Source organism: Mus musculus, chromosome 1, assembly GCF_000001635.26.
Source record: "Mus musculus strain C57BL/6J chromosome 1, GRCm38.p6 C57BL/6J".
NCBI lineage: Eukaryota > Metazoa > Chordata > Mammalia > Rodentia > Muridae > Mus > Mus musculus.
Window position 1 is genome coordinate 148916365 of NC_000067.6, and position 72089 is coordinate 148988453.

Genomic DNA, 72089 nt, shown 5'->3' on the forward strand with positions numbered 1-72089 from the left:
TGGTGAGCACCAGAAGCAGGGAGAGAATTCATTTGAAATATTAAAAAAAAAAGTCTGGATATTGTAGTTACATCCAATTTAGGAAGAGTGGATTGTCTAGAAAGAGTAGATTCAGCTGGGATAGGGCTCTTTTTTGTCTTTCTTTGCATTGTCTGAGAAACCAGGTTTGTTTGTCCTTATTCTTCTTTCATATATTACATTCCAACCCTAGTTTTTCCTCCTTGTTCTCATTCTATTGCCCTTAGTTCCACAATCTTTTAAATAATGGCTCTTTATATTAAGGAGATAGTGACCCACCTCAGTGCACTGGCCTATGTACAAATCTTCCCTTAAAAAAACAAACAAACAATAAAACCAAAAAAACAAAACAAAACAAAAAACAACTCACAGGCAGATATACTGATATACTGTAACATCTTACCAAATAGTCTCATATATCTCTAAACCACTCAAATTTAAACTTAATATTTCCCTTCATACTTATTTTTATTTTTATTCATTCCCTTGGAGTAGGTATTATTAGTTCTTTGATGCCATGAATACAAAGAACATCATTCTGTTACCATCATGATGCTACCAACAGAAATTGAAGTGTCTAAACAAAACTAAATGCTCAGAACATTGTGTTCAATATTTAAATACACTGGTAATGATGCCATATGGTTTACTTCTCCTGTGGTGGTTTGATTTAGAAATGTGTTCCATAGGATTTGGCATTTGAACACCTGATTCCCCAAATGGTGGTGCTCTTTAGGAAATTTTAGGTGTCAAGTTTTGAGATTTAAAAATTTCACATGGTTCCTGTTTTCCTTGCTCCATGCTTGCAGCTGAGAATCTGAGCCCTCAGCTTCCATTTTTGCTGATTACCATGCTGCCTGCTTGCTGCCATGCTTCTCTCCATAATTGACTCTTATCTCTGTGGAACCAGAAGCCAACATAAACTCTTTCCAATATAAATGTACTTTGTCATGGTTGTTTTTCACAGCTACAGAAAAGTAACTAATTGATATGAATTACAAACAGTAACCAGTTGGTATGATAAGTAGGAGAATTCTTAGGTTGTAACAGGAACTTGAAATGCATCTCTTTAAATTGACAGTCAGAAATTCTTGGGTAAATAAATCACTGGTCTCTGGTAGCAAGATATTTACAAACCAAAGTGCTTTATGTGGAAAAAAAATGTCAGGCAAAGAGTCTGAAGTAGGTACATGTAGTTTCTCTAGGTCATATGCAATAACATATCCTATTAATTATCTTCACTATTCCTCTTGCCTCAGAATAAAAGCTATGTAAAATGAGGAGTTTATGCACTTTATTGCTTAATAGTGTGACAGCGAGAAGTATGTATTTTGGAATTAAAGATCAATAAATATTTGCTAAATTTGACCTTACCTTTTTCCTAGCTATATTCTCCACTTATTTTATCTATATAGTTATCATTGCAAGAAACAAATGAACCCATAAGTTTATCATCATATGCTACCAGTGCATTTTTTGTTTAAAAGTCAACGACTTTACATAAACATCAGAGAAATGAGCAAAGGAGAATAGATGAAAAATATTGGCTCCTGTCTTGCCAGATAGATTTAGCAGTCCTGTGGTCTCCAATAGCAGCAACTTTTGCCTTATATCACTGGACCATAGAGACTGGAACAAAGGCAAAGAACATAGTATGTCCAAGAAAAATAATGAAAAGATGATAAACAATGATAAATATTTCTCAGTCTATGTCTATTTAGATAAAGTGAACATCTACTTAAAACTAGTTTAGAAGGGAGACCCTCAAAGATTAGTACCACCTGAAGAGATCCAGAACAAATGTTGTATTAAATCACAATTTCAGAGTTCATAGTTCTCCCTCAGCCTCTCTGACACACCACATACATCTGTAAACATGTGCATGTGAAGATCTGAGGATTACCTCAAGTGTCTTCTTATTCCACTTTTATTGTTTACCTACTGTGCATGCAAAAGTGACAGGCTGTGTGTTTCTAAAGATTATCCTTATAGAAACACTGAAATGCCAAGTACTCATAACATATGTCCAACTTTTCCGTATACATGCTTGCATACTTGCATTGCTAAACTTTTAACCCATTGCTTTATTTCCCCATCCCCATTCCAATGTGAAATTATATCAAACAGTAGGAAAGATGATACTCATCCCAGTCTATACACAACACACACACAAACACACACTCACACACACACACACACACACACACACACACACACAGAGAGAGAGAGAGAGAGAGAGAGAGAGAGAGAGAGAGAGAGAACTCAATTAGTAATGCTCAACAAGTTTCATCAATTTAAATCCCACCATATTTACTCGGGTTGTCTTTCAGTGATGAAAAATCCAATTTACATCTGGGCTGTAAGAATCTCTCATCCCTGAATGTTAAATTGCTTTATATTGGAAACTACATAAAATATCCAGATTATTTAGAAGCAGTTCTGGGATATGTAGTGTCTTTAAAAATAACAGGTGATATTCACTAAATAATTAATGACTTATGGCCTTTAAGTACATGTTTTCTCTATAGTGATAGAGTAAAATACATAAGACTCTAGTTATATGTAGGTGAACTATAACATTTGGGGAAAATGCATTCAAATGGTGCTAGCTCCTGTCACCCTGAATTGCTGTCAAGAGAGACAGGACTTGCGGAGCTTCATCTGAGGACTTGATATTTTAAAACCCCTATGGCTAAAGGGTCAAAGAAGAGACAGTATATATTTATCATGAGGTACTTTATCTGCTTGGAAACAGGATCACTTGATAATTCACAGCAGTGCTTAAAAGGATAGTTTTAAAAATTAATTATCTGGAGGTCTTTGTTGTTAAGATAGTATAATAGGTTTTGATTAAACTTTGCAGGATCAGTAACAAGAATTCTCTAAAGGGCTGCTGTGCCTGAGATGACTTGCAGCAGAGACTGGCTGCTTATTTATCAAAGTCATTTTCCTTTTCTCTTCCTGGAAAGGCTATTACACAACTGAACTACATTCCCAGCTCTCTCTGACATGTGAGTATGGCAAGGCGGTTGTGTAGTAGCTTGCAGAATGAACATGGACGAAGGGTTCCCACTTAAACTTAGCAGGTGACAATGTCCTATGTGATGCATTCCAGCCTTCTCCTATTTCTGATAAGATACAGAAGCCCCAGAAGACAACGCTAGTTTATAGCATCCAGAAGAACTACACATTGGGAGGATACATGAATCCTTGTCCTTTGCATGGTAGTTCACATAAAAAAATATAGTGCATGTAGCTCAAAATAAGCTTTTATTATATAGCAAGAATTTTGGTTACTTTGAAAAACACAGAAATATTATTGTAATATGTTTTCCTCTTAATCCCAGGCGTGGCATATGGGGCTGCTTCAGATTGTGCACAGCAGTTGACCATGATTTGACTTGGGCTTTAGAAGGTTATGTGATTTTCACATCTGCAGATAGTTTCTGTGAGGTTGTGATGTTTTGAATTCTGGAAACTCTTCAGAAGGTATATAAATGTTAAGGGCTCTGAGAGTGTTGTTGTTTGTTTACTGTTGATTGCTGTTGTTTGTTAAGTAGATGTGCATGAAAAAGAAAGAACAAGAAGAAATTAGATATCATGACATTAAAGATCAAACTTGTCCCAAACTTTAACCCCCTAATCAGCAGGAAGTAGTCTAAGGATAACATTTGCCTGTTTCCCCTGTCTCATGTTAAGGGGTTGAAAGGGTAGAAAGGGAGTGGAAAGGGTATAAGAAAAAAAAAGGATCACAAAGTAGGAAAAACTATACTACTATCACAGCTTATAACATTTTCTGAGTTTGCATAAGATTTAAAGGAGTATATAAGATGTTTCATTCCAGTAACCCAACAAATCTATAAAACTTAAAATATATAGAATGAAATTGTTTATTTTAGGTGGAAATCTGTAAAGACCTGATGCACTTGGACAAAAAAGCAAAGCTGAAATGGAAATATAAGACATTTTAAAAATTATTGGAGCTAGAAATCAAGTGTATTCCATCAAATGATTCAAGGGCATGGACGTTTTGCCTGCTCAGTAACTTGGTGCAAAGATGATGAGTCACTCCTTTAGAAGCAGCAGCTGTGGGAACCAAGGAATATGTGCTGAGTGGGGCAAAGCACTCAAAACGGTCCTTACAAATATGCTTATGTCACATTTAACACAGACAAGATGAGAGATCACAGATTGCTGGACAAACAGGAAAATGGCCTCCAGTATAATCCTTGTTGCCAAATGGAGAGACGTGTCTTCCTGTGGCCATGGAGTGTGGAGAATTTCCATGGGAATAAAGATTTACAATGCTTGGCTTTACTCACTAAATCATGAAGGAGACAGGGTCACTTGGGATAGACTTCATTTTGGAATATTGCCTTTATATGCCTGAAATCTCTAAATATAGCCATATCTGTGACTCTGGAAAATGTCTTGTCTTGAGACACAAAGCACAATTTTTTTGAAGAGAGAACAGAAACATTGTCTATAAGGAAAATCCCAGTCTCGTATTTGAGTTTAGCCCAGACTACACTGCTATAACAGCCACTTGCCTTGAATATCCACCCAGATCACAGCTACCTTTCTAGAGCTGTCGCTCTCATTCTGAGTTTCATTCTTGAGTATTCTCAGAAGGCAGCATACATATCCTTCTTCCCTCACTCCTAGGGTTAAACTGACCAGAGTTGTGGTTTTCATATTTAACTCCTGACACAAAAACTTCATATAGCAAGATCTCTGACAACCAGATATTTAGAAATATGTTGACATAAAAATATCATTCTTTTATAGCAACATTTGCTCTATGCTGGCCATACATGCTTAGATAACTCTTGCAGGTATCCATCACTGAGTTCATTTTTTCAGCCTCTTATCTATTATATAAACTGCAGAGATATGTGATTATTCTCTTCTTATCAGTAACTTTATTTTAAAGGTATATTCTGCAGTTTACATGTAAAACCTTGGCTGACTAAATTATTCAGAGCAGTAGTGAGTCAAAGCAATCACCTCTCAAGTTATTTCTGTCAGGTTATTTTAGTTGTTGATAGGATAGCTCACTAACATGCTCTAAATTGCAAGACTGTGACTTTCTGTGGTTGCTTAGAAATCCCTCTGATTTCTATACAATACCTTTGAAAGTGCTCTATTTGTTAATACTTCTTTGAGAATATTTCTGAACCTTTTTTATATTGCTTCCTTTTGTATGCTTTATTTGTCAGGCAACATTAGATTTACAGAATAAGCAAGATTCAGAATTCCGATTTTTCTCCTTTGTTCAAGTAGCTAAACATTTTTTCACATCACATTGATATGATATATTGTTAAAGTAATCTGAACACTCACATTTGAAGTATTAAACAAAATATTAAAAATACTTATGTTGGATTTTATGTCTTTGTGTTGTAAAGGTTCGTGTGATGTGAGAATGTATAACATAGCCACTAGTACATCATTATATACAATAGTGTCCCTGGTTCTTTGGGCACCACTTAGCTTCTAATCCTTGAAAAACTTTAACCAATGTTTTGCTTTAAACAGAGTTTGCACTGTTTAGAATGCTTTCAATATGAAACAATACACTATCTTAATTTTGGTTTCTACTACTATTTTAAAATGTCATGTCTAAAATGAACTGACAGAGGAAAGGGTTCCCTTCATATTAAACTTCTAGGCAATAATCTACCATGAGGAAAGTAAAGGCAGGAATATACGACAGGAGCCTGAAGACATGGGTGCTGAAGGTGCCTTGGAGGAAAGCTGCTTACTGGCTCACATCTAATGGCTTACATGCCCTGCTTTCCAATATAGTTAGGGCCACTTGAACAGGGCTGACTACACTCACAATGTGCTAGACCCTCTCATGCCAAAAAGTAATCATGCAACTGCACACAAGGCAGTCGAATGTGGGAAGGCAACATTTTATCAAGGGAGTGCTCTACTTTCCAAGAAAGTCTTGCTGTGTCAAAGAATTAACCAAGACATATGGAAAAACCCCTTTTGGGTGGGATTTCTATCTCTCTTTCTCTGCCTTTCTCTCTCTCTCTCTCTTTTTCTGTTCTGTCTGTTTCTGCCTCTCCTTCTCTCTGGTTATCTCTGTGTCTGTCTATCTGTCTGTCTCTCTCTCTCTCTTGCTACTTTATTTCCATTTATTACTGAAAATATTAAAATATGTTCTATATGCAGCTCTTTTACATTTTGGCATGTGTAAGGATGTTTAAGTTGTTTATGATTTTAAGCAATTATTGATAAATCTGTTATACATATCTGTAGGATTTTTTGTTGTTTTGTTTTGTTTGGTTTGGTTTGGTTTGGTTTGGTTTGTGACAAGGTGTCACTCTGTATTCAGTCTTACCGAGAACTCACCAGGCCAGGCTGCCCTGTGAATTCAGGCTTCTCTTGCCTCAACCTTGATGCTGGAATTACAGGTAAAAGCCACCATTCTAGGCTACTTCTTGGTTTTCTTAAAAGGTAAGGATCAGGTATGAGAGGAGACAGGGATGATTTACAGGGTCAGGAATTTGAACAGATATGTGTAGAAATGGGGGGTGGGGAACTGGGGTAGCCAACAGAAAGTCACAGATGCCAGGAAAGCAGGAGGCTCCCAGGACCAAACTGGGATGAGATTAGCTGAAATGGCCAACAAAAGAGTGGGAGGACCTGTAGAGACCATATCTAGCAGTGAAGCAAGGTCCCCAGGTGGAGCATGGAGCCACCATGCTCCTGTCTAAAGGAAATACAGAGACAAAATGTGAAGCATTCACTGAAGGAAAGGCCATCCAGAGACTGCCCCACCTGGGAATCCATCCCATACACAGACACCAAACCCAGACACTACTGTGGATGCCAAGGAGTACTTGCTGACAAGAGCCTGATATAGCTGTCTCCTGAGAAGCTCTGCCAGAGCCTGACATATATAGAAGTGGATATTCATAGCCAACCATTGGACTGATCACTGGGTCCTCATTAGAGGAGTTAGAGAAAAGACTGAAGGAGTTGAAGGCCTTTTCATCCCCATAGGAAGACAACAATATCAACTAACCAGAACCCCCAGACCTTCCAGGGACTAAACCACCAAACAAAGAGTACACATTGAGGGGCCCGTGACCCAAGGTGTAAATGTAGCAGAGGATGGACTTGTTGGGCATCAGTGGGAGGAGAGGCCCTTGGTCCTGTGGAGACTTGATGCCCCAACGTAGGGAAACACCAGGGGTGGGGGTCAGGAGTGAGTGGTTGCGTATAGGAGTACCCTCGTAGAAGCAGGTTAAGGGGGCATGGTATAGGGGGTTTCTGGAGGGAAAACCAGGAAAGAGGATAACATTTGAATTGTAAATAAATAAAATATCCAATAAAAAAGAAAAAAGTTAAAAGGTAAGATTTTAGATACTGTGGTACATGTGCAGAATCTCAGTTGCTACGCTGAAATATTGAGTTTTGTAATATGCTTTTTTTTTTTTTTTACCTTTCTCTTATGAACAAAGAATGACGGCTTCTTTTGCTCAAAGTCTTTCTACAGATTTGATGTCAGATTTAACAGGTTTATGGTGATATAACATTTTACTCAGATTTTTAAATCCACAGTGATTAATGGTTTTTTTTCCACATAATTTTGTGCTTTAGATATGTTCTTCGAGGGCTATTAATTTAGACTTTCTAAACATTTTTTGTTGCAGTTATTTTTCTTTATGTTGAATTTTAAAGATGTTAATTAATTTTATATTTTATCATCTGGCCTTTTGGAAGAAGTATATTTTGCAAAACCTCTCCTAGTCTCTGAATTTATTTTCGTTGTATTCCAATGACTTCCACATAGCAGTAGTTTTGAATTATAAACTTAAGCTTATAAGATCCCTAGTCTTATTTAGGATGTTTTTCCATATTATTTCTAACTCAGCAACAAACCGTAGATCAACTTTATTACCTCCTTTATTATATTGAGAGGTATTCTGGAGTTTTCTGTTTATTAGTTCTAACCTATTACCCTTTTGAGTTAATTTTTTTAAAAAGTGCAATGTGCATCTTAATTCAAGTTTTAACACTTGGATTTGTGATGAATCTATTTGTTGAAGGGTCTTTGTTCTTTAATAAATCATATTTACTATTTCGTGAACAATCATTTGACCATATTTGTATGGATACAGTCTATCTTCATAGTGTTTCTTGTTCTAGTTTCTGTGATGGCTAGTTTTATATTAACTTGACACAAGCAGTCTTGGGGAAAAAGAACTCTCAGTTGAGAAAATGCCCCCACCAGATTGACTGGTGTGCACGTCTACAGTACATTGCCTTAATTAGAAACAATGTGGGAGGGCCCCTAGCTCATTGTGTTTTTGTCAACAATAACCTGGTGGTTCTGGATGCTGTATGAAATTAGGCTGGAAGCAATGAAGGGAATTTAATAAGCAACTCTTTGCCATTGTGGCGTTTTCAGATACTTCCCTGATTTCTTTGACAATGAACCATGATGTGGAACTACAATCTTAAATAGACCCTTTAATCCCCAAGTTCTTTTTATTCCCATAAATAGAAATGAAGCCAACACATTGTCTTCTAAAGTTTTAACTCACAACATACACATATTCGGAGTAGCTTTGGTTTATCATAAAAAGTATTCATGTCAATCATCACATTTTAGAAAATGTGCTAATTTCACAAAATTGAATCATTGCCATTATCAAAATAATATTTCTATGTACACATATTTGTATGTGTTCATAGTGCATTGCTGCACATATGTATGTACAGATGTAGGCAAAAGTTCATTGCTGGTTATCTTTTAGGATCATGCTCCAACTCATTTCACTGAAACAGGAACTCATTCACTGGACAACACTATTTAGCCAGCTAGGTGCAGGGACTCTCTTTTTCCCAACTCAGGGATTGAGGATGAATGGAATTGTGCCACAGTGTGTTATTTGGTTGCTCTGGATCCAAACTTAGTTCCTTATACTTACACAAAAATATTTTACCCACTAAACCCCAACCCCTAGTCAAAAATACTTTAGCACTTTTCTTAAATTTTTATATTTAATCATCATATCTTTAGATCTTAAGATTCTACTTGAATTATTTACCATACAACATTATTTACCATTACTAACTGTGTTAGTTTGCTTGTTCCATTCTCAAGTAGCTTGTACATGAATTTCTTATCTCAGAACTTTATCATCAAGATAATCATGTTGTCACCAGCATCTCAATAGCATGAGGAAATTTTATCTTTACCTTTCTGTTACTGTCTCATTTTTAAGTTCATAAGTATGATTCTTTCAGGTTAATGGGAGTATATTCCCCAAAGCATATGTGTTTATTCATGCTCTGAACTGGTTCCTATAAGAATCATTGAAACACATCCAATCAAATATTTCAGCAAGAATGTCTACCGCCAAACTCTCTGATATTTTGCTTTTATAGTTGAAGTCAGAGAAAGCAAATATATAAAGGCATTTGCTAAATAAGCTATAATTTTTGAAGTAATATAGAAATTATACAATAATAATTTAAATACTTTATAAGAAAAATATTTTTCTTGAAGTAAAATAGATTAACTAATAAATAATTCTACATGGATATTTTTCATGTCTTATTAAACTTAAAATATGCATATCAATTAAAATTATAAATTTTAAATTAAAAAAATTAAGTTAAAAAAATTAAAATTTAAATTATGAAGTTTAAAATAGAAAATGCATTCATTTTATTCAGGTAGTTGGTTAGTTTTTCATATATAATTTTTAGAATGACATAATTATTATTTTTTAAAAAAAGATCCAGCCTATTTTGCTAGTATTTCATTTGTATAATGCCATGCTACACTATCAACATAATCATTTAAGAGAGCAATTTTAATTCTATGAATCTAAAAGGATATCAAAATCATCTTAAAATCTACATCATATTATTATTATGCTAAATTCTCCAACCTTATAAAGTCTTTTATCTACTAAATACATTGCACTTTAGTTTCTTCTTTAAGCCAATAATTAATGTTTTCTAAAATACAGTTACCTGAATAAGGACCTGATCAAAAAATCATCTTTATCATATATACTATTTAGCATATTATTATACCATATATCTTAGACAATATTTAGTAATATCAATATGAGTATTCATTAGTATATGCTACTATTATTTGATCCACATATCTTTTTAAATATTCTCATTAAAGAATTTCTATAGCATGTTTCTGATGTTGCTTAAACTAAATATTCACTTGAGTCTGTTCAGTTAGTATTTATTGATGTCTGATAAAGGTGGTAATTAAGGAACTCCAGACAGTAAAACAAAGATAACAATGTATTCTATTAGATTCCTAGAGTTTAAACAAATATTCTCAGTCTTGCATTTTATTACTTTTTTTACCTTTGTGCTTAGAACTACAGTGATTATGAATAATTAAAATATTAACTTCCCAAATCATATCCAGGTGTGAAGATAGATTCCAATGTTCTAAACAGGATTCTCTCAAATTAAATCTATAAATAATCAAATTTAAAGTCCACACATTAACACATATATTTTTAAGTCATTGATGTAGATCTTTATGTCTTGATTTAATATGACTTAATGGAAAAAACAGAGAACAAAGTAAGTATTACTTTCAACTTACTTTGGTTATCAACAAAATGGAAGCAATAAGAATATAAAATAGCATTACACGGAAACAAAATCAAGATGTGTTTGAGATATTTTTCATTCATTCTACAGATTCTGAACTTGTACCAAAACACTGCACCTGTTTTTGAGGAAATTAAAAGGTGTTTTCCCAGGAATACAAGGTGTTGTTCAGAGTACAGGCTTGGTGGATATGCCTATGCTTTAGTTTGGTTTCTGTATTTATTTTCCTAATCTTTCAGCTATGGTGCGCATTATTGCTGTGAACACAATCCAACAAGGATTGTGTAAACCTCATTCATATTATAGCAATGATCCTTTATCCTAGACATTCGAAGTTTTGCAAGTATTACACACACATATATATATATTTGTCCATTCACTTCTGCAGCCATAGCATGATAGTCAAAGGAAAATATTTGGATTACTTTTTATAACATTAAACAAAACTCTACTTAACTGAATTAAATCATGTGCTTTCAGTGTTTACTTCATATTTGAATTTAAAAACTTGTGTTTCATTATTTTTGCATATTGAACCACAATGGTTTGCAATGCTTTTCTCTTGAAGATATTCTACAGATTTTCTCCCAAATGTCTACTGAGTGCCATTCTCTGTATTTACTGGACCTTGTGTTTCTGGAAAAAGATTTTTTTTTTAAAGAAAAAAAATCATGTTAAAAGAATTCACTTTTTCATTCAGTAGAACACTATTCAAAAATAAACATCATATTTTTTCAGAGGACTGAATAAAGATTTTTGTTCTCTTGATTACATGAAATAAACTATTACCTCATATTACTACAAGACTGTTATAAATGCTTCCAAAATCTAGAAGTATAGATCTAAAGAAGTGCCTTAGTCAGGGTATCTATTCCTGGACAAAATACCATGACCAAGAAGCAAGATGGGGAGGAAGGGGTTTATTTGTCTTATACTTCCATGCTGCTGTTCATCACCAAGGAAGTCAGGACTGGAACTCAAGCAGTTCTGGAAGCAGGAGCTGATGCAGAGTCCATGGGGGGATGTTCCTTACTGGCTTGCTTCCCCTGGATTGCTCAGCCTGCTCTCTTATAGAACCCAAGACTACCATCCCAGAGATGGTCCCACCCAGAAGGGGCCCTCCCCCTTGATCACTAATTGAGAAATTGCCTTACAGCCAGATATCATGGAGGCATTTCCCCAAATGAAGCTCCTTTCTCTGTGATAACTCCAGCCTGGGTCAAGTTGACACAAAACTAGCCAGTACAATTGACCCCTTGTCAACTTGACACACAAACATATCACTAGTAAGCCTCAACCCTTAGTTTCTTATTCATCCCCAAGATCTAAACAACTTTAAAAGTCCCAGTCTTTACGTATTAAAAGTTCAATCCTTTTAAAATATCCAGTATCTTTTAAAATTCAAAGTACTTTAAAATTCAAAGTCTCTTAACTGTGGACTTCTCTAAAAAACTTCCTTCAAGAGGGAAAAATATCAGGGCACAGTCACAATCAAAAGCGAAAATCAATCTCCAACCGTGCAATGTCTGGGATCCAACTCATGATCTTCTGGGCTCCTCTGAAGCTTGGGTTACTTCTCCAGCCATGCCCTTTGTAGCACACATGTTGTCTTCTAGGATCCAGCTGCCTCTACTCCACTGCTGCTGTTCTTGGTGGTCATCTCATGGTACTGGCATCTCCAAAATCCTGCTGTCTTCTACTGTAACTTGGCTTCAACAATAGCCTCTCATAGGCTCTCTTCATGGTGCCAAGCCTCAACTCCTTTGAATGACCCCTTCAGTCCTGGGCCATCAATTGTAACTGAGGTTGCATCTTCACCAATGGCCTTCCACGGCCTCTCACAGTGTCGAGCATCATCTGCTCTTTGTGAGCCCTTCTTGCCTTCAAAACCAGTACCACCTGGGTAACTCTTACATATTACTAAGTCCAGCCACAGCACAAGGTACAACCATGACTATCTCTGGAACACAGACTCTGTGCTCTCAGAAAACACTTACCAGAAGATGTCACCTCAATAATGTTGGTCCAATCACTGACAGTTTCTTAGCTCCAGCTAACCAACATCAATAGTCCCAGTAATGTAAAGGTTTCACTTTATTAGTTCTGGTATCTTGTTAATCACAGCTGATTCTTCGGCCTTAGCTAACCAGAACCATAGAATAGTCAAACTCCAAAATAGCAATGGCCCTGAAAAGAGTCTTTAATTTTCCCTCTGAGATTTCACAAGCCAGGCCCCCATCTTCTGCACTGTTGTGTCAACATTATCTTCCAAGCTCCTACACACATCTGACAGAGCTCTTAACACTGAATGTATCTTCTATCCCAAAGTTTCAAAGGCTTTTCACAGTCCTCCCCAAAACATGGTCAGATTGTCACAGGAATACCCCACTATGCTGGTACCAATGTGTCTTAGTTAGGGTTTTAATTCCTGGACAAAACACCATGACCAAGAAGCAAGTTGGGGAGGAAGGGATTTATTAGGCTTACACTTCCACACTGCTGTTCATCACCAAGGAAGTCAGGACTGGAACTCAAGCAGGTCAGGAAGCAGGAGATAATGCAGTGTTCATTGAGGGATGTTTCTTACTGGCTTGCTTCCCCTGGCTTGCTCATCCTGCTCTCTTATAGAACTAAGACTACCAGCCCAGTGATGGCACCACCTACAAGGGGACCCACACACACACACACACAACTTGATCACTAATTGAGGAAATGCCTTACAGCTGGATCTTGTGAAGGCATTTCCCCAACTGAAGCTCATTTCTCTGTGATAACACAGCCTGTGTCAAATTGACACAAAACTAGCCAGTACAAGAAGAGTTACCAAAGCTGCAGAAAATGTTATACATCTTTATTGCCCCAACATGCAGGAATAATCAGAGAGGACGCAGGGCAGGAGAGAGAGAGTGTGGAGGGACAAGAGACACGAAGAATGAGAGCAAGTCAATTATACTGATCAAGCTCTGAAAAACTTTATTCAGGAGTGGCAATAAAAGCATAAGTAAGAGGAGGCCTCAAGGGAGGGGGGAAGTGTCCCTGGGCTCTCTGACTCCCTGCACTTTATTGTAGATATCAAACAAAAAAACATGTTTGTTTGTCTTGGAAAATATGGTAATTTAGATTGGTGTTTGCTTTTGCATTTTGCAATTTTTGTGAAACATTAATGAAAGCAAATTGTTGTAAAGTTGATAGAGGACATGTGGAAAGTGTCTACCATCATATGACAGAAGAAAGAGTTCTACAAACTGTCACTTGGTAAGAGTTTCTTTTACTAAGGTGGTAAAATTGAGAAAGAGCAGGGGTGGTTTACCCCACCACCACCACCAATCACATCATACACATAAAGATAATAAATTAAAATGAGCAGAGATCTGCACTCACACATACTCCTTTGCACTGGTCCAGCCAGTATGAAAGTGAACAGTCCTCTGAGAGCGGAGAAAGGATTATAGAAAAGTCAGAAAAGAAGAATCAGAGACATAGGTTAGAAATCGGGAGGGCTGTTCAGTCAGTCAGTACTGTGGCAGCCCCAGGTTTAATTCTCTTAGGCTTTTATATACTTTATAGTATCATGGGAAACAAAGTCACAAGGCAGCAGAGACAATGGCTGATCAAGAGGCCTCCCTAGTCCTTGTTCCTCCCACCAAGATTAACAGAACATTCAGCCCCTCAGTTTGAGGTTCAAGTGTATCCTGTCTTATTGTTCCATGTGTCAGCAGATACTGGCCTGAGTAGACTCTGCCTGACAGGCAGGCTGTTACATAAGCAGGCAAAATGGCTCCCGGAACTCCATTTTACACACACACATGTATGTATATATACATAATTTAAAATAAAATAAAAATAAGCAAGTGTAAACGACTTTATTTTGTCAGCTCAGATGTGAACTTCATTTATACGTCTCAATTATTTTAACAAAATCTGAGAAATAGTTTTGTTTTATGACCTTCATAATTGTTGACAAAAAGATTTTTCTTTTTACCATGTGAAAATTTCATTCCTACTGCTTTTATATTCTAAATACAGCTGCACTCTGTTGGGTGGAAAATTCAAACTTTATCCCAGACAGATTTTTAAAAGATTTCTTTCCACTTAGCAATTATGAACTAATAAAATTGTCACAAGTAATCTTTCAAGTGCTGAATATTTCCAAATATTTTACGTTATCTAAATTAACATTTATACAGATGTTTTTGTGAAAAAAGAAAAGCTTTTAAAAATGCTAACTCAAATTTAAAATGAATTCCTTACAAACATTTTGGACTTAATCTAGAACTTATCCAAATATACATGAAAACTGTACTTACACCTAGTCCATGGCTAGGCTAATGAAGCAGGTACTTGTTTTAATATTGGAAGACATAGTCAGTGTTAACACAATTGTCAATTTCGCATAACCATGTTTAAACAGAAAAGACAGAGTAAAGTACAGCACCAATACAAAACAAAACAAAATAAAACTACATTTGCATAAAACCACCTAGCCCTGATGAGAGGGGCAGCTTTGTGGGACTCACTGAGATAAATGAAGCAAACATGGATATAATTGAACTCAAAAGATTTAAGCCATATAAAATTCATAAAAGAAACACCATACTTAGATTGTAGCTTTTAGTTTTATTAAGATTTTATTTTCTTTGTGATATTAGATTGAATCATACATTCATTATACATCTATAAAAGCATATTTATGACCTTATTTTACGACATTTTCAATTTTACTTTTAAAGGTATTTCCAATTTTTATTTATTTATTTATTTTTATTTCATACCCAACCACTAGGACTTTTACATTTATTGTTTTCTAATTTGTTTTATTGTTTGGTAAATCTATATTGTATTTTGATGATATTGACTCTTCCATCCTGCTGCTCAGATCCATTCCTGCTTTCTTACTCAGCCAGCCAACTGTCACATTTTTATTTTAAACTAACCAAGTGCAGTTCTTGTTACCCATGTACTTTTATATGCATGGACATCACTAGAGGACAGTCAACCCACCAGGATTGTACCCTTAAAGAAAGCTAACTCTCTTCCCATCAGGTATCCATGGGCAAGAGTTTCTAATTGATCTATTGTAGAAATTTATGCCTACCTCCTTTGTTCATGCTGGGATTTCATCTGGCTTGATCTTACACAGGTCTTGCTCACATTGTCTCAGCAGCTGTGAGCATATATGTGTACCTGCCCTGCTGTGTTCTGAAAACAGTTTCTTGTAGTCAATCACCAACCCTGTCTCTTATAATTTTTCCTCTTTTCTTCTGCAATGCTTCCTCTTATGTGAATTGCCTTGACTTTGGCTTACTGAGCATTCTCCAAAACAACTACCTATTTTTAATATTATATTCCACAGAAGAGCTTATTCATCCTTCTTATTTGGTTAAATAGAATCTTGTAAATACAACGTTTAAATACCAGTACTGTAGGAATTTAAAGCAGATAAAACAGGAGAAAGAAGTTTGTGAAGATAAAAACTCATGCTGATCTTGAGTTAAATAACATAAACATAACCAGCAGCTGGTAGATAAAAGGATAGGTCAAATGGGATAGATTATTATAGATTGATTCACTTTACATTTAATGAAAATGCAAATGAGCAAATATAACTTGATGACATGTGGTTGCATCGTCTGTTGGACAGCTCCAATCATCGTCTAAATAGCTTCTCCATTCCATGATTCATTTATTTTTCTCCCTTTCAAAGTGAATAGCAGAGTTAATTTTGAATTTATAAAAAAAAAAACTTTTACAGTTAATACATCTATACCCATGTCTTTCTTCCAGATTATACATTGTAGACATGGAAGTTTGTCCCGGTCCACATTTATTCATTCTCGGGCTTCCTTTTTATACTTCCCAACCTCAACTCCTTTCTGTTTGTCTTTTTTCCAGCTTTTATTGAGCATTCACATTTGATTTTAAAAATAAAGATAAACTAAATTTGACTACTTTTTTAAATTAATTATTTTATTTGTTTACATTTCAAATGTTGTCCTCCTTCCGAGTCTCTTCTCCATGAGCACTCCAACCTGTCCCTTTTCTCTTTGCCTCTAAGAGGGTGCACCTCCACCCACCTAGCCACTCCTGCCTCACCCAGTCCTGCCTCCACAGGCCTGAGAGTGCATACCTTCCCGCTGATGCCAAATAATGCAGTCTGCTGTTACATATGTAGCTGGAGCCCTGGACACTCTTTGGTTGGTTGTTTAGTCTCTAGGAGCTCTGGATGGTCCAGTTAGTTGATACTCTGTTCTTCCTATGAGGTTGCCATTCACTTCAGCTCCTTCAGCCCTTTCCTTAACTCTTCTATTAGGGTCTTCTGGATCCATCTAATGGTTGGCTGTGGGTATCTGCGCCTGTCTTAGTCAGTTACTGGCAGAACCTGTCAGACGACAGGTATACAAGGCTCCTGTGAACAAGCACTCATCATTGGCAATATTGTCTCTGTTTGGTGTCTGCAGATGGGATGGATCCCAAGATGGGGATGTCTCTGGATGGTCTTTCCTTCATTGTCTGTTCTGTTTTTTATTTTTTTCCTGCATTTTCTTTAAAATGGAACAGTTATAGGTTAAAAATTATGAGATGGATGGATGGGCCATAACCTAAGGTTAACTTCTAAACCATCTTATGTCATGGAAATCCCCATGTTGCTCTTCTCAGTATCTTTTTATATATATGTAGAGAGAGTTCACAGAAATATGTAAGTAAACATTGATTTATTCCTATCTTTTTTTAGACCTATAACTTCTAGACATGGACTTTCATTGAGTAGGTTTACATAAGAAGACAGTGTTTACTATACTGTTCATATTTACAACTAAAACATATGTTTGTGTTCAATTGTTCTTACATGTAAAATGCATTTGAATAAAAAAAACTTTATTCTTTTGTGGAGGAGGAGGAACATTCTTCCAGTTTTGGTGGGATTGCAGGCTGGTCTAACCACTCTGGACATCAGTCTGATAGTTCCTTAGAAAATTGGACATAGTACTGCCTGAGAACCCAGCTCATATATATATCCTGTGTATATACTCAAAAGATGCTCCAACATATAACAGGGACACAGGCTCCACTATGTTCATAGCAGTCTTATTTATAATAGCTAGAAGCGGGGAAAAACCCAGATGTCCTTCAACAGAGGAATGGATACAGAAAATATGGTACATTTACACAATGGAACACTAATCAGCTATTAAAATCGATGACTTCATGAAATTTACAGGCAAATGGATGGATCTAGAAAATATCATCTTGAGTAAGGTAACCCAGGTACAAAAGAACACACATGATATGCCCTCAATGATAAGTGGATATTAGCCCAAAGGCTCAGAATAACCAAGATAAAATTCACAGAACACATGAAGCTCAAGAAGAAGGAAGACCAAAGTGTGGATACTTCGGTCCTTTTTGGAAGTGGGAACAAGATACTCAAGAGAGGAAATATGGAGACAAAGTGTGGAGCAGAGACCGAAAGTAAGGCCATCCAGAAACTGTCACCCCTGGGGGTGGGGTGGGGAAATCCATCCCATATACAGTCACCAAACCCAGACACTATCACTGATGCCAAGAAGAGCTTGCTGACAGGAGCCTGATAAAGTTGTCTCCTGAGAAGCGCTGCCAGTGCCTGATAAATACATAAAAGAACCAAGCTACAGTCCACAGACACAAAGAGTATAGGTATAGAAGAGTCTAAGGTAACACAAAGGATCTCCTTTGAGTTCTAGTGACCCTTGAACTGTGGTGTATATTTCTAGATCTAGATTTGAGAACCATTTTGTCATTTAATGGAATTTCTATACTTTTACTTTTGATCTCAGCTCCACAGATATTTATTTGTTTTCTCTTGAAATAAAGAAAGAGGTTTTTGTTATGCTTATTTTTATTACATGTATTTGAATATAGAATTTCATCAACTGTTCTGTTCATTATTTACATCATCTATGCTTAATATTATCTATTAATCATGCATTCCACAGTTATTTTTGTTTGTTTAATTGACTTTTCATTTTCAACAATTTTTGGCTGTTACTTTCCATAAACTGGTTAGCGAGACCCTCATTCCTGAAGACAACATCTATATAACCCATTGAACATGGAGATGTTTTGCTAGTCACTACATAGATCCTTCACCCCTATTTTCAAGTATCATTGTGGGAGGAAGGTACTCTGGACACTATGAAGAAGAATGTAAGCAGCAAGCTAGTGCATTGCCTTCATGATGGACTAGGCCAATGGTGGACCAAAGATTGTGAGATTCACCAACCCATAACTGATTTGGCTTAAGAGCCACTCAACAAGGAGATAGAAGACATCCTCAGAAATGCTTAGGTAACTTACAGCCTAAAACTAGATAGCCCAGGGATCAGAGAAGATCCAAAGCTAAATAAAAATAAAAGAAATAATAATAATAAATAATAAAAGAAATAAAGATTTAAAGGAGACTCCTTAAAAAACAATCATAAGGAAATAAACTACCACTAATTACATCTATACACACACGTATGGGAATGTCTGAAGTATAAATGATATTAATTATATGAAATATAATGAGCCAGGTAAGAAAATACAAGGAAGTACAACAATATTTCTAATAGACATTATTGTTTTCTTTCCTAAATAGACTTTTTATTAATTTAATGAACCCAGGTTTCTGGAAGAACATCCAGTGCTCTTAACCATTGACCAATCTCTACAGTCCCTTTTCTTTGTGTGTTTTAAGCATATGTTTAATGAGTGCATGTGTGTGTGTGTGTGTGTGTGTGTGTGTGTGTGTGTGTGTGTGTGCATGTGTGTGAGTGTGTGTGTGTGTGGGGGGGGTATATGCATGTACCATTTTATGTACTTGAAGGCAAGAGAATAACTTCTTTGAGTCAATTCTCCCTTCCATCCTGAGGTTTCTTATATACAATATCAGGTCTTTGGTCTTAACATCAAATGGCTTTACTTATTAAGCCATCTCGTTGACCTTCTGAAGAGCATCTCTTCTGTGTAGAGCAGAACTGTAGGATCAGTAATTAGTGCAGTATTGATATGCACAACACCAATCATTACCTTTGTTAATATTAAAATCAGTGTTTATTATCTGGTTAAATTTTGATGTGTTTACCTGTGACCCTTTAATCATTAAACTCTGTCTTACTGGCAGCAATTTTATGTCCACTTTTCTGTTTTTGGAAGAAAATATAAAATGAAAATATGGAGATGTAAAGAAAAAAAATCCTGACTCTCACATTTCTTTCTGCTGATGTTCTTTAGAGCTCATTACCATCCCATAATTATAGGGCTCTTTTCAGAGATTTATATTCTTTACCTTTTATATTTTGAGAAGCTCTTTAGTAAAATTATGCAGCATCTGTAAAGCTTAATGTACTAAAATAAATAACTTTGAAGAAGCAACTATCAGCACATTGTGCAGATATTATAATCCATTTGTATATCCTTTCAAATGCGACTATCATTTAGACTTTATATTACATAGTTAAACTTTTAAATTAACAGGGATTTGACAAATATGCTTAGAAAACATGATGTTAAATGTTCTACAACAGCATAGTAGAATTCCTAAAGATGCCTTTTTTAATATAATGTATTTTATCAAGTAAGCACTTCAATAAAACTATTTAACAATACATTCCTTAGAGAAGTATAAATCTTATACTTAAATTTTTCTACCTGTTTTTTTTTTTTTTTTTTTTACACACAAGTCAAAACTTCATTTGTCCACAACAGGATTATGTGACATGATTAAGGAAAACAGAGGTTGGAGGCTTGTATGCATAGCATCTTGTTCACATTGCGGCCACTCGGAGGCATTGAGTGGCTGTCACATCACAACTATTGCCAGCAATGTCATGTCCAACTTCTCCTCAAGTATCTTACAGTGATCAGAGCTCCTGGGTTTGGCAACACCAGCACTCACATCCAATGGGGTCTCTTTCCCCACTCTTGTTACATTCTATAGTCTACTGGTCCCTACAACATCCTTGTGGAATAGGTAGGACAGGCAATTGCTAGTTCTCGCTTTATATGAAGAAACTGAGTTACAGAATAGTGAAGGCTCTTTGGAGGAGATAGCTGGTATCCTGAAGCTGAGGCAGGACTTCCAGTCTGCATTCCTACACATGGTCTCTACCATGCATGGTCTCCTTACTGTTTTGCGTGTCTTCTGGTTAACTCTTCAGGACCCTGAGGTTTACCTTATTTTGGTAACTCTGCCCATTTGGGTTTTCAATATACCTCAATTTTAACTCCACTTCTGTTCCTTAACACATCTCCTACGTCAACTAGGTTATCATCTATATTCTATAACCATTAAATTAATATGGCGTAGGTCTAGGTATCCCTAAAGATTTTTCCAGAAAACTATTATCTATATTAGCTTTATTTGGTTACAACAGATATTCATCTTTCATCTATCCATGTCATGGTCTAAAACAAGAGACAACAGACACTTATATATCTACTACAGTGAAATGGATTCACCCTGAGATGTTCAGTATGATGATTAGAACTTCCACCAGTATATTGATAAACACCAATACCCATAAATACAACCATAAACAGAATTTCAAACATACATTAACAGCTGAAAATACTAAGTTGCTAACCCCCATTTTTACCTTTACCATGTTATTTAAAATTCTAGAATTGAAAGGCACTATAAAAATTATATGGAGGAAATTCCTCAACTTATATATAAAAGAAATCAGGCCCAAAAACAGTAAGTGGTTTACGCAGTGTAAACAACTATGACTGGCCTGGAGTGGGGCGTGTCTGAGAAGATTCCAGTGTACTGCACAATACGCATTGCTCATGTAACCAGTGCACATTCTTCTTTTTTTTTTTCTTTTTAGAGTTAAAGACAAATCTTTACTTCAAACTCTGATCTACCAAATTAGCATTTCCCACCAACTCTGGGAGCAGAGACCTTCACAGGCTTCACAATCTTTTGTCTAGTTGCTGCCTTTGTGGGGCCTTGGCAGCAGCCATTGCTGTCTTCTTTGATGCCTGCTTAGCCTTTTTTTTTTTTTTTTTTTTTTTTTTTTCTTTTTTTGCTTCCGTGGCAGCCCTCTCCCTGGGCTTTCCTAACTTCCGGTTTCTGATTCCTCTTGGCCATTATATCAGCAAGAGAAGCACCAGTGATGGCTCGTTGGAATTTGACTGCACGGAGGATTCTTTTCTTTTGAATTTCTTCCCACTGTCCTTGTGTTTTCTTCTGTAAAGGACAGTCCAGTTTATCTGTCAAAGATTCCTTTTGGAAACAAATGTGGACTCACATTTTGCACTAAGTGACTGGAGAACCTTCCCTTCAGTCCTGGCGGAGCGCCGCCCTGTTCCGGGTAGATCTTGTACCGCTGAAACTGCACATCTCGACATTCATCGTGATAGATGCCACCAGTGCCCATTCTTACATCAGCTTGCTCTTTGCCATTTATTTCTAATTCCAGGAGTTTCCACGATTGTATTATCCTTTTATTTACTAATTTACATTGCCAGCTTGCATGTAAACACCTGACTAACAGTGCAAGCCTCTCCTTTCTCCCCACTCCCTAAAACCAAACCTCTCCCAAAACACTTGCTCATTTTTCTCTCCAGCATCCTAACTGCAGGAGGGCATTTAAAACCCCTGAATTCTTACCTGTGTTTTCTAGAGTACTACAAGACCTACTCAGAACCAGTTCAGTGAAGGCTAATAACCTCGAAGTGTAGGGGGTTTATCACTTCCCCTCAAGGACAGGGACTTGGGTGAGGGGTGTGTATTTATGCAGGGCTTGGGTTTAAAGGAGTTATCTCTGGGTAGAGGTCTTTATTGCACTCAGTCATCCTCTAATCTGAAGGGCAATGGGAGCTGTTCTCTTCCACCATACCCACTAACCATTAATAACTCACTTGAAAATAATTTGTCTCACTTGAAAAAAAAAAAGTTACTCTGGATCTGGACTTGCCCTCACTAACATGTTAGGGCCCAAACCAATCAGCAGCCAATGGAAATAAGTGCAATTAGCCACAGATTGGAAATGGATATAATTCAGGCTATTTCCATGTTCAAATGGCAAGCACAGTGTAAATAAAGTTTGTGTGTCTAAATAGGCTCAAATAATACTAAATGCAAAGATTTTTTTAAAAAATTTTTCTGCTTTATAAAACAGGCAATATATGAACATACCAAAGTCTACCAATTGGAAACATTTACCTACCACAGTGCTCAATTAGATCCTCATCTCTATAGAGACCAAGAACTAGTAAAATGAAGGCGGGGAAGCTGGTTGGACTAAGAGGAGTGCTTGCTAATAAGAATATAGTAAGGGATATAGCAGTGAAAATGTAAGAAACAAAGACACAAATGCAATTGTGCCTAGACTAGTGAGCCATGGGGAGATGTGAGAAGTTGAGACCTCAATCTAAGAGTCAAATTAATTAAACTGATACAGATTCAAGCAATGAGGTCAGGGAACACCTCTATATGAATGTGCTTACCTCTGTTCTCCTCAGCCAAGGGCAAATGCATTTATAACATACATGCGTATAGTGTATGTTTCCAACTTTGAAACCCTTTCACATCTATAAACCACTTCATCCTCAAAAAACCCTGTGACATAGCAAGGATAGGAATGGCTACTGATTTCCCTTTGACAGATTAGGAGACTATTGTAGAGGTAAAGAAAATTGCCTCACACTAGTGAGGAAGCCAGGACAAGCCAACTCATGCACTGATTCCTTATGGTTTCTACCAGGGCACCCTTCCATTCCTGAAAGGCTTTTCCATTAGTAGAGAATCTTAGAAAAAGAGACTCACCACTCTTCTGCAAATTAATTCATCTATTTTTTTTTCTGAACACACAGCAAAGGATGCAGGGTTGTACCAGTTTGGGAAATATGTGCATTCAATCAGTTCCTAGCTTTTATTATTTGAAAGCAACCTCTGAAGCAACTTCTCGAGCCCTAGCTGGAAAACCCTGGTACTTCTCTCACTGCTGTCACTAAGCCTCTGATGAGGATACCAGCATCACTGCACAGCTCATTAGCAGTGTCTTACCAGGCACTGGTCTCCTCATGAACAGCAACCAACCTCTCCAGCTTCTCTTTCTCTCTCTTGCAGAGTTCTCATGCCAACCTCCTGTTTTTTGCCAATTCAGCTGCAATGGTCCTGACTGCTGAGCACATTCTTCACCTTGCTCATCATCAAGGGTGATCACTGGTCAGGGTTCTATCCCCACAAGAAAGAAAAACAACTCTGGAAGAGGATTCTGGAGGCTGTGGTTTGGAGGTCACCCCAAGAAGGCTCTGGTTGGTGCTGGGTCAGGGACACACCCAGTCTTCTCAAGTGGCTGCTCCGACAGGAAGCAGCTGCAGCACCTCTAAAAGGGTGGTGGTAGCTGCTGTAACTGGGGGTCTGGAGATCACCCTACACCTGAGGATTTATTCCAGGAGTCCTCAAAGGTTCTCAGCTGACAATTCTCATCTGATTCCTTAACTATTTAAAAATATGCTGATGATCAGATGCCTGAGTATTTTTTGCTTTCCAAATACTTATTCCTTCTTCCCCTAACGTGTCAGAGGTCACTAAATTCTAATAGCAGTGCTTCTTGTCTCGAGCAACAGTCTCCTTAAGTTGTGTGGGTCAACCACTATCTGATTTCCAAGAAGCTGACCAAACGTATGATAGAATCAACAGAGCAGTAGATCTCTATACTTTTGGCACAGGCAACATAGACCTTTAAACACAATGCCTTCAGAACATTAAACTTGGAGCAGCAATGGCGTTCTGTGTGACAGAATCCCTCTTGCTGCATCTGCTTAGACATGATCTGATAGGCACCTGTGTTATGATGCATAGTCTGTAGGTACTGGATATACTCTACCTTGCCTAATATGGAGAGGAGAGTTTGTGTTGCCTGTCTGGACCAATGCATACCTGCACTGCTATTGATGGTATCCATAGTGGACAAGGAAGGCTACTGAAGCAAGTTCCTGGGCAGCAGGGATGAGTTTTGAAGGCATGAGGAAGCTCTGTGTGTTTTCAGCATGTATCCAGGTGCCAGCCAGTTCTTTCCTCTCAGGGCTAATTGCTGAGAAGGCAGGGCTGAGGACCTCACTTCTGGTTTCTACCAAGGATTTGTTTTACTTTCACAACTGTGCTTGAAATATTTCTTATTCTGCTTTGTTTTGCTGCCAGTCCAACCACCTATTCATTTTCTGAGTGAGCAGCAATAGCTGGTGTGACTCTATTCCCTGCATAATGTGCAATCACCTCTGTAATGGCCATCCTTCTAGACATTCGCACAGACTGATGGGTACCCCATTTAAACTCCAATTGCAGCCATGAGGCAATGGAAACCATAACAGCTCAGTGAGAAAGCCTTCAGCAGCAACAGCTAGCCTCATCAGAATAAGACCATCCAGCATTGCAAATTTTCTTAATTTCCAATGGATATCTTCAAATACAAATTAATTTCCAAATCACAGTATACTTATATAGCCTATACTAATATAAAATAAATAAGCCATAAACACAATTTTATAAATATTCAGCATAAAATAAACTAAAATGAATTGAAAGAATCTGGGTGAATTCTAATGAAATAAAAATAGCACAAGAATTAAAATGCATATAATAGCTGGAAAGATGGCTTAGTGATAAGCACACTTGCCACAAAGCATGACATTCTGGATTGAGGCTCAAAGACTCTAATAGGGGAAGGAGAGAGCCAACTCCCCTGGTATGTGCATGCACACATATACATGCATTCATACACAAATAAATAAGTAATAAGTAAATGAATCTAAATATTAAAATATATGCAATAATAAAAATTAACAAGATGATAGTTTGTAATATTTGATTGTCCGATATGGTAAATAAACATTTTACATATATTTCATCATTTGAAAATTAAAAAAAATAAACTTCCATAAAAAATAAGCTCTATTGAATAGTAACTTGGGAAAAGAAGAATGCATTTAAAAGTTTCTAAGATTGTGAATGTTCTCAGAATAAACAGAATCTTAGAAATTGTAAGATAAACTAAAGAGATACTACATTGTTATAAAAATAAATGTAATGTTTACTCTTTTAGAAAGATTCATTAGTGAACTTACATGTAAATTGATTATATCATTAGATTACATTTAAACTATTGAACCCTAAGTGTTAATTCAAGTTGCTTTGCATATATAAACTAATTGTTGTCAAATATGTTTTCATAGAATGACATAAAAAACTTAACAGATGCTCAATTCCCACAGAAAATAAGTCAGGTTGGTTTGCCATATTGCAAGAATCTGCACTGTTTTCTAAATTTTTAAAACCAGGACAAGTAAACTGCTACATTAACCTTTTGTAATTACAATTTAATTATTCTCCACATGCCAGTTCACATTTATGCAGCATTTTCTTCTGAATTATTTAATTGTTTCATTTAATTCCTCAAATGGTGTTCTAAAGTCTGGTGTTTAATAAACACATTTTGGATAAAGTATCTAATATATTACTAATAATTATGGTATATACATAACACCCATATATTTGTGAATATAGTAATGTGTGTAATATATATGTATATATATGTATATACATGTATGTTTGTATATATATGCATATGTATATATATGCACACATATATATGTATATATACACATATATATGCCTGTGTGTGTATATATATATATATATATAGAGAGAGAGAGAGAGAGAGAGCATGATAGAGAAAAGACCCAAATTCACTCATCAGAGCTGATGATCAGCACACTATAAAGCTTTATAATTTGATTATAACATATATATCCCTACTAAATATAGGACAGTCTATTTTTATATCATTTATTCTTTACACTTAGGGGTGTTGTTATTATAAACTCTTTTAGTAAACATTTTGTAAATATTTTCATTTTTAATATTTGTAATCTTTTGAACAGTACAGTAGAGTTATGAATGTTTACTTGAATTCTTCTAATATATTGCCTTATTCCTTCATTTCAGCCAACAGATATTTTGTGTTCTGAATTATCCGGTTTTTTTCCCACTAAACTAATCATTATTGTGAGGTTAAATACAGGAATACAGTTTTTAACTCTACCCATGCCAATTATATAAAATTAAGATTTCTCTACGCAAGCATGACAAATAATTATTGTTCATGACAAATAATCATTGTTCTTAACAAATTTCTTCTGTTTTCATCCCTAAATAATTCAAAAGAATGTTAGCTAATATTTAGAGTGAGTGTGGAGTTTTAGACAGGGTTTTCCTTGGAACTCACTGTGTAGTACATGTTGGCCTCAAAATCAAAATGATCCGCCTGCCTCTGCCTCCCAGAGTGGTAGGATTAAAGGCGTGTGCTGGCAACCCAGCTGATAATATTCTTAAATCTGGAGTCATTTCCATAATATATCCTCTTTTTGTTACTATTCCTTAAGAATTTTGTTCCTTGGGGATTGTAATTATTTATGTCATAAACATAACTGTATTAAGTGGCTTTAAAATATATTAATAACTGTATTCTTGAAATCTATAAAACTTAGATTTTAATGGCTCTGTGCTCACTTCCAATATCCTCATTGCCTAGTAACAAATTATTCTGTGATTCCTGCCTTTAGTGTCACTTATGGGGTGACTCTAGTTAGTAAAATGGAGCAATGCTACTAATAAATTATTCCCATAATTGTTTTACTTAGATTAGTAACTTCTGTAATATTAACTTAGGAGAAAGGGGCAGCAGTAAGACTGGGAGGGAAGAGGGGGGTTGTGAAAAAAGGATATTAACTATGCAATCAACTGTAACTTACCAGGCCTCAATGTTACAGGTCCTTCCTTGATATCACAGAGATACATCAACCTTGCAGGCTTTAGTTCCTTGCTCTGATCAGAGAAATGGGGAGATAAGAAAACGCTAAAGGGCCCAATTTGCATGAGGTTGAATATTGATTTTAAATTATTTATAAAGTAAAGCAACTTGATTCCATGAATGTGAGTTGGTTGAATTTATACATTTTCAAATGGGATGTCTTTGTTTTATCCCCATAAGAAGTGGCAACTCTAAAGCACTCAAGCTCATAGACAATCATGAAAAAGGAGTTGTGTATGAAAAGAAGGCTAAGAACCAGAGAATTGGAGGAGTACTGCTAAATGCTACCCTATGGACATAACATGTCTCTCATATATGAACTCACAGCATCTGTCATTACTGACAGAACACTTGCATAAGATCAAGCTAGTTAAAGTCAAAGCAAAGAGGGTTAAAGATCATGAGATCCATTCCTAGCTGAGTTGCGCTGGGAAACTGATGATGTAAAAAAGGAAAAGTCACTTTTATTTTATGGTATGGCCAATGCATATGACTGCACTTCCCTGTGAATATGATCAGGACTAATTAAATTTGATGTGTACATACATACATGCATGCATACATACATACATACAAGGAGCTGATGTGGCATATTATGGAGAGGCTAAAGGACAGGTTTGGAGAGTAGATATTGTCAAGATTTATTGTATACATAGATAGACAATATCAAAGGAGATATTATATATATAACACTAAAGAATAACATAATATATGACTTTTTAAAAGTTAACCTGAGATCTCTACAAAACACATAGTTTCTATATTTCTTAAGTTCCAATACATATTAGATCTATTTCCATTAGACTAGTAGGTATACTTGGGGTGTCTGTTTGAAATAAATTTATTCAATGGTATCTCGTAATTTAGATAGGAAGAGAGGATGTTTTCATCCTAAGCATTGGTTGTAATATCGTGGTTTATTGCTCTTAATATTATTTGTTGCAGGTGCCACTAGGTTTTAGTGAATCTTAATAGCTGAATTTGCCTCCCTCATTTGAAAATTTGTAATATCATATGAGCTTCTAAAGATACTGTGTTCTATCCTCATCAAGGCCTTAGAACCTGGGATTTGAGGCAAACAGAGAATAAAGAAGATTCATTATGTAAAGCTACATCTTCTTCATGACTTTGAAATTCTTGTGACAAAAGTCAGACTATGACTAAACACACACTGGATTGATGCCTTCTGGACTGCCAGAAGTCTCTGACTTACATCATTTCTCTTTGAATTTGCAGGTGTTTAAACAGCTTCAGCTAAGGCATTTTATTCTGTTTCAGAAAATGTAAATTCATGTATTTACCTATTCACATATTTGTGTTTCCACAGAAGACATGAAAACACACACAAACATGTCCACATGTACATGTATACACACATATAAACACAAATATACACAGTAGAAGATAATAATATTCAAAGGGCATTTCTATATATCCATTTTGCATAAGTAGAGTGGCAGGTGGAATGGTTAAGCCATTTGTCTATTTATACGTTAATCAGAACTATTTGGAAGCTTTAATTTTTTTCTTGGATATTTTCTTTATTTACATTTCAAATATTTTACCCTTTCCAGTTCTCCCATTCAGAAACCCCCTATCCCATCCCCCCTTCCCCTGACTCTATGAGGAGGCTCTCCCACCCACACAATCCCATCCTCCCACCCTGGCATTGCACTACACTGGGGCATGGAACACCCTCAGGCCCGAGGGCCTCTCCTCTCACTGATGTCCAACAAGGCCATCTTCTGCCACGTATGTGGCCAACACCATGGCTTGCTCCATGTGTATTCTATGGTTGGTGGTCCAGTCCCCCCGGAAGCTCCAGGGGTTCTGGCCTGTTGATACTTTTGCTCTCTCCATGGGGCTGTGACCCTCCTCAGCTCCTTCAGTCCTTTCCCCTCCATTGAGAACCCCTGAGCTCAGTCCAATGGTTGGCTATGAGCTTCCTTCTCTGTATTTATCAGGCTCTGGCAGAGCCTCTTAGGAGATAGCCATATCAGGCTTCTACGGGCTGGAGAGATGGCTCAGTAGTTAAGAGCACTGACTGCTCTTCCAGAGATCCTGAGTTCAATTCCCAGCAACCACATGGTGGCTCAGAACCACCCGTAATGGGATCATATGCCCTCTTCTGGTGTGTCTGAAGAAAGCAACAGTGTACTCAAATACATAAAATAAATATTTGGAACCTTTTAAAACATATATATGAGTGCTTCTGAAGGTTCTGATAGCTTTCCTCAATAATTATCAAGTGTGAGAAAGTCACCATATACCATATCCTCAAAATAAAGTTATATTCTTTCTTATTTCTCTTCATATATAGACAGTAGGCAGGATATGGTTATAGTAAATATTAGGATAGCAGACATAGTATGATCTCAAGTCAAACCTGTGAACAACTGTCTCTACTCTTTCTCACTGTTAACACTTATTTCATTTTCAGTATTAGTGGGGTATAATTTGTAACACTAACAGTCCCTTGAAATTTTACTATGAACAAATTAATATATGCAAGAAAAAGAAAGTTACATCACACTGTGATTTACAATAGCAGTGTTCTTTTTTCTTTTCTTTTTCTTTCTTTTTTTTTTTGTCAGTCTTCAGGCACTGCCCACTTTTTTTTATTACATATTTTTCTCAATTACATTTCCAATGCTATCCCAAAAGTCTCCCACCCACCCCCCACTCCCCTACCCATCCATTCCCATTTTTTGGCCCTGGCGTTCCCCTTTACTGGGGCACATAAAGTTTGCCTGTCCAGTGGGCCTCTCTTTCCAGTGATGGCCGACTAGGCCATCTGATTTGTAGCTCAAGGCAATTTTTTTTGGATCAAATGACATTTTCACAGGGGTTACATATCAGATATCTTACATGTAAAATATTTACATTATTATTCATAACATTAGAAAAGTCACAGTTATGAAAAGAGAAAGTTGTGACACATCCATCAGTTTTTCCTTAATTTGTTTAAGACATAGTTTTAAAAATCCCAGTTTTGTTTTGATTTCATATAATTGATAAAGACAAAATTATCTTTTCATGTTCTGTGAAAAATTGTGTTAGAATTTTGATGGGGATACATTGAATCTGTACAATATTATTATAGGATAGCCAGTTTTAGAATATTTATTTTAATACTGCATGAGAATTTGGGATCTTCCCATATTTTTGTATCTTTTAAAACTTTTCTTTCTTCTATGTCTTTAAGGTTTTAACATACAAGTCTTTCACCTGCTTGGTTAGGGTGAAGAATATTTTTTGAGGAAATTGTGAAAGGTACTGTTTTCCTGAAGTCCTTGGATAGTTGCCATTTGGATATTGGAAGTTTACTCATTTTTCTGAGTTAATTTTGTATCTTATAACTTTTCTGAAAGTGTTTATCAGCTATAAGACGTTCTTGGTGGAATTTTTAGGGTCACTTATATTTACAAGTCTATCAAATGAAAATAAGGATACTTTGATAACTTCCCGTCCAACTTGTATCACCTTGATCTGCTTTAGTTGTATTATTGCTCTAGCCAAACCTTTTTTTCAGTATATTGAATACATATGGAGAGAGTCAATAAACTTATTTTGATGTTAACGGGAATGATTTGAGCTTGTCTCCACATAGGTTGATGTTGTCTATGAGCTTGCTGTAAATTGCCTTTATTAGTTTGAAATATAACCTTTGTATCAATAGCCTCTGCAGTACTTTAATTATGAAGAGGTTTTGTATTTTGTCAAAAGCTATCTCCACATGCAATGAAATGACCCATGTTTTTTGTCTTTCAGTCTGCTTATATGGTGGATTACATTTATCAATTTATATGTGTTGAGCCACCCTTGTATGCCTGCCATAAACTCTACTTCTCATGATGGGCTATCTTTTGATGAGTTCTTAGATTTGATTTGCAAGTATTGCTTTGAGAATATTACTATCAATATCCATAAGAAAAAATAGACCGTCATTCTCTTTATTTGTTGAGATTTTATGTGGTTTATATATCAGGGTACCTATGAATTCTTTTAAAAAGTAGGGCATTTTTATATTTTATGAAAAAAATGGAGAAATATTGATGTTGATATTTTTTGAAAATCTGGTAGAATTCTGTGTTAAACCTTTTTTTTTTTGTTCCTCTTGTTTTTAGAGGGCAGAATTTTAATTATAGCTGTTATTTCACTTGGGGTAATAAACTGTTTAAATTGCTTATATGATCTTAATTTAAATGTTCCTTGGTGGTATGAATCAACAAAATTAGGGGGCTGGAGAGATTGCACAGTGGTTAAGAACACTGGCTGGTATCCCAGAGGTCCTGAGTTCAATTCTCAGCAACCACATGGAAGTTCACAATCACCTGTAGTAGGATCTGATGTCCTCTCCTGGTGTGTCTGAAGACAGTGACAGTGTACTCATATAAATAAAATAAATAATTTTTAAAATTTTAGATTTCCAACTTAGTAGAGAACAGATTTTCAAAGTATGTTCTTATCACTCTTTGGATTTCCCTTGTGTATGTTGTTATGTCCCTGTTTTGTTTCTATGTTTCTTAATTTGTATCTTTATTCTCTGGCTTCTAGTTAATTTTGCTAAGAGATTATCAATCTTGATTTTCCTTCAGTTTTTATATTCATTGTTTCCATTTCTACTTTCCTGTTTTAAACAATATTTTTCTTATTATTTCACTGTTTACATATTCAGAGTTTTCATTAATAGATTTATTTATATCTTCTGTAAGGTCCTTGAACATATTTATGGTAGCAATTTTGAAGTCCTTGCCTGGTGCTACATCCATATTCCATTTCTCAAGACTTACTCTATTAATAGAGTTGTAGAGCTCTAGTTGGACAGATTGTCCTAGCTGTTATTGACTGTATTTTTATGCTAGTTTATAGGCTTCTGGGCTTGGGGTGATTGTAATTCTAAGTGCCACTATCCTGTTTTGTGTTTGTTGTGTGATTGTAATGTCCCTTGTTTAGAATTGTCCTCTCTAATTCTTTGGAATATCTGTCTGGCACTTTTGGATTGCCTAGCAACAATGAATGCTTATGAATTTTGTCAGGTATAGTCACTGGGGGTCAAATGCAGAAAGTGTTTTTAGATATCGGGGGCTGAGACTAAGGACTAAGGATGGGTTACAAAAAAAAAGGGGGGCTGAGAGAGTCCACAGATGGAAGGATAGGGTTGGGAATCTGAAAAAAGCTGAGACCACAGCAGTTTATAGTACTGTCAGTTAGACAGGGAGATTGGAATTACTGAGAAGAGCAAGTGAAGATTTCTTACATGATTCCCGGGCCACCATAAGTGACTGGCAGATTTCCAGAAGGAGTGACTGAGGGAGTTGGGGGTGAAACAAAGGGAATGTGGTGTAGTTGAAGACAGCTGTAGAAAAGTTGTGTGATCCTTTAGATATAGGGAAGAGAGGTCACAGCAAGTAATCCTCTATAAAACTGGGACTAAGAGTTCCAGGACATCCAGGGCTACACAGAGAAACCAAAAAGAAGAAGAAGAAGAAGAAGAAGAAGAAGAAGAAGAAGAAGAAGAAGAAGAAGAAGAAGAAGAAGAAGAAGAAGAAGAAGAAGAAGAAAAAAAAAAAAAGACTGGGTGACTGGAATTGCATGAGAGGAAGGAGATGCCTTCTATTTTCAGGTCTGGATTAGAGTGTGAGATTGTTTCTAAATCTCCTACCATGGACTGTGCACCCCTGGTGCTAAGTATTTTCTGTCCCATAACATCAGAAATGTCATGATGAAGAAAATGTGAGGCACAGCATATATCCAACGCAAGCTTTTATACAGAAAGAACATATTCAGAGAGGTTTAAAAAATATATGGCACCTTGGAAGGGTGAGCTTCTGTGAAATAAACATGCTATGCCATCAAGCTGTGGTTATTTACAGCAAGCACAGGCATTGTCTTCTCAACCTTCACACCTCAAGTTGTTTCAATAAGCCCATACTGTTCCTGTGAGAAGTAATTACAACTAGAAATGATAGCAAAACCATATTCTCAAAGGACATTGTTGTATGGTAACCTAATGATGCAGATAGAATATCGTTTAGCACATTTTAAAAAGAATTATGAAGAACATTGCCAATGACATTATGTTATGTCCTTTAACATATAACATAATATTTGAATGCAAAATAAGTACAATGCCTTTAAAGGGTTGAATAAAAACCTAACTTTTCAAAATTCATATAGCTCAGCACAATATTCTTCTTATGTGAGTCATAATTTACATAAATCCACATCCATGAGATACTAATGTTTTTGAATAGCAAGAAATGATGTCTTAAAAATAACATATGATATTATAACAATAATCATAAGCAAAATATTGTGTATTTCATTTTGCATATTTTAAAAGGATATAGATAATAGATTTTATATTAAAATGTTTCCTCATTAAATATAAGTCAAAATATAGGCTTTTACTTGAACATTCATTGATTTTAATATGAAATAATTACTTCACTAAATGCTAAAGACAATAAATAAAAAGAATTCCTTGTGACAGCAACACAACATTCTAATGTCTATAGTTTATAGTTTGTGTATTATACTGACTGCTAGAACAAAATGAACCTCTAACGTGAGTTCCATCCACACCAAAATTGTGTCACCAACCCTTACAATTCATTATTTAAAAAGATAATTTAAAAAGAAAAAAATTAAATATACATAGGTACATACTTTATATTCCAAATATGATTTAGTTCTTACCTTATTATCTGCATTAAGAATATATTCTACCAAATTGTGCATATACTTAATTAAACATATTTTAAAAAACTAAAGTTCCATCAATATTGTTCAGTAAATAATGCTGTCTCAAACATATGTTTAGCAAGCCCTATGTATTAAACAACATAAATCAGAGCAGAGAGCTTTCTAATTTAAGGTCACTTTTGGATTCTGTTCTAGATTTGAACTAAGTGTTAGCGCCATCTGTTTACAATTTGTTGGCCCAACTTCATGGCATTATTGTCCCAGTCAATATCACTTCTCACTAATTCAGGTCAGGCTAAAAATTGATTTACATTAAATTAGAACAAATTGTAACCCATGGTGGTCTCAGATTAGGTTAGCAGTTGTTGGGCCATGTTGTAAAACCAGCAGGTCAGACTACATGTCAACTGTGAAATGGGATTCCATGGAAAAATTGCAGCGTTAATTCATGGCATCTTCAACAACATTTTGGATAGGAAAAATATTCTTGTCTCTAGCTCTTGTCCCTAGTTCTTTCCTCTAGCTGCATATGTATCAAAAGATGGCCTAGTCGGCCATCACTGGAAAGAGAGGCCCATTGGTCATGCAAACTTTATATGCCTCAGTACAGGGGAACGCCAGGACCAAAAAGGGGGAGTGGGTGGGTAGGGGAGTGGGGGGGGGGAGTGTATGGGGGACTTTTGGGATAGCATTGGAAATGTAAATGATGAAAATACCTAATAAAAATATTTAAAAAGAAAAGAAAGAAAGGTTTATAAAAAAATGCACTAGAGACACATTCAAATGTAAAAAGTATCAACTTGCTAAATACTGTGATGCATAATGCATGCTAACAATGTGATGTTCATTTTGGCATATGATCTCTACTGTCTTAGTCATTCTTCTACTCAGGAAACATTACATCCCACTCAAAAAATGATTTTCTTTTAAATGTCTTTCACAAATAAGGTACTGAGCAATACTGTAAAATATCATATACATTATATACATTTTGAAAAGTAATTCGAGAATATGTGCATATGTGAGTACATATTTATATACTCTTTACACTTAGAAGTCATCATTAGATACTGTCTTCAAATTCACCAACTTAAATATGTCTGAGATTGTGAGTGAATGTCTTTGAGTAGTATGAGTGTGTGTGTGAATGTGTGTGTGTGTGTTTGTGTGTGTGTGAAATACAGAGCCAGATGCTTGCTTGTAGCCAAACATTAAACAGCACAGGTTCCCCAATGGAAGAGTTAACAGATAAGACTGGTGGAGCTGAAGGGATTATAGCAACTCCATAAGAAGAACAACAATATCAAACCCAGAGCTCCCAGGGACTAAACCATCAATCAAAGAGTACATATGGGGGGACGCATGAAACCAGCCACATATGTAGCAGAGGATGGATTTGTGGAAAATCAATGGGAGGATAGACCTTTGGTCCTGTAAAGACTCGATGATCCAATGCAGGGGAATGCCAGAATGGTGAGGTGGGAGTGGATGTGTGGGATGGGGGAAGGAGGATGGTATAGGGGGTTTATAAAGGGGAAAATGTGAAGGGGGAAAATGTTTGAAATGTAAATAAAGAAAATATTTCATAAAATTATAAAAAATGGTTCTGTCATGCATTCTTCAGCTCTCTTCTTTCTGAAGTACATGTGTTCCTGTCAGAAATGCTTCAATTGTCAACTGTTTTGGAAATACTCAAGCCACATCAATTTGTTATTTACAAATAAGTATAAATCCCTGAGCAATTTTCACAACTCAAGACAACTCTGGAAGACTCTCACTCTTTAGATCTCCTTGTGGGACTGAGTGAGCCTTAATCAAGCCTGCATCAATTTTCTTTTTCCTTCTGGTTCCCTTTTACTCCTTTTCCTGTAGTCTTTCTCTCCTTTTATGGAGACAGCAGAAACACTGTTCAATAACCCCCGACCCCCCACTCAGAGACATCTGAATCCATTTCTTTAGAGCACTAAAGGGCTCTTAGTGATGCAGGTAGCCAAGAATGTCTTCAGTAAAGAGCTCTCTGAAACCTCACCTGCATAGGGTAGGTTCACCATCTCTCAAACCTCATCTGTATAAGGTAGATTCACCATGTGTTGATATTCTCTTTTGAAATCTAAGCATTTATACATATTTTAGAGTGTTGTTTTGTATAGACACTTAATGGCATGGCTTAATTTGTAATTCCAAAGCTACAAAAGCAAAAGCACAGTGTTACATGAGATCACTGGGTGTGTACATCAATTTCTCATCTCTAAAATCTTTAAGTAAAGTCACTGACAGAAAGGGATTGAAATGAACTAGAAATTTATAAGCATTCTTTGAGATATGGTACATATCATATGCATAAGTGTCTCAGTCCAGTATCTTAAGTGCTTCAGGCATTTGGAAAGGATCAGAAGACTGGGAAATATGCATTGTTGGAACAGGACCCCAACATGATTCTGCATTCAAACCCTGAAGTTTACTGAGTTGCTCTCTGCTCCCTAGTCATTTTCCAGAACTGTGTTGTCTATCTTGAAAAGTATTACCCAGCCTGAAACAACTCCAACAGAAGCTTGAATATGATAATACAATAATAATCGATATAAAATAGGGAGTTAATCCATGACACTGATGCAATAATGAGTGATAAAGTAGTCATCCCATTTCAACATTTCTTAACTTTACAGTAAAAAATAACTATATCACCACACACACACACACACACACACACACACACACACACACACACACTTTTTGTTGTTTCAAAGAATATATCATTCTCTTTATCTAACTCAGTCCAGTCAATTTATGAAGCTTTTTCCCCAGTAAAGATGGGTTTGAATGACACTGTGTTCTTCCAGAAGCACCATCTGGATTCTTGACAGACTATTGGCAGCTAGGAACTCAGTTCTTAAATGAAACAGTTCTCTGGAGACTCTACTCAAGTTAATCCATTGATATGTGTGTGTGTGTGTGTGTGTGTGTGTGTGTGTGTGTGTGTGTGTGCATGAATAAATGGTTTTAGTACTTTGACATTGTAGCCTTCTTTTTCTCTTGTGATTAGTAAACTAGTTACAATTTAAGATCCGATAAGTTCATAGAGTTCATTATGAATCATATTGTTAAAATGAAGTTGATTACTTTAGTTTTATGTCAGAATCTTACCATACTAAATATTATTAATTCAATAAAGTTTATTCATCTCACAAAGCTTCTAAAGCCACAAGGACACTGAATTTTTCCTCAGTACTATCACATTTCCAGCTAAGACAGAGCCAGAACTTACAGTATTCTATAATTAACTTATATATTAAAAACAACAAATGAGTTAATTTGTGATCAAAGAAATAAATTCATGTAATATATTAGAGTCAGAATGCTTTTCTGTTTCCTATACATTGATATAGCTTTTATTAAGTAATTTATGTAGTAAATCTTATTGTGATGGATATTTTTATGCAAACTTGATAGGAGCTAACATCATCTGGAAGATCAGTTCAGAAAATGCCTTCATGCTCCGACTGCAGGCAAAACTGTAAGACATTTTCTTGATTGACGATTAATATGGGAAGGCCCGGCTCAGTCACTGGGAACAGTGTCATCCCATGGTAGTTGGCCATGAGTGGTAAGGAAAACAGATGGAGCAAGTTATGAAGAGGAAGACAGTAAGTAGAATTCCATGGCCTCTGCAGCTGCTCCTACCTCCAGGTTTCTGCCCTGCTTGAGTGCCTCTCCTGACTTCCTTCAAAGAAAAACAGCAATATAGAAACCAAATAAATCTCTCCTTGCCAGCTTTCTTTTTGCTAGTAGTATTTCATAACAGAAATAGAAACCATAACTGAGACACTTGGCAAGTCCATAAATATTTGCTCATTCAGTGTGAAGAAATGCCTTCAGGTACGTAGGTGAACGGCTCTGGTTCAGTGCTTCACACATACACACAAGTTTGGCTTGAAGAACCTAGAAAGAGACTATGCTGTTTAATTCCATTTAGAAAAATAAAAAAAGTAGAAGTGGCCATACCAATGTTTTCCCTTAACAGATAGCAACAGATATCATCATCTACAAAAAAACAAAGCAACAAACAAACAAACAAAATCAGTAAACTAAAACTATTTCAATGTAGGCTTTCATCAAGGACTCTCAAATGGAATAAATCTTCCTAGATAGACATTTCTTGACAAATAATTCTGCACCACAAGATCATAAAAATAATCAGCCACCAAACATAGACACTAGTGCATATGCCAGCAAGATTTTGATAAAAGGACCCTGATATAGGTGTCTCCTGTGAGGCTATGTCAGTGCCTGGCAAATACAGAAGTGAATGCTTACAGTCATCTATAGGATGGAACACAGGGCCCCCAATGGAGGAGCTAGAGAAAGTTCCCAAGGAGCTGAAGGGGTCTGCAACCCTATAGGTGGAACAACAATATGAACTAACCAGTACCCCCAGAGCTTGTATCACTAGCTGCATATGTAGCAGACGATGGCCTAGTCGGCCATCATTGAAAAGAGAGGCCCCTTGGACTTGCAAACTTTATATGCCCCAGTACAGGGGAACACCAGGGCCTAGAAGTGGGAGTGAGTGGTTAGGGGAGCAGGGTGGGGGGATGGTATAGGGGACTTTAGGGATAGCATTTGAAATGTAAATGAAGAAAATATCTAATAAAAAATTTAAAAACAACAACAACAACTACAAAAACAAGTTCAGCTTCAGGAACCACGTTTTATAAAAGGAAAGTCTCCAGTTTTGGGTCACCGGATGTCTTGTTCCTTTGTCAAGGCATAAACCTCAAAAAGAGGCAATTTACTCTTGGTCCAGGCCCATGAAAGAATAGTCTAAAACCACAGTCTCAGGACATCCTCAGGACAAGAAGTCCCAGTGTTTGCCTTCCAATTGTAGACACTTATCATGCTTTTCCAAGTTTGTTTTAGACACTCATCCCACAATAGGACTACTATGTATGTAAGTCATAATGACAACCAATTATATTTCATTATGCATGTGTCTAAGTAAGCTAATTATATATATATATATATACCTAATGTATAACATCCAAAGGAAAGAAGTTAACAACTATTAAAGTGGTACTTTAAGAAGTAATAACTTGGACCTTTGCTAGAAAAATGAATGGACCTTTTGGAGGCAGGGTGTATCTTTCAATTGTACAGTACTTTGGTCTCTTTTCATTTGGCAAGTCATATTTGAAAAGAGATGTACAACTTAGCATTTTGACTGTTCCTTATAAGATTCTCATCAACTAGCATATGTTAGGATTACTATCAATTAATGCGTTGGTAAGATTTATTCTTGAATTGTAATGAAAGTTTGCAAACTTTCAGTTCAAATTCTATTGTCATACCTGATTTTTACTCATGCTGTTTTAAATTTTAATCTTAAAATTCTGAGACATTTTGAAGTGGTTCTCAATATAATCTTTACTTAGTAGAGCCTTTCTGCTTAAAGCAACAGGCTAACTATAAACATGTATTCTTAACTATCAAAAATAGTGTGTATTTTCCTTGTTAGCCCAAATACATATTAACCTTTGTATAGAGCTTGACTTATCCAGATTTATAGCATAAATTTTGTAATTTTTGTGCTTTCCCAATATTTGTGTAATACCATTAACTTTCTTTTGATAAATAGATAACTTTCAATAAATTCTAGAAAGACTGTTCTATTACCTAATGTAGTAAATGAAAAGTAACATTTAATTATTTCAATATTTATTTATTTGTGTCTCTATGTGTGTTTGTGTGTGTGTGTGCATATATGTGTGTGGTGCATACATATGCCAGAGCTGTTAGACTCCCCTGAAGATAAAGTATAGCATGTAAGCAAGCTAATGTGGATGCTGGGACTTGAACTAGAGCCTCTGATAGACTAAAATACGCTCTGCTCCATTGACTACTTCTCTAGCCCATTACTTTATTCATAGAGATATGATTTTCTCCCATTAGTATAATTTTAATAAATACAAATAAACATAATTTATGAATAATAAATAACATGATTCTTTAGTTGTATACATGTGTATGCACATGTGTGTACAGGTTTATATGCTGATGCATCTGAGTATGGCATCTAGAGATTGATATCTAACACTCAGTACCTTTCTCTATCACCCTCTACCTTAATTTTTGAATCATTGCTCTTGATGAGTCTGGAAATCAACTTTTGGTTAGACTGGCTAGCCAGAAAGGCCCCTGAATTCTCTAATTTCTGACTTCCATCTCTGAAATTATAGGCTGATACCACCATATTTGTCTGGATTGTTTTGTTCTTCATTAGGAGCTAATAATATATACCCAGGTCTTCATTTTTGTGCATTGAACACTCTACTCATTCACTAACTCTCCAGCCATATATCTAACAATTCTAAATAGAAAATATAATTAATACGAATGTTCATTGTATCCACTTATCAGTGAGTCCATATCATGTGAGTTCTTTTGTGATTGGGTTACCTCACTCAGGATGATGCCCTCCAGGTCCATCCATTTGCCTAGGAATTTCATAAAGTCATTCTTTTTAATAGCTGAGTAGTAGTCCATTGTGTAAATGTACCACATTTTCTGTATCGATTCCTCTGTTGAGGGGCATGAAACTCAAGAAGAACGAAGACAAAAATGTGGACACTTTGCCCCTTCTTAGAATTGGGAACAAAACACTCATGGAAGGAGTTACAGAGACAAATTTTGGAGCTGAGACGAAAGGATAGACCATCTAGAGACTGCCATACCCGGAGATCCATCCCATAATCAGCCTCCAAACACTGACACCATTGCACACACTAGCAAGATTTTGCTGAAAGGACCCTGATATAGCTGTCTCTTGTGAGGCTATGCCAGGGCCTAGCAAACACAGAAGTGAATGCTCACAGTAAGCTATTGGATGGATCAAAGAGCCCCCATGGAGGAGCTAGAGAAAGTACCCAAGGAGCTAAAGGGGTCTGCAACCCTATAGGTGGAACAACAATATGAACTAACCAGTACCCCGGAGCTCCTGTCTCTAGCTGCATATGTATCAGAAGATGACCTAGTAAGCCATCAGTGGAAAGAGAGGCCCATTGATCTTGCAAACTTGATATGCCTCAGTACAGGGGAATGCCAGGGCCAAGAAGTGGGAGTGGGAGGGGGAGGGATATGGGGGGATGGTATGGGAGACTTTTGGGATAGCATTGGAAATGTAAATGAAGAAAATACCTAATTAAAATAAAATAAAAAAGAATGTTCATTGTAAAAAGCTGATATCTGGGGACAACTGTAGTTTGTAAAAACCACAGCATTTAATCCAGAATATGTTCTATACTGATGTTCCTCCCTTAGATGAATTTTTAGTGTTTATACATCTTTAATTTTCAAATATTCTGGATCATTTTTAATGTAAAGTTGCTCGTGCATGCAAAGAAAACAATTAATTCAAATTTGAGTGAAACATAAGGGTAAATAAAGAGTAACTTTGAAAGTGGGGTTTATAAATATCAGGATTTCTTTTTTGACCCCAAGTATGGAAGTGCAAAGAAACCAGCTTTATTCTTTCTTGTAATAAATGACTAAATTGAATTTCACCTCTCGCTTAAAAGAAGCAGCATGTCCTTGAGACCTCTTGGTAACAGGCAACCAAATAAAACTCTGTAGGCTCAATTAAGATCATTGAAATTTCAGCAGAACTGCACTGATCTGTAAATAAACGAATCAATCAATGATACTTATTTGATGATTTTGAAATGCTTCTAGCTGAGCTGAGGTGATCTAACATATCAGAAAAACTAAACAGTAGGGTTCAAACCGTTATGTTTCTCTATTTCAAACTGAGCTACAGATCTAGATAAAAGCTTGATGTTATTTCTATAACAGAAAACCGAGTGTGCTTCATATTTACTACGTTACTTCAAAAATACCATCAAGTCTCTATTAAACCTCAATAGAGAACAGAAGACACACAAGTGCAGAAGTGATGCCGACTGTCATGATAATAAAGCCCCAAGTGTGCTTACATTTTAAGCCAGCAACCAAATAATTAGCATTTATTCCATCTATGGTCCAGAAATGGCTACACTCTAAAAGCTCAGGCATCAAGCAATCATCTTACATTCTGTTAAATAACATTTCACACTGAGCCTTTGAAAGCATCATGAATACTAATCTGCACATGTCTGAACATTCGTTTTTATGTTTCTTTCTTAGTTTTTAATTCTTAGACTTTTCTCTTCAATCATAATTTGTTTGATAATTTGTCAAGGGAAATATTTGTCTCTTCAAATGTTTCAACACTCTTTTTGGATAGAAAACTTTTGAAAAACTTCCATTGAAGATATAAGTCTATTTAATATCATTATAAAATAGATTTATCTGTAGAAGGGGAAAAGGTAACCTCTTGTAATTCGAGATAACAGTAACTTCTTAACTTCATATTGATTTTTCTGCAGAGCAAAAGAAAATGGAAGTTAGAAGAAAAAGCCTTTTAAGTAAGTTCCAGTAATGCTGAAATTGAAGCAAGCCCAAAATATCTACTGGTGTGAAATCCTTTGTAAACGATTTGGACTGAATCCTTGAAAGGTTAGATTGTTAACAAAACATGAAAGAATAGACTGAAAACATTGAGTTTAGTGAATCAAAAAAATGAGATTAAATGCATTTAAATATGTAATGTAGCTAACTTGTGAGTGATGGTTTCACTTACACACACTGCATAATGCATCTCTTCTTCTTATATATCAGTGTCCTCTATTCTTTTTAAAATTAAATTAATAATCTTATAAATTTCAATTATGTTTAAAAGAACATAAAACAGCAAAATACACAGATAATAAGATCAAGATTGATAATTTGATGATAGCTTGTCAACTTTGTTTACCATTTCCCCCACAATACTTTATGCATACTATAGATATAACATTTCTTCTATACACAGTTCAGTAAGTAATTCACAGGAAGATATTACCAGCTTAGGTCACATACAATTTTCATGAACAACAAACTTAAGAATAAACCTCTTAGCCAGTTTATTCTCATTTTTGATGTAATTAAGGGCAAAAAATAATGTGTCCAATTTTTTGTTCTGTCCTTTTAAATCTGGAGTCAATCCCTCTTTTCTTCCACTTTCAAATCTTACAGAAAAGATTAGGAAGACTTGTATTAGAGAGCATCATTTGCTGGACTTGTTATATTGTTTGCTTTTGTTACCAATTAACAAGGTTTGCTGTGCCTTCATGTTCTATATACAGAATTGAAGCAAGATTTGTCATATTAGGGGCTTGGCTGTAGCTCACTGACCGAGTGCTTCCTATAAGGTTCAAGACCCTGGAAAAATCCAATCACCAAAGCATGGTAAGTGAAAACTTTATCTTAAAATGTAATGGAAAATTACATTTTATGTGATTGCAAAAGCTACAGTTGCTATAGGAGGATGGAAAGTAAAGCTTATGCCACTTCTAATGAGGCTTCTGGACTAAGTCAGTCCTAAAGAAACAGGTGAACCAAATTCATCAGTTCTGAGGAGACATCAGGACTAGGTCAGTTAGAGACAAGTGTACCAGGCAACAGTCTTTTCAATAGCTGGTGGTTTCATGTTGTATACATATATTACACAAATTATATATATGTGTGTATATATATATATATATATATATATATATATATATATATATATATATATATATTCATGTGTGTATGTGTATGTATAATAGTTCTGATGTGCTACCCCCATGGTTCTTTGAAGACATGTGGCTCCATTGTGATACACAGGATCCACTTTACAGTTCTGAAAATAATCTTCATTGAAACACAATGAGCCTTTATCAGGGTGAAAATGCTCACAAGACAATACGCAATAATGTCTGTGTGCCTGCTAACTGATAAGCCTCAACTCTGATCTAGCTGCACAATTGCTAAGACATGTATCAAATGCGTAACTAATTACTGATTGGATGAGAAAATTGAAATGGAACGTTTTAAGGGAAATATGTAACTTTCCTTGTATTCTCAGCTCCCTACCAGCTTGTTTTCTGTCAGGAGTTATAACGGAACAAACTAATAACTAGCAGGTGATCTTTCTGAGATGACCTGCTTCAGATTATTATATAACATGTGATAGATTCGACAGTATTGTTTTGTTTTGTTCTTCAAGACAGGGTTTCTCTGTGTAGCCCTGGCTGTCCTGGAACTCACTCTGTAGACCAGGCTGGCCTCCAACTCAGAAATCAGCCTGCCTCTGCCTCCCGAGGGCTGGGATTAAAGGCGTGTGCCACCACGCCCAGCTTAGATGCGCCATTATTAGACAAGACTGTAAGAGAATTCATTTTAGGAAAGATTCCTGCTATTACTATGCTTTTCCTGTTATTATTAAATATATATAATAATCACTAAGTAATAGCACATCCCTTTTAGAGAAGATTTCTGCAGATCCACACTGATGAAATGTCTTGTAGTGATGCTGTATAGATAAATAGATGAATTCTTAAGTCTTAATGATGAGCCTATAAGAATTCCTAAAATTAGATCAGTCATTATTAAGCTCTTTTATAGTGGTACAGCTGTTAGGTCCTTTCCTTATAGTCAAAACTGCAATAACAACTCTGCCAGTCTCCCAAGTGTCACCAGTTAATAGCTCTTAGATAGTAGCCAGACTTTCTACTACTCAGAGCACATTCCAATAGGTTGTAAAACAATTAACTAAAGGTCATGGAAAGGGAACTAATGATTTAAAATAGGTGCTAGAATAGAAGACAAAATACTGACTAGGTTTATCTATAAAAAACTTCACTAATAACTTAGTTATGCTTCCCAACTTATTATAAACCTGTGGAGCTGTGACATGTGATGGATGTTTAGTCAGATAATTAATCCTAATGGATATGCATACAAACACTCTCTGTTGTAAACTTCTATTTCAATTTATGATTTGATTGTGTGTATGAAGTTTTGATGAACTTTTCAACATGTGATCATATATTCTAAAAGTAGTTTAAGTGCTGAGGACAAAGAACTGAGAAGAACTGAGTTCAGAGAGGAACTGAGATGAGGAGAAGTTTTTAGACAGAACACTTTTTAGACAGAAATGAACACAAGAAGAACTTAGAAGTATAGACAAAACTGGGAGAAAAGGCATCGAGCATTATTGCATTATTGTGACATCAGAGAAGGAGGAGAGAGCAATCTTAGAAGGAGTATGCAGAGTGGAATAACTTAGAAATTATAAGTAACATAAAAACTAAATGCAATGTGCAGAATGCAGAGGGAAATAAGAAAAATTAAAAGCTGCAGAGAGCAGAAGGAGCAGGCAGGCTTCTCCTTACCATGAGAAAGAACAGGTCGTTTCTTAATAACAAGGCAGGCTTAGTCTGATTAAAAGGAACAAAGCTTTTTTCTTACAAACTTAGGTTTAATTCATTTAGCATTAAAAGGGTAGAAGTTTTTTTATTTCACAGTGCAATAAAGACTGGAGCTCATTTTTCATCCAGAATGAGTGAGTTTTTTTCTGCATTGGTGTTTGGTCTTTTGCTCCATATGCATATGTAAGCATGAATGTGTGTATGTAAGTATGTAATTATGAGAATGTATGCGTGTGTGTGTGTGTGTGTGTGTGTGTGTGTGTGTGTGTGTAAGTATGTAATTGTGAGAATGCATGCAAACTTAACCCAATTGGTTGAAAGGAAATATACATTCGTGAATCTGTATATGAACTTATGTGAGTTTATGCATATTTGCTTATATAAAAGTTATTTTCCTTCTGCAAACATTATCTTCCTTCCCTGCTAGCCCAACAAGCAAGAGGCATCTGGACAAAAGGGAAAAGGCTCTAGCAATTAAGCCTTTACTTTATCTTCTGCTGTTTTAGGACAAGGTGCTAAGTTCCAGAGACTGCAGTCTCTGGCCTCTGAGGAACACAGAAGGCAGGTCAGCTACAATAACATAGTAACTTAGTCTTAGATAAGTAAAGCTTTTATTATTATATGGCAACCCTAAATATCTCATGAGACAAAATCTTACCCCGCATCTCATAAGACCAAGTCCTACCCTCTGCAGGTGCTTTTTCCTCTCTGCTGCCTCAAGAACAATCAGACAAGAAATAGACTCCTCCCAGGGCTGGGCTTGACAGGTTTTTTTATCCATTAAAGCTCTCTTTTCAGTCATAATTAGAAGACTGATGCTACTATAAAGTACTGACTTTACATTCCACTTCATGGACTCTCCCTTGGAGTACGTGGTTCATATACTTGATGACACACTATTGGTGAAAACGAATGTTCTTTTTCCCAAAGAGGTATGAATCACAATTATCTTCTTAAGTCACCACTCCCACTTTTCTGTATGAGATATTGTCTGGCTTGAGCGTATAAAGCATTTTGTCATCCTGCCACTCTCTCTTGGAGTTCATGGACACCTGCCTTGTGTCCAGATGACACTGCTTCATTGGAGTCATCCAGCACCTTTGACTTCTACACCATTCCTACCTCCTGTGAAGAGGAAATTCTTAAAATCATAAGCTACTTCTAATCTTCTTTCCACTTTCATTTACTTGACAATGCCAGGAACAAAAGGGTTCTAATATCCCCAAAGCCATCAGCTACAACTTAGCAAAGCATATAGAAAGCCCGAAGTCTGTAATAAGGCATGACTTATTTGTGCAATAGAAACAAGCATCCAAAAAGCACCACAGGACCTTTATAGCTTCTGTGCATGCTCCTGGGTAATCTACCTTTTGCTCTTACCCGTCTCTCCATAAATACCTACAACATCTTAAATTACACTTAGTTTAAAATCCTGAGCATTTGTAGGTAGGGCACATTTGGATTGGAAGGTTTTGTGGGTGGGTTCCTGCCCTTATCCTTCCACTGGGAGTCTTGTCTGGTTACTGAAAGTGGCCACTTCAGGATCCATATCCCCCATGGCTAGGAATCTCAGTGAGAATCTCCCCTGAGACCCTCTGGGTCCTCTCCCCATCCCAGATCTCTGACAAGTCCTAGAGATTGGATCTCCTAGTCTATCTCCCTTCTCTGTCCCTACTCTTCCTACATGTGATCATACCTCCCTGTCCTGCTCCATTTCCAATCCTCATTTCAACCCAGTTCCCTCCTTCCTTCAGTCTCCTATAACTTTTATTTTCTACTCTGAGAAAAATTTAAACACCCGCCCTTAGGTCTTACTTGTTATATGTCTCCTTTGGGTTTGCTTATTATACTATGGTTATCCTGTTCTTTTGGGCCAATATCCATTCATAAGTGAGTGCATACAGGGAGAAAGTTAGAGCAAAGACTTAAAGAAAGACTAACCAACGACTGCCCCAAATTGAGATTAATGACACTCTGTTATGCTTGCAGACAGAAAAGTAGCATAACTGTTTTCTGAGAGGATATACCCAGCAGCCAATGGAAAGTGTTGCAGAGACTCACACCCAAATATTAGATGAAGCTCAGGGACTTTTAATTTTGAAGTGGAAGAAAGATTGAGGGACCCGAAAAGGACAGGGACTCTGTAGGACGACCCACAGAGTCAACTAACCATTGGATACCATAGTCTGAACTATTGGGGGCTGCCAGAGACTGAATTATCAAACAAAGCAAGACAGGGTGTACCTAGAACCCCTGCACATGTGTAGCAGATGAGCAGCTTGGTTATTATGCAGGTGTCTCAAACAACTGGAAGCAGGAGCTCTACATGAGCCTCTTGCCTGCCTATCTGTCTACCTGTGAATCCTCTGTCCCTAAATGGACAACCTTGTCTGACCTTAGTGAGAAAGGATATGCCTACTTCAGCAGCAAGTTACAAGGATGGGAGTATACACCCACAGCATGTGTGGGATGGGGTTGGGAGGGGGGGGCTTCTGCTTCTCAAAAGAGAAGAAGAAGGGTGGACAGGAAAAGGATGTGTGTGAGGGGTTCTGGAAGGAAAACAAGGGCTGATATTGGGTTGTAAATTTAATATATTAAAAAAAACCAAACAAAACAACAACTAAAGCAAGCAATATTTATCAAACCCTGAATAAAATCCTGAGTCTATCAGTCCTCACTAACAATGTAAATACTCTTCTCAGTTAACTGCATCCCCAGACATTCGGTCTCAAAGTTCTGTGACTATGGCCTTTGACACTGACAGCTCATGTTTATACAATTTTCTTGGATGTTTAATTAGATTTGATACCTGATTATTCTGTAAGGGCCAGAATCCGAATTAAAACTCTCTCAGTCAGAGGTTCTTTCTTGCCTCAATAGAGCTGGGACTGCCATAGATTGACTTGACACCATTTCCTCCAAAGACATCCACTCTTATCATTGAAATCCCCAGGTTGAAAAATAAGACCATTGCATTTTCTTGATCATCATACACAGTACTTAAAATTCTATAATTTGCTGTAGTCATGAGATTTCCTGTTGACAATTTTTGACTCATTCCCCACAACTCGCCCATAAGTATTTCTTTACTATTGATGCATTTATTAATTTTATTAATTAAAAATAAAATTTGATTTTAGCAGAATATCAATCTGAATTCCAAGCAAATCTGGTGCTCATGATCTACTGCCTGAGCTTCCAGAATATTGAAATTACACATTTCAATATAGGCATCATCATCCCTGACTTATATGTTTCTGATGATGATAATAATGATGATCATGATGATGATGGTCATGATAATAATAATGAACTCTTAATAGATAAGATGCCCATGTTACAGTGGATACTCCTAACCAATACCCTGATTGCACTAAGTTAGTCTATAAATGTATGAATATTCAGAAAATAAAACAAATATAACTTAAAATTTGCTACTTGGGATTTTCATAATTTGATAGGTTTAAAAATGGTTTATTCTTTTAGATCAATACTCATGGCAAATGATTCCTGAATATTCTTAATGAATTCCAGATGGTTCTGGAGCTGAAAAGTATTTGATGAGATCATTTATGGATTAGCTCCCTTTAAAGATATGGCAGTGCAGCATGCAGCCTGATATCTGTCAGGCTGACCCTGCCTCCACCAGTGTCACTTGACCTTCCTCTCTCTGTCACCCCATGACCTCCATTTTAATTGGGTTTTTAGCCCTGACAACAGACATCTGTTTCACAATCTGCCATAATCTCAGAGCTATGTGCCTTTAACTGATCACATCTAAAGCTCAACAAAGTGCTGCATTTAGATGAACCAACAGAAAAGCTTCTACTAAATCAGGGCAGGAGGGATCAAATTTAACAGATAATAAAGCTGTCAGTGTTCTCCACAACTAATGTATATTGTTATAAAAATCTTAATTCAAGTTATACTTATTTGACAAAATGAAATTAAAATGTGTATTTTCAAATTCATTCCTTTTATTGAATTACTTACTGTACTGGCTTGTTTTGTGTCAACTTGACACACGCTGGAGTTATCACAAAGAAACAGAGCTTCAGTTGAGGAAATGTCTCCACTAGATCCAGCTGCAAGGCATTTTCTAAATTAGTGATCAAGCAGGGAGGGTCCCTTGTGGGTGGTACCATTCTGGACTGGTAGTCTTGGGTTTTATAAGAAAGCAAGCAGAGCAAGCCAGGGGGAACAAGCCAGTAAAGAACATCCCTCCATGGCCTCTGCATCAGCTCCTGTTTTCTGACCTGCTTGAGTTCCAGTCCTGACTTCCTTGGTGATGAATGGCAGTATGGAAGTGTAAGCTGAATAAACCCTTTCCTCCCCAACTGCTTCTTGGTCATGATGTTTGTGCAGGAATAGAAACCCTGACTAAGACAAATTGGTACCAGAATTGTGGGGTATTCCTGTGACAACCTGACCATGTTTTGGGGAGGACTGTGGAAGGACTTTGGAACGTTGGGCTAGAAGATCTATTTGGCGTTAAGAGCTTTGTGAGATGCTGTGTAGGAGCTTGTAAGATAATGTTGAGAACAGTGCAGAAGATTGAGGCCTGGCTTGTGAAATTTCAGAGGAAAGATTAAAGACTCTTTTCAGGGCCATTGCTATTTTGATTGTGAAGATTCTGTGGTTCTGATTAGCTGGGGCTGAAAAATCAGCTGTGATTAACAAGATACCAGAACTACTAAAGCAAAAACTGCATTACTGGGACTATTGATGCTGGTTAGCTGGAGTTAAAAAATTAGTTTTGATTAAGAAAAGACCACCATCATTGAGGTGACATCTTCTGGAAAGTGTCTTCTGAAATCAAAATGAGGTTGTGTTCCAGAGATAACCAAAGTTGTACCTCGTGGTGCAGAAGGACTTAGTAATGTGTAAGAGTCACCTAGGTGGTACTGGTTTTGAAGGCATGAAGAGGTCATGGAGAGCAGCTGAGGCTCGGCACTGTGAGAGGCCATGGAAGGCCATTGGTGAAGGTGCAGCTTCAGTTGCAATTGATGGCCCAGAACTGAAGGGTTCATGCAGTGTTTTAGAGATGCCAGGACCATGAATGACCACCAAGAACAGCAGCAGCAGTGGAGTACAGGTATCTGGAGCCTAGAATAAAAGCTGTGTGCTATATAAAACAGGGCTGCAGAAGTGACCAAAGCCCTTGGAGCAGCCCAGAAGATTGTGAGTTGGATTCCAGACATTGGATGGTTTGAGATTGATATTTGCTCCTGATTGTGACTGTGCCCTGATATTTTTCCCTCTTGAAGGAAGTTTTTTAGTGAAGTCACAGTTAAGAGACTTTGAATTTTAAGTACTTTGAATTTTAAAAGATACTGGATATTTTAAAGGGATTGAACTTTTAATACGTAAAGACTGTGGGACTTTTAAATTTGTTTAGCTCTTGGGGATGAATAAGAGACTAAGGGTTGAGGCTTACTAGTGATGAGTTTGTGTGCCAACTTGACAAGGGGTCAGTTGTACTGACTAATTTTGTGTCAACTTGACACAGGCTGGAGTTATCACAGAGAAAGGAGCTTCAGTTGGAGAAATGCCTACAGGAGATCCAGCTCTAATGCATTTTCTCAATTAGTGATCAAGAGGGGAGGTCCCCTTGTGGTTGGTGGCATCTCTGGACTGGTAGTCTTGGTTCTATAAGAGAGCAGGCTGAGCAAGCCAGGGGAAGCAAGCCAGTAAAGAACCTCCCACATGGCTTCTTCATCAGCTCCTGCTTTCTGACCTGCTTGAGTTCCAATCCTGACTTCCTTGGTGATGAACAGCAGTATGGAAGTATAAGCTGAATAAACCCTTTTCTCCACAAATGCTTCCATAGTCTTTTGTCCAGGAAGAGAAACCCTGACTAAGACAGGGATGAACAGCAGTATGGAAGTGTAAGCTGAATAAACCCTTTCCTTCTCAACTGCTTCTTGGTCATCATGTTTGTGCAGGAATAGAAACCCTGACTAAGACACTTACTAAATGCTTTGTGCCGCAGTGTTTGCAAAGTAATTTGTATCCAGAAATTTGGCTCTTAATGGATGGTCTGGTGTAATACATTTGAATTAAGTCAAATGAAAAATGATTATTTAATCCTAAAATGTTAACCATAAAGAAACGAGTAGGTGACAGTCAGAGGGACAGCAAGGAAGTGAGCTCAAACTGTCAGAACATTTTAAGAAATTTGGTTTTTAGATAATAATACTGTATCAGCCTAAATCCCCTTAATAGATCCACAGTGCTCACAGTGCTAATCCTGACTTGATCTGAAGGTGACAGAAACCTTTAAGAAAGGAGAGTTGTGCGTTCTTCTCCTTTTCCATCTCCTTCTCCTCCTCCTCCTCCTCCTCCTTCCTCTCTCTCTGTCTCCCTCTCTCCCCCTGCTACTCCCTTCATCTTCTCTCCCTCTCTTCTCTCTCTCTCCCTCCCTCTCTCTCTCCCTCTCTCCCCCTGCTACTCCCTTCATCTTCTCTCTCTCTCTCTTTTTCTCTCTCTTTCTCTCCCTCTATCCCCTTGCTACTCCCTTCATCTTCTCTCTATCTCTGTCTCTCTTGCTTTTTTCCACTGCCATGAGTTTAGAAACTTGTAACGTTTGTGATTCCTACTATGATGTCCTGAACTTCCAGATTCATACTAAAGTTGTCAACTTGGCCATAATTAAAACTAATGGCCCATACACTCCTTGCTTTTACATTGATTATTTAGGAACTTTGATACAGTAACTTAAGCAGGGCTACCCTGTCTCTGCAGTTGAGAAATGCTGGACTAGAGTAGTGACAGGACCTTATTTTAAAGACCACTGTTCCGACCAGGTATAGAAATAATGCCTTTGTGCGTAAGTGTGTCAATATGAACATATAGTATGAGGGATTAGCTAGAATTTAATCCTAAACAGTAAGCTATCAGTCTGTTCTTTTCAGTTAATGGTCCCTTCAAAATTTCTTTTCATCATTGTGAGTCCTTTGAATTTTGCTTTGTTCCACATAATTTCTTAATATCTACAATTGGGGACATCCAGGGGTTATATTCAGGACCTTCTGATCCTTAGCTTGCTTCTATCTATATTTAGGATTCCCAAATAGCAAATGGAAATATTTTTCTTTCTAAACATATTTTTAAATGTCCAGAAACATGTTTTGGTTATCATACTGAAGAAATATAAATATCACTGTGTACCCATGATGCTTCTTTTTGGGGATTGAATCCAGGGCTTCACACAAAGCTAGGCAAGTATTCTACCACTGAGATGAATATGTAGACTTTTTAAATTTCATATTTATATTTTACTAAGTTGCCTAAACTGCCTTTTATCTTGCTCTATATTCCATTTTCATTACTAATATGGGTTTCCCTTTCCTTGACCTTCTAAATATGTGGAGTCACATGCCTGCTCCCAAAATTCTTGTTCTGACTCCAAAACTTGAAAATCACATATGTCCTAGTGATGTCCTCATTTTAGCCTATAACTTACTCCTACACACCAGATATATTGCATTGCCTGTTGTATAAGTCTCATATGCACTCAAAGTGTAACACATATAAAGTATGTTTTCTTAGTGTTTCTCTAAAAACATTAATCACCACTCAGTCCATCTCAATAAATGTCACCATTACCTTTCACATTCTCAGCCTTGAATATAAGTCACTCCTTACTTCTTATTGCCTGTATATTCCATATACAAACCATTGGTTAGGTCCCACTTTGAAATATTATCTGAAATTTTAAAATTCTTGAACAGCCTCATATCAGTCTTCAGTCTGAGTCCCATTAAGCACCAAGACAGGCAACAAACACCTAATTCCTCTTTCCTTTTCATTCCTCTTAACTGAAAATATCCATGACTGTTTTCATAATAAGTTAACAAAATAAGTGGAATTTGTATGATTTACTTAAGGACAGTGGAAAATGAATAACTTGTGTTCATACTTTAAATAATATTCTTCCTTTATTAATTTACATAGTACATATTTGATGGTGTGACAAGTAATCTAATTTCAGATTTCATAACCTCTTCCCACTAGAACCCACATTCAACATCTTTTCTTTCATCTTTAACATCATTATTCTTTAATATTTATCCATTTCATTTTTAACTAAATGTACATTAACATATAGTTACATATATTTAGAGCAGCTCATTTATTTGTCCATTTGTGATGGCTCCTCACAAAGTCAAAGAGGTGTCTTCTAAACATGAGAGATTTTGTTTCTCAGATACTCCAACAATGCTTTCTCATATCCTTGCAAAATTTCCAATCCTTCACTATGGTAGGTAGGGCCTAGCAGGTCAGGTCCATTCCTGTGTCTAGCACCTTGCTTCCTGGCTACAGACCCAAGTACAAACTCATAGCGTTGTCTGGAGATCCTCACTAGCAGTCTTTCTCTGACAGGGCCCTTCCTCAGAATATCCACATGGGTTATACATCCCCATTTCACCCCAGTGATCTTCACATCTCTGATTCCTTTCAAACCAGCAGATCATGTTCCTGAGTAAGTGCCCTGCTTCCTTATCCCCCCCCCCCCCCCACAACTGCTCGTCTATCAGATCTGATTCCAATTTCCCCCTTCACAAGCAGCAGGTTGATTTTTTAAAAGCCATACATATCTCTTATCCCTTGGATATATTCCAAGAACCTAAAATAGTTAGACATTAACAAATTATGTAACATGGTGAATATTTGTCAAATGAAAAAAGTTAATGAAAAGATATTACTTTAAACAATTACTGGTTTTGCATATGAGTCATTTATTTTCTAAAAATAATTTTCTATCTCTCACCTTCCATAATTTAATGTAGGTGATGTCTCTGACTAAGTATGACTCACAGTAACTTTTTTATCTGTTGAAAGACAACAAACAGGCTGTAATAATTTATATAACATTAATCTATCACTTTTATTCTCTCCCTGTAGGTGGGCCTCTGATAGTTTGCATAGATGATGGCAGATGCTATTTCATGACCTCAAATGAGGAACTATTTTTTACTATATTCTAGCAACCAAATTAAATAAGAATCATTTAGAATATAATTAAAATTTGTCATGAAAATTATTTTATTATGAAAACTGAGTTTTCTTACAAAGATAGACTATGACACTTTTATCTTGACTTTCCTCTTTAACAAGAATTTCTTTTATTCTAGATACATATAATAACTATCATAATCATCACAGCAACATAAATTTAATTGGAAGGAAGGCAAATGGACACTTTGCCCCTTCTTAGAATTGGGAACAAAACACCGGGGAAGAAGTTACAGAGACAAAGTTTGGAGCTGAGACAAAAGGATGGACCATCTAGAGACTGCACATCCAGGGATCCATGTCATAATCAGCCTCCAAATGCTGACACCATTGCATACACTAGCAAGATTTTGCTGAAAGGACCCTGATATAGCTGTCTCTTGTGAGACTACACCGCTGGGGCCTAGCAAACACATAAGTGGATGCTCACAGTCAGCTATTGGACAGATCACAGGGCCCCCAATGGAGGAGCTGGAGAAATTACCCAAGGAGCTAAAGGGATCTGCAACCCTATAGGTGGAACAACATTATGAACTAACCAGTACCCCAGAGCTCTTGACTCTAGCTGCATATGTATCAAAAGATGGCCTAGTTGGCCATCACTGCAAAGAGAGGCCCATTGGACTTGCAAACTTTATATGCCCCAGTACAGGGGAACGCCAGTTCCAAAAAGTGGGAGTGGGTGGGTAGGGGAGTGGGGGGGGAGGAGGGTATTGGGGACTTTTGGGATGGCATCGGAAATGTAAATGAGGAAAATACATAATAAAAAATATTAAAAAAAGACATACAGAGACAAAATTTGGAGCTGTGACAAAAGGATGGACCATCTAGTGATTGCCATATGCAGGGATCCATCCCATAATCAGCTTCCAAATGCTGACACCATTGCATACACTAGCAAGATTTTGCTGAAAGAACCCAGATATAGCTGTCTCTTGTGAGACTATGCCGGGGCCTAGCAAACACAGAAGTGGATGATCACAGTTAGCTATTGGATGGGTCACACGGCCCCCAATGGAGGAGCTAGAGAAATTACCCAAGGAGCTAAAGGGAACTGCAACCCTATAGGTGGAACAACATTATGAACTAACCAGTACCCCGGAGCTCTTAACTCTATCTGCATATGTATCAAAAGATGGCCTAGTGGGCCATCACTGGAAAGAGAGGCCCATTGGACTTGCAAACTTTATATGCCCCAGTACAGGGGAATCCCAGGGCCAAAAAGGGGGAGTGGGTGGGTAGGGGATTGGGGGGGTGGGTATGGGGACTTTTGGGATAGCATTGAAAATGTAAACGAGGAAAATACCTAATTTTTAAAAAGTTATGTAAAAATAAAGCTGATTAGTATTAAAAAAGAAATAGTAAATGTAGATAATAGATAGGTAGATAGATAGATGATAGGTAGATGGTAGATACATTAATGATTGAAATAAATAGATGATAGATACATTGATAACCAGATACTCGTATAGATAGAAAGATAGATCGATAGATAGATAGATAGATAGATAGATAGATAGATAGATAGACAGACAGATTATAGGTGGATGATAGATACTTTAATGATTGGAACAGATGATAGATACATACTTAACCAGAGGCCCAGATACATAGATATAGATTGGTACTAGAAGATAGATAGATAGATAGATAGATAGATAGATAGATAGATAGATAGATAGCCTGGGAGATAGAATGATAGATAAATAAGTGGTAGATTAATTGACTAATAAATAATTCATTTGTAAAGAATATTTTGTTCCAATGTATAGAATGGTAGCCACTGTAATAAGATGTTTCAGAAAGAACCACAAGTCCTAGAGTAATTCAAATTATGTCATAAAGCAAATTTTAAAGGAAAATATAGGAGAAAAGGTCACCAAGGAAAGCAAAGCCTCACATCTTCGTGTGGATTTGTTTATTTGGCTTGATAATGAGGTAGAGCCACAAGAGAGTGTCCCTAAATTACCAGTGAAGAATGTCATTACTACTTACTTGTATCTTTGAGAGATACATCAGGAAAAATTTTTTGGCAGGTTCCAATTTCCAAATTTTAGTTCCCTTTCTTCTGGTGAACTGAGAGATTACCAAATAAAGACTCTGAAAGAACACTGGCCTGTGGAATGGCTACATTTCACACACAAAAGCTACTAAGTACTTTCCATCTTCCTGAAGATTATATGAATAGCTAAACTGTTACCCTGAATTTGACAAGAAAGAGCTTTTAGACAGAAGTTGACAGGAAAACATCAGTTTCTACAGAAAATCTTCATACATATTTCTTAATACGTGTCATTTGATATTTCCTGTTATCAAATACTTTCATCTAACTAGATTCTGAGAGTTCTTGTTTCAGACTGAATCTGAAATATTAGACAAGGAGAGCATCCCATGGGGTGCAATTTGCTATGAAACCAATTGCCGGAAAAGATTCATGAAACTTTACAAAGGTTAAGGTATTACTGTTATCAAGAGCACTCGTACCGGAAAACAGAATGAATCAGTTTTTCAGATGATACTTCAACTGAAACTTATGAGTATCTCACATGAACTTACATTCATTATCAGAATGATAAGACCAAACTTAGCTTAAAATGCAACATAAATTATGTAGTAGTAGTCAGATCCAAATCAAGATTTCTAGCACACCATTGTTCATGATCACAGAAGTCTTAGATCAAGATCTATTACCTTTCTTAAGAACCTCTTGGATTGATAAAGAGATAGAGCCACAAGATAGTGTCCCTAACATTACCAAAGAAGAAAGTCATCATTACTTAGACATTACCCTAATACTTTAAGAGATTAAAGGGCATTTTTTAAAAAGTGATTTTTGAAAATTCTACACTTTGATTTCTGCAGTAGCTGCATTGTTTGCAACAGTGAATAGAGGTTTCCCTTTCCAAGGGACCTTGGATAACCTTGCCAAATACTGTTAGTTGTTTTCCTGTTCTTAGCCATTCTGACAGGGGTAAGATGAAACCTAAGGTAGTTAGAATGGAAATACTCTAACATGTTAAATACTTTTTGAGATAATTCTTAGCCACTGCTATTTTTTTCTTCTGGGAACTCTGTTACTCTTGGTGATCCATTTTTAATTAGGTTATTTTTGTTGTTAGGGTTTTTTTGTTTGTTTGTTTGTTTGTTTTTGTTTTGTTTGTATCTTTCTTTTTAAGTTTTTTTTTTTCTGGATACCAACCATCTATCAAATGTATAATTAGCAAAGATTATATCCCACTCTTTGTGCTTCCTTTTCTTCTTCTTCATTGTACAAACACTTTTGTTTAGTTTTATGAAGTCTCATTTGTCAAGTGTGTACTTTAATTCTTGAGCAAACCGAGTCCTATTTAGAAAGTGCTTTCCTACACCTATGGTTTGTAAGGTATTGTCCATGGTTTCTCCTACCAGTGTTTCAGATTTCATACTGAGATCCTCGATACATTTGGAGTTATCTCTTATGAAGGGTGATATATATTATTCTAATTTCATTCTTCTATATGTTTATATCTTTCCTGTACCATTTGTGTTAGATGCTGTCTTTTCTCCAATGTCTATTTTTGGCATCATTCTCAAAATATCAGGGATTTAAAGTTATGTACACTGTTGGGTATTTTATTTTGTTCCATTGATCTATATGTCTGATTTTGGGCTAATGGTATGGTATTTTTATTACTTTATTACATACATTGAAATCCAATATAATAATCCCTCAAGCATTACTTTGTTTTTAAGATTGTTTTGGATATTGAATATTTTATTATTTATGAATTTTATAATTTTCCGATTTCTTTGAAGAATTTCCTGGGGATTCTGATTGTGATTATCTTGAATCTATAAACTGCTTTTAGTAGAATCATCTTTCTCATACTATTAATTCTACTAATCAATGAGCATGAGAGAGTCTTTCCATTTTCAAGTATCTTCATTAATCTCTTGATTCAGAGATTGATAGTTATCATTGAAAAGATCATTTTCATTCTTAGTTCTATTCCTAAATATTTTTCAGGCTGTTTTAATGGGAGTCTTCATATGTACTTTATCAAAATGTTTATATGGAAAGATTAAAGATCTTTATAAGTTAATGTTGTAGCCTACTATTTTGCTGAAATTGCGGGGGAAATCCAAAAACTCTTAGAGTCCATCTGTTATCTGGCCCAGACTCCCCACTCCATGACATATGTCCAGTGGATTTCACATCCTGCCCCAGAGAGTCGTAAAGGCCATGGTCATTGCTGCTCTATCTGCAACAGCTGGGAAACAGAAGAAACCTAAATATCCTTGAGATGAGGATTAGACAATGAGAATGTGAAATGTTTTCCACACACTAAAATAACATTCAGCTGTAAAGAAAATAAAGTCATGAAATTTGCTGATAAATGTAAGGAAATAGAAAATATTATACTGCATGAGATACTCTAAATCCATACACTCTTATTTTGTGAATCTTATCTTTGAATCTTAACATATGAGTATATTACCTGAGTATTAGAGTAGTTATAGAAACTCAGAAATTAAAAAATGACCATGGTGGGTGGGGTGGAGGAGACAAAGTGTGGAGAGTATATAAGTATAAAAAATATGGAGACCAGACCTGGAAGTGACTGTCTTCTGATCCCATGAGTTTGGTTGAGCATGGAGGAGATGAAGAGACCCACAAAAGCCGAGTCTGCGCCTCCCACAGAAGCACCATAAGGAGACTGCCGCAGTCTATTGGAGCATTCACAGTTCTTGAACTTCTGGGACGTGGCGAAGCCTGAGCAGGAAACTCAGCTCTAGGCCACAGAGAAGTTGTTGGAGTACTTGTGCACAAGGCCCGAGTGATTCGACGATGAAATATACCCTGACACACCTAATCACTGGGCTTGGGGTGGGCCAAGAAGCTGCTAGGCCCTGCTACAATCTGGTGCTGGCATAGCTATTGCAATCTTTTGAAGACATTCCATTGCGTGACATTCTGAGTCAGATAAAGAAAAATATCGTCTACAAGCATTGAACAAGGCAATAATGAGACCCAGTCTCTTTGTAAACCTGTTTGGAGTGCTAGCCCTCTTTCAGTCAGGCCTCCTAGTGAAGGACAAAGGGACCCTGATTGAAGTCTGTGAGATTCCTGAAGATTCTGTCCCACCACAACCACTTATAGGGGAAGCCAATAAAGGCTCTGGTGGATATCCTCTCCGAAGTCCCAGAGTCCTTGTTCCAGGAGATCCTGCCAAAGGTCCTCAAGAGTGACATGACAGTAATCCTCAGCTCTCCCAAGTACTTGGAGCTCTTCCTCTTGGCTAAACAGAGTGTGCCAACAAAGCTCAAGTCACTGATGAGCTCGGTTAACATATTCTCAGAAGACAATATTCCCAGTCTGGTGAACATAGTGAAGGTGGCAACCAACTCTGTAAAGAAGGAACACAAGCTGCCTGATGTGGCTCTGGACCTGCTCCGACTCGCCGCACTTAAGGAGAGCAAATTTGAACTGTTCTGGAAAGAGATTTTGGATGAGAGGCTGCTGAAGAATCCATCCTGGACATCCAGCTACATGTTTCTGCCTAGTGGGTGCATCTGCCACTTCTGTCAGAAGAGCAGTTGAAGTCGGTGATGCAAGGAGACTTGATCTGCCATTTTGGTGAGAACATGGACATTTCTAAGCCCCAAAACCTATTCAAGATCATCCCAGAGATAAGTCTGTATGTGGGTACCTTCTTAGAGGTGTGGCGGGATGACCCTAAGTAGCAGTTTACAACCATCACCAATTATGGACTCCCTGTTATGCCTACCTTCTGGCGTGTCACACGGATTTTGAAAACTGAAGCCCTGCAGAGCTGTGTGGCTTGGTTGTGGGACAAGTTCCTACAGCCTAACCTGGACTCTTTGGGTTGACTTCAGCACTGCCAATCAGAAGAGAGCTCAGGACGCCTCCTTGAATGTGCCTGAGCAAACTGTATTCTGGCTCCGGAAATGGATCATCCACAACCTGGTCAGCCTTGCGGATCATCTGCACCTGGAGAAAGATGCAGCTGTGGTTGAGAAAATAGCCATGTTTTGCTTGTTCGTTGCCTTCTTTAAGATGAAAAAGGCTACTTGCCAGATCCCGGAGATGAAGCAGCACGTCTCCTTCTCTTTGGATGATCGCAACCATGGGTTCATTGTCAGTGCCTTCTTCAGTCTACTGAAGACTCTCAGTGAGAAGGTCAGGCAGATACCAGACCTGTTTGAAAATTGGAATCCCTGAACTTACAGCCTGGCGCAGTTGGCAGACATGCTGTTGAACCATAACTGCAACGTGACCAATGTGACACCCTTGACAACACAGGAGCATCAGACCTGGGGCCAGATAATGAATACTCTGAAGGAACTAGAGGACCTCAGAGACCAGGGCCATTGCCTTCCAGAACCTGCTGATTCTGGTGGGCCTCCACATCATCAAGTGCTCTGCAGGAAGCTGTGATGTCCTAGGAGATATTCAGACTTGCATCAAGAAAAGCATGGAGCAGAATACCCACCAACCATGCTCTAAAGCCACAGCCTCCCAGTAGCCAGTGTGGGTGGAGGTGATGGTAGAGATCTTGCTGTTCTTGTTGGCTCAACCTAGCAACTTGATGTGCCAGGTAGTTTGGGTGTATTTGGTCGTATCTGTTTTCCACGTGGTCTGGAGCTAATCCTATCTATGCTCAAACCCGAGACAAATGATGATAAGGATGACAACATGGTGGTCACAGATAATACTAATGAGAAGCAGCTGAAGCATGGAGAGGACAAAGACTTAGATAGTGAGTACAATAAGGACTCAGAGAGTAACATGGGTAGTGAGGATGGGGAAGAAACTGAAGAGGAAGACCACGATAAGGATGTGAACCCGGTCTTCTGTCAACAGTTGATGGAAGTGTTACAAGCTGGGAGTGCACTGGGTGGAGTGGACAATGAAGAGGAGGAGGAGGAGGAGGAGGAGCTCGGGGATGAGTCCATGATGGCCCTGGACCAGAACCTGGCCAGCCTATTTGCAGAGCAGATGATGCAGATCTAAGCCCAGCATGAGGAGAAAAACAAGCTGCAGGAGAAGCCTGACAGGACTTCCAGATCATGGCACTAGACCTGATAGAAGTGCTGGTGACTAAGCAGCCTGAGCAACTCCTGATCCTGCAACTACTTGAGCTATTACTGAACATCATCCAGAGGCTATACCAAGCAGAAGCAGGACCTCCTGCACAAGACCGCTTGCATCTTCATGCACCATCTCTGTCATGCACACTGCTACTGCCAGGATATGGAGCCCTGTGCAGAGAGGCTCTGCATGCCCAGGTGGAGAGGTTTGCCCAGCAGGCTGGCAACCAGGTTGATGCCTCTGTCACCCTTTACTATTTCAATGCCTCTCTATACCTGCTCCTAGTCCTCAAGGGTAACACCAGTAAGAGGCATCGAGATGGTCAGAAGTTACAGGAAGCTGACACTATGTCTGAGCCCAAGGATTCAGACAACCAGACTGCTAGTTGCTTTAGACTTGAACTTTGTGACTCGGGTGTATTTGGCATCATTGGAATCTCTTCTGACCAAGCATATCAGCCCACTCATGGTCGCTGTACTCCTCAGCATCTTCTCCCAATACCTGGTAATCTGTAAGAAACTGCTCCCCATCCTGGTCCAGCATGTGGCTCACCCATCTCGGTCCCACCATCATTCCCAGGCATGCTTGATGCGCCAGAAGACCCTGTCTGCACTGGAGCTGAGAGTATGTTTTGAGGATCCCAAGTGGGAGCAACTAGTTACTCATAGGAAAGGCCACCCAGACTCTGCAGACTCTTGAGGAGGCACAAAGCAAGGAGGAGCACCAGAGGGAGCTATCCATCTTGGAGCTGCTGAACACTCTCTTCAGGACAGTCAATCAAGAGAAGCTGTCTGTGGACCTCACTGCTCTCTTGGACATGTTTCAGAGCAAGCAACAGAGGCTGCAGCAAAGCCTGCAGCACGGAAATCACTCGTCTGTCTCCAATCGCTTCTATGGTCTGTACTGGGCAGGCCATGAGGATCCTAGGAGTCCAGTGTCCAAGGTCAGTAAAGAAGAATGCCAAAGATATTCCTAGCCACACATAGAGCCCGATTAGTACAAAGCAGAAAAAGGGGGATTCTTGCCGGAGATCAAGAAGCAAAAGAAACTTAAATATGAGGGCACCACACCAGAAAAGAATGCTGTATCACAACAGGATGCAGTGACAGAGGGTGCCATGCCTGCTCCACTGGCAAAGACCAGATTCCCAGCACAAGCAAGAAGAAAAGTAAGAGGGTGAAGGCCAGCACACCATTCTAGATGAATGGAGTATCTGTGGCCAAGAGTTGGGCTCCCAATAACCCCACCCAAAACCCCTGCCAAGAACCCAAAACTGCAGAATAAAAAAGAGAAGCTGTCACAGGTGAATGGAGCCACTCCTGTGTCCCCTGTAGAGCCTGAAAGCAAAAAGCATCATCAGAACACTCTAAGCACAAAGGAGGCCATATAAAGTCCCCCCAAGAGACAGCTATATCATAGCTATGCCAGTGCCTGGCAAATACAGAAGTGGATGCTCACAGTCATCTATTGGATAGAACACAGGGCCCCCAAAGGAGGAGCTAGAGAAAGTACCCAAGGAGCTGAAGGGATCTGCAACCCTATAGGAGGAACAACAATATGAACTAACCAGTCTCCCCCAACCCCCGGAGCTCCTTTCTCTAGCTGCATATTTAGCAGAAGATGGCCTACCCAGCGATCACTGGGAGGAGAGGACCTTGGTCTTGCGAAGATTATATGCTCCAGTACAGGGGAATGCCAGGACCAGGAAGCAGGAGTGGGTGGGTTGGCAAGCAGGGTTGGGGGAGGGTATAGGGGACTTTCAGGATAGCATTGGAAATGTAAATAAAGAAAATATCTAGTAAAAAAATTGTTTTGAAAAAAATATAAGAAAGAAAGCCCCCCCCCCCAGCCTGTCTTGCCAAAGCAAAGAACAAGTTTGTCTCTTCTGAGCAGGAGCCCCAGCCTGTTGCAGAGTGAGGTCAAGAAAGGAAGAGTGGCCAGCAGGAGAGTGCAGACACCTTGAGTGTGCATGGTCTGTTTCCCTGCCATCAGCAGCCCTAGAGACTCCTAATTTTTTACCGATATTTTAATAAACAAGCCATGATATATGAAAACAAAAAGCAGAAAATAAAAAGTATAAAAATATTTCCTTCATTTCCTCATTATTTTAAAAGAAATCACCAATTTTTGTAATATTTATTATTATTATTATTATTAATTTATGTTGTAGATTTCATATGCACCCATTTGGTCTCAAATTAGCAACATAGCTAAGAATGCCACAGTGCCTGTCTTTTGAGATGATAAGGCTGAAACTTGGATCCATATCTGCCATTTATCAAGTATTCTTCTAGTTGAACCACGTCTGTCCCATATCTTTTCTTTTCTTTTAAATCTAGATTTATTTTGCTTCTAAAGGGTAACTTAGATCATCAACTGGTGAAAATAAATAAGACATTATGATATATTCAGTGTAAAATGTCCTTAGTACAATTCCATTAAAAGGGAGGCAGAATGAGACAGTGTTCAGAGAGAATGAACTGCTCATGAGAACGTGAAGAATGAGAACATGAAGAAGGAGTCGTTTTACGACAGGAATAATATGGTGAAGTAAGAAAAAAGCAAGACCTTGAGGAAGAACAAGGGATGAAAACAATAAGCTGGTTAAACAACTCAAGGCATTTTCCAAGAAGTGAAATATAGCCAGCATAGTTCAGAACCAGAAAGTAGGGAAGAGCTTGCTTCCTGTCTGGATTCTAGTCTATTGTACACTGTGCCTTGGCAGCCTCTAGCCTCTTCTCCTGTCATTACTGTTCATTACGCTGTCAGCACAACTAAACTTCTTTCTGTTCCCTGAATGCTTTGTGTACGGTTCTTCCAGATCTTTGCATTTATTTGTTTTCTGCTTGGAATGTCCATATGGTACCTCCATTACTTGCCTTTAAGGCTTTTATATTTTGACTTGAAGTTTAGTTTGTCAATGGAGGCTTTTGCTTATGTAAATTACCACATACATCTACTATCTTCCCTGTTAACCTATCCTGCCCTTCTTATCTTCATATAAACTATGATATTTATTACTGTTGTTGTTGAATACATCACAAAACTGCTATTAACAAGGCTTTATTGGAGAAGAATTATTAATAACACATTTTTGTTAAGTCACCATGGATTTAAACTTAACATAGCCAAAAACACATAAACCATAAATACATTTTAAATAAACTTAATTATTGGAGAAAAATATCAAGCAAGTATAGTAGGAACAGGGATTAGGCCTTTATTCATAATCTCTATTATTATAATTTATGTTTGAAAAATCAAAACCAAAGATGACTCACCATTTATGAGGATGAGTTTTTTATCCAGAACAGTAGTTCAAAACTGCCTCTAATGAATCCATTTCTAAGTGAATGTAATTCCTCTGGCTTTCTCAGTTATGTTATGTGCATTCAGATATGCATAAACAATCTCTAGACACATATACAGTGCTAAAGTATATATATTTAAAGATAAATTCTAAAAATATTGAAAATAACTAAAAGTGAGTTAAAAGAGAATGAGAACATCATCGATTAAATATGCAAATTCACTGTGGGCTCTCTTGATTCAGGAAGAAACTGTAGCATAAAAATCTTAACTGATATTAGATTCATGATCAATTTTTTGAGAATGAACTTCAAAAATGACTGTGCTGTTAATAAATGTGTACATTAATCATTATGGTTTTGCATATTTAAACAGAACTTTCTCTCAAATTTTAGCCATAGGAATTAGTCTATATGTATTTCATTATCTCAGATGTGGGACCCTCCCTGAAAACAATTGTGCAAGCTCATCTGCCTTCATGAGAGTGGATGTGCTAATGGTAAAAAATGCCTTCTTAAACCAGGCGTGGTGGTGCATGCCTTTAATCCCAGTACTCGGGAAGCAGAGGCAGGCAGATTTCTGGGTTTGAGGCCAGCCTGGTCTACATAGTGAGCTCCAGAACAGCCAGGGCTATACAGAGAAACCCTGTCTCAAAAAACAAACAAACAAACAAACAAACAAACAAACAAAACAAAAAAAACCCAAAAATAAAAAAAAATAAGAAAGAAAAAATGCTTTCTTTGATAGTGTTCATCATAATGTGTATTTAGCCATGTTGTATTAAGTTAATATATATAAAAATTATAGTTAGATATAGTCATAAAAATAATTTTACCTTGACTATCTTTAATTTTTAGTTTTCAAAGTTAACATAAATATTTATATTTACTTGCTTGTTATATATTGCTTTCCATAATTTTCTTTATGTATTGGGACTCTTTTATCTAGCACTTTGTACATATAAAATTTAAAATACTTAATATGTCTGTTTTAGGATTTGGACAAAATTTGGTGTTAGATTCCACATAAAAATAAAATGTAATTATCTCTATTTAATAATAGACTTGTGGGATAATTTAAATAGTTTTCATTTAAAGACTCATTTATTTCCCCTAGGTACCTTTGAATTCCCAGTTATTGTTATTACAATGAAGATTAATGTAGCAAGCTCCAGAATCAGGGCTGGGATGGAATTATAAATGAACTATTTTCACAACATTAGGGTTCATAACTATGTGAGTGTAGACATGTAGATCATTGTTGACTGTTATTCTTCATAAATAGATATACAGTGGTATCTCACTGAACTCAGTTCTATATTTATGGTCATAAAACCACAACGATAGTTCTAATTTAATATTTTGAGCTATTGAAGTTTAGGGGTATGCCTGGCTTTTTATGTAGGTTCTGAATATTTGAAATCCCATCTTCATTTTTCTATAGCAACCACTCCTACTGACATAGCCATACCTTCAGCCTCCAAAAGTTTTTAAAGAAATAGAAGAATTGCTATTTCTCATATTGTATAGTAATTCCCAAGACCAATACACGGGTAGGTCATCTCTGTTGGCTCTTTGAAGGCGATAACTTAATATATGACGTGATAATACACTATTCAGTCTGATGAAGCCTCACTATGAGTAGAGGAGAAGTCCAGAATCACCAGCTGAAAGGGAACCATCAAAACTGCCCAGGGATAGGACAAGCAAGAAAAAGTACTTCCTAAAGGAAGTCTATGAAAAGCCAGTCACCAAGGTCAGGAAGCACAGTGTAAAAGATAATTTCCAGGACCATATGTGTCCTTATACATAAAGTATGTCTGTAGAAATGTTCAAAGAAACTAAATGTAACAGTTTAGGGACAGAAAACCATGTAAAATATGATTTATTTCTCTCTTGCAAATCATACTCATTCTCTGTTAATTTAATGGTTTTACATTAATTCCCTTTGAGAGTGAGAAAAGTGCATATAAATACTAAAAATCACAGCTTATATCAAACTATGTAAAAAAAAAAAGGAGGCAATCAACTGTATAGAAATGTGATACTATCGACTATAAATAATGCCTTAAGGGTGTGGATATAAGCAACAGAAGAGTACTGAAATAGTTAAAGGACTATCAAACCAATACATGAAAAGCAAGCTAGATGTGGGTAATGTCTACACAATATTAATATCAACAGTCAGCAGAGGAGGAAAGAGACTTCTTAATCTTAGTTTCAAAGAATCACGAATAGTATTTATTGATAAATTCTTATAATCTGTTTGACACATTTTTTCTATTATACTTTTAAAAATCACTCATTTTTCAAAGGTTAAAGTTTCTTCAAAATTGGTCTTAAACAACATGGGCCTCTTGTGATGTGAAGAATGCAGATTTGGGATTAAATGAGCTTCTGGCAATGTTAGTGTTAGTTTAAAAATTAATAACCCTGTATACCACTACAGACCAATCTTTCTGTGATACTAGAGTACTTAACAGTACTCCCATTTTATCAATTAGCCATCTTATTAAGAAGCCAAACAACATTAAGTGTGTCTTTGAAATTCTTTCAGGGGCTGGAGAGATGGCTAAGCAGTTAGGAACACTGTTCTACCAGAGGTACTAAGTTCATTTCCCAGCAACCACGAGGTGGCTCACAACCATCTCTAATAATATTTGATGCCCTCTTCTGGTGTGCATGAATACAGCTACAGTGTACTCATAAAATAACTAAACAAATCTTTTAAAAAAGAAAGAAATTCTTTCAACAAGAATAAGGAGATATTACAAAATAAAGTGATAATTGAATATTATTTACCTAGTTGCATACCCAATAGACTTCTCCTTGTCTGAGTCAGAGACCTGGAAATGGATGTTAAGAAAGTAATTGACCAGTAATACATGACGTGTCAGATAACTAACTACAAGTTTATGTTTACCCAGAAGCTGTTTATGGTGTGAATGATCCTACTTCTTTTAGGAATCAATTTATTTCTCTCCAAACTTAAAGCATATTACACACACGCACAAACACACACACAAAGAGAAAGAGAGAGTGAGAGAGCTAGAGAGAGGGAGAGAGATTGAGAGAGATAGAGAGAGGGAGAGAGCAAGAGAGATAGAAAGAGAGAGAGAGAGAAGAAAGAAGAGAGAGAAAGAGATGGAAAGAGGGGAAGAGAGAAAGGGAATTTTTCTAACATAAATACATGGATAGGCAATTTCAAGATGCAAACACAATATAGTTTAATTACATAAAAATTCTTGGAATGAAGTATTTTCATCAAACACATTTTTTGTTTATTGTTAAAGTACCATATGCCTAAATATTTTATGTAGAACATAAATATCTTTGAAAAACATCAATATAAGGACTCAAATTACTAATCAAGAAATCAAAACATAAAGAAATATGATACTTGTTAACAAATGTATTACTTTAAACTGTAATTATAAAATGTAAGTTAGTGGCTAGGAAAATATTTTAATCTGTAAAATGCTTGCCTCAAATCATTGCCCATTGTCCACATAAATAATGCTGGTTGTGATGACTTGTGATCACAATCACAGAACTCAGAGGATGCTTGCAGCTTTCTGGACAAATACAATAAGTGAGCATGTTAATTTAAACCCTATGAGAGGCCAAGTTTCCACAAAGCAATAGGTGCCTGAAAATGCAGGGTTACACCTCCCCCCTATCCCCCCCACACTTGAAACTTCCACATGATTATGCATGTATATACATTCACAAGAAATAAAAATATAAAATTAAAATAAACTTCCCTTTAAATTAACAAAAGAAAAGACAAACTTATTAGAGGTAATTCATACTCTGTAGCTTTAAGCTTTATATCAGTAACAGTATTCCTGGCAACTAATCACACAAATTTCCAGGTCAATGTCACAGTATTTCTGAGCTGTATTAGACCACTTGAAATGGTTTAAGGAAGCCTGGGGCAGGAAAGAAACAAAGTTAAGTCATTTATCTTTTCACTAATCTGGTCATAAAACAGATGGACTCATAAAGGACTCATCTCAAGTAATATGTACCAACAGCTTTGCTAATGTCCAAAATCATTTACATTCAAATGTTTCTGGCTCATAATTTAACAATCAAAATATTGACATGGCACAGTAAGAAAAAAGTTAAGTGTTTATTTAATTTTAATAATAAATTACAAAGAAACTATGGAGTGTCTTAACATAATATATTTTAATATGTGTGTGAAATTTGTACATATTTATGGAGTACAATATTTTGTTTTGAACAATTTATTCAATAGTCAAGTCATAGAGTGGATATGTAGCTCTTAAAACATTTTAAATTTCCTTGTAAAGACACCATTCAAAGTCAATATTGAAATAAAATCTGCATAGTGTTAGCTATGCTTATCACTTAGTATCAGCTATTGTTTCCTGCAAAATCAAATCTGAAACCCAACACACACACACACACACACACACACACACACACACACACACACACACACACAAACAGACACGCACACCTCATTGGAACTGTAACTCTAGGCATAAAATGTACACAGACACAACATTTAGACTGAGGTGTAGTATCCAAATATTGGAAACTTGGTTCTGTTCTCACCTTTTATGATAGTTGTTGCCAACCTCAAAAACTAATAAAAATGAGCATGGGATACAGAATACACATTCTTAAGACATCTGTGACAACAACTAAAACAATATTAGTAAGCATGAGCAAACTTGTGTAACTCGAACTCTTGTATAATGTTGGAAAACATATACATGGGACATCAAAATCTTACCGATTATCTGGTTTTTAAAAAGTTACCAATTATCTGGCTTTTGAAAAAATTGGCATACAATTTATCCTTTCAGTCCTCATTGGGCAAAAAGTTCAGTGGCAAAGGAAAGTTTCACATTATTGCACGATTATCACTGTTGTATTTTCACATATTAAGGAAATATTTTTCCCCAAACATAGTGAAAGCGGGTATAGAAGAGGTGATTTCCACACTCATTCTCATATAGCATTATTATAATATGTAAGTGGCAGAGGCAACACAAGAGATCACTCATGGGTCATTGAATGGACAAGACACACAGGTTAAAGGAAACCAAAGACTATGATTCAGCCTGGGGGGGGGGGACATTCTGATACACTGTAACAGTGAAGAACATTAAAAAAGCATATGCTAAACAAAATAAGCTCACCACAGCAGGTCAAATATTATATGATAACATTAGAAATTTCCTATAAAAATCAAACAGGAGAATAGGACAGTATTCACTAGTAAATGAGTATGGGAGGAGAGAAGTTGGTGACTAACACAGACTCTCAAATGAAGATGATGCAACTGTTACAGGAATGGATAGCAATAATTACAGAATGACATGAAAACTGTTGCTACCACCAAACTGATGAAGTAAAAATCAGTAAGATGATAGTTTCAATATATATGCTGCCCAGAAAGGGTAGCAGAAAGAGGACTAGTGAAGAAAAGAAAAACTCACTAGCAAACAACTTTCTGATTCCTTTGTTGAAAAAAAAAAAAAAGCAAAAAATAATTCTGTCATCTTAAGAGAAGCTTTATTTTTTTGCATTTTGTTTTGATTTTATGGTCTTTTTTGTGATTCCAAATACTTCCTATAAGGGAGCTTAATAATATTAATCTGCTTTTTGACTCATGTGTGTGAATATCGCATTGGTTGTCCAAGTAACCAGACAACCCATAGCTAAAACATGTCCAAGCTTCGACTTCTGGTGCTAGCTTGAAATCACAGTTACTCAGGAGGCTGAGGCAGAAAAACCACAAATTCAAAACTGGAATGGGACATACACACACACAAACACATACACACACACACACACACACACACACACACAAAACTGAACCACTACACAAGACTAGTGTAGACAATGTAGTAATAAAATGTCAAACACAAAGGTGAAGACAGCTTACATTGGAACTGAGTGCCATGGCACTTGTCAATTATGGGCAAGATCATGGGTTTAATTCCCAGTATTGAAACATAAAGAAACATGTCTATATGTCTTCTTTCTATTGTATGATTAACCTCTGTAGTTAAGATCTTATATTCTTTTTAAAACTTACGTTTTCTGTTTTACAAGAAGGTAATTTTTAAGAATATATTGGATATGTCTTTAATTTATAATTTGAAAAATTGAAAAGAAAAATAACATTGCATGATAAGAAAGCCTTTTCCTAGCAGGCATCTTTTTTTGCCTGTAAGATGAAAAACTATCACATTTTTTTTCTTTCAAATTGCACCTTATTTTTCCACTTATTATGCATAACAAAATCTAAATAAATAAACACATGATAAATAATTGGCTGTTTCCTTTGCCCACCAGATATAAACAATGCTTTTAATTTTCCCTCTTCTTTATTCATTTTTTAATATAAGTGTTCAATAGGGGTTTAAATCTTTTTCCCAAGCTTCTCTTTTATCTTGTTCCTAATTACCAAGCCTAATTGCTCTAAACCTGTAGACGCTCATGAACTTTTAAAAATTGTTTTCTTTAATTATGATTCTTTCATAAAAAACTGCTGCCTAATGAAAATTAGATCTGAACACTGAATTACATTTGCACAGTACTTCAGTCACTCCCCTGCACATACAGTATTATATTGTAGGGTAGAAATTTAATTTTAGTTACTTCTTGGTGGTGCACATATAAATAGAATCCTATCCTTAGTTTCATATATCTGGGAGGTGATTAACAAGTTTCTTTCCAGTACAGTGGGTTTCTCAAAGTAAAGAGTGTTCTAAACTCTAGATGAGAGGTGACTTTAATATAGAATTTACCACAGTATACTGGGCACTTTAAAAGTAGCAGCATATTTAAACCCAGGTAAGTCCTCAGAAAGCACCATTCTAGATGATTCTTTGTTGGGAAATGCTTTAAAATTTAATAGATAATAGATAAAGAGTTTATACAATGACTATAAAGTAACAGAAAGATTGGCATGGGGCAACCTGTAATTCCAAAATTTATTTATTTTTTTGTAAAGCATCACTCAACTAAACAAACAAACAAACAAACAAATTTCCTATGTTACCCAAAATGTCACCTCATGGAATATTAGTCAGAGTTGCCTCAGTTAAATAAGAGTCATTGGAATGAGAGGGGAAAACCCTGGGTTACCCGGCTTTCTTTTCTGTCTCTATATTCTTTC

The 72089-nt window shown here is 36.8% G+C and overlaps 3 pseudogenes; 1 reads left to right on the forward strand and 2 right to left on the reverse strand.

Annotated features, from left to right (window-relative positions):
* Positions 1–21526: 21526 nt before the first annotated feature.
* Gm4034 lies at positions 21527–22015 on the reverse strand (annotated as a pseudogene).
* A 1824-nt stretch (positions 22016–23839) lies between these two features.
* LOC102639452 lies at positions 23840–24956 on the reverse strand (annotated as a pseudogene).
* On the forward strand, positions 59105–63016 carry Gm5703 (predicted gene 5703; annotated as a pseudogene).